The sequence below is a fragment of the Saccopteryx bilineata genome, chromosome 2 (genome assembly GCF_036850765.1).
Source record: "Saccopteryx bilineata isolate mSacBil1 chromosome 2, mSacBil1_pri_phased_curated, whole genome shotgun sequence".
Lineage (NCBI taxonomy): Eukaryota > Metazoa > Chordata > Mammalia > Chiroptera > Emballonuridae > Saccopteryx > Saccopteryx bilineata.
The window spans coordinates 54,976,872-55,048,960 of NC_089491.1; the positions used below are offsets into that span (position 1 = coordinate 54,976,872).

Sequence of the window (72,089 nt, forward strand, 5' to 3'; positions counted from 1 at the left end):
CTGCCGAGACCAGAGCCACTCTAGCGCCTGGGGCAGAGGCCAAGGAGCCATCCCCAGCACCTGGGCCATCTTTGCTCCAATGGAGCCTTGGCTGTGGGAGGGGAAGAGAGAGACAGAGAGGAAGGGGGTGGGGTGGAGAAGCAAATGGGCGCTTCTCCTATGTGCCCTGGCTGAGAATCGAACCCGGGTCCCCCGCATGCCAGGCCGACGCTCTACCGCTGAGCCAACCGGCCAGGGCCTACAGTAAAATTCTTGATGTGCAGATATATTCAAGTCATTTTTATTTTCTTTCTGCTTCTCATATCTGAGTTTTTGCATTCTACTCTGCTCCTTTTCACAGGTACTGTTCCTATCTTTATAGTTCCACATTCGTAGAAAACTACAGTCAATAAATAAGCTTTCTAAAACTTAAAAGGTTGGCATTGTTGAATTTAATAATCTTCAGTGAGACAAGAATCTAAAGAATATAATCCATTACTTAGTTTATGACATGCAAGAAAATCTCATTCCATTTATCTTTGCCATGGCTAGAAATGATCTGATATTTCTGACAGTATAGGACATTTTATAATGCATTATCATATCAAAGGAAGGTTTCTTTGGTAGAAATGCATTACAAGCCCTCATAGTAACAGCTACTATGAATGAATATTTATTGAGTGCTTTATATGTGCTGAATGCTGAGTATCTAATTTAGCTTTCATCACAACTGTGGGGGAGAGGAAGAATTCCCCTCTTTTTTCTCTTAGTTTTTCTGGCTGATGTAATAATCAAATTAACATTAGACAGATTCACAGGACAAAATAACCAAATTTAATTACGTATGCAGATGCAGGGGTTCTGTAAGAATATGGGCATTTTAGGCTTATATATCATTTTCAGCTAAGGAGAAAAGGCCGTTGTGGTCTGGACTTCAAAGGGAAAGCAGGCAATTCACAAGTGGATGAGAAGAAGGAGCAAACATTTGATAAGCAAATTCTTTCTGAGCCAGCCAGAAGCAATGGGACACAGAGGTGTGGGCAGCTTCGAACCATCAGAGTTGCCGGGTTCCTCCCTGTCTGCCACACCTAGTTCATATTAAACCACAGTTCTCTTTGATAATCTCTCCCTTCCTGGAACAGGTTCTCTAGCTAAATTCTTTTAGGCACTTTGAAGGGAAGCCATAGGTTCTTCCTTAGTCTTTTTTTTTTTTCTTAAAAATAACCAGCTTGAAATAATATTCCCAATAGACATTTTGGGATAGCAAACTCTACTTTTCCTCACAGACATCAGTAACTTTGTTTTTTTTTTTTTAATGGGCAAAGTGAGGAAGCAAGAGAAGGTAAGACGGCCACGCCCCACAGTCAGTGAGTGGCAGGGCTGGGATTTGAACCGAGCAGCCTAATTCTGAATTATGGTTATGAAGACGCCAACCTTGTTTGAGTCATTCTTCAGAGCCATGAGGGAAACAGTGGTAATATTTGCAAGACGACACACTGTTTACATAGCAGAGCTAAAGAAAGGATTTGACTCACTGTGGCTACTGAGTCAATATCCCAAGTTTCTACTCTTAAGCTAAGGAAAGGATCATTTCCACATGACTGCTCTTGGGGTTTCAGTATACTAAAAACCCTTCCTCTTCTGGTATCAGCCTAAAGCAGCCACACAAACCCTAGGGTAAGAATTTTCTTTTTTCATATCATTCGATTTTTTAAAGTCATTTTATTTTGGAATTAAGAATGAGCTTAATCTAAGTTTAATTACAAGATCTATGTCACCTATAGCAAAAGAGATGAATAAAATATAAAAATCCATTAATTATATTGATAGATTGGCTTATCATTACCAAATATCTTAGTATATATTTGGAAGCATTGATTTTTGTGGGTTTTTTTCCCCTAGGTGATTTACTGTTTAGCTGTTCCTCCAATTTCTTATGCATGTATTAAGTGTCAGTGACTTTACCTCTATTGTTTCTAGTCTTTATAGTAACTCTATAAGGCAGGTGGTACTATTAATAACAGTAATAGTATTATACTGATGAAAAACTATAGCTTAGAAAAAGTAATTACTATGTCCAAGGTAACTTAATAAATGGTGGAGGCTTGATTAATACTCAGATCTCTCTGGGTCCCAAGTCACTACCTTTTGTACCACTCTGTTCCCATATTATAATAAACCCTTAGCAAACATTCACAAATGTCTTCCTTTCTTTCTCTTCTTTGCTAGAAATACCCCATGACTTCCACAAAGAAAAAATTTCATGTCTCAACCCTCATTTACTGAGTGTGATCTTCTGAACTATGTTGTGGATATACCAACAAATTGAACATGCCTTTTCAACACCCCCACAAAAATATTGCCCAAGGTACTTATCTAGTTCTTAAATTAAAACAATCAGGAAAACCATGACTTTCTTTTTAAAAGAAATGACAATTTCTGAACTAGCATAGACATTCCATGGAAGATATTGCAAACAATGTTACATGGAATGTAATGAAAAGCTGTAGTCCTAGATATGGCATATTATCTATTACAAAAATGGTCTTTATAATATCTATTCCTTCCCAGATCATCAAAGACCTTGACACTTTTCCTTTAAGAGGTGAAATGTCAATTACCCTCTCCTTAAATCTGAGCTGTCTTGTGACCTGTTCATAACCAAAATAATATAGCAGAAGTAATGATGAACCAATATTGATACATTATTATTAACTCTAATTTATATAGGGTTCACTCGTATCTGCACAGTTGTGTAGGTTTGACAAATGAAAAATTCATGTATCCATCACTACAATATTTAAAAAATAAGTTAATTACTTTAAAGAATGACCTATGTTGCACTTATTCATCCCTTCCATCCTCTTCTAACCACCAGCAACTACTCAGCTTTTTGCTGTCTCCATAGTGTTGCCTTTTTCAGAATGTCATAGAGTTGGAGTCATACAGTATGTAGCCTTTTCTGATTGGCTCCTTTCATTCAGCAATATGCATTTATGATTCCTCCATATCTTGATACCTCATTTTTTTATATTGCTGAATAATGTACAGTATATTCCACTGTGTGCATGTATCCTAGTTTGCTTATCTATTTATGTATTGAAGGTCATGAAAATAAAAGTGATACAAACATTTGTGTGCAAGGTTTTGTGTGGATATAACTTTTCAACTCATTGTAGTAAAATATCTAGCAGTGTGATTGCTGAGTTATACAATGACACTTGAATTTTGTAAGAAATTTCTAAACTGTTTTACCAAATGGCTGTACTATTTTGATATTTCTATGAGAACTCCTGTTACTCCACATGAAGTGAATTTTAGCCATTCTAACTGGTGTGTCCTGGCATCTTGTTATCTTAATTTGCAATTTCCTAATGACATGTGATGTTAACTATCCTTTCATATGCTTATTTTCCATCTGAATATCTTTGGTTAGATACCTGTTCAAATGTTTTGCTCATTTTGTTAAAAAGGTTGTTTGTTGTCCTGGCCATACAGCTTAGTTGGTCGTCCAGATACACAAAGATTGCCAGTTCTGTCCCTGATCAGGTCACTTACAGGAATAGATTGTTGTTTCTGTCTCTCTCTCTATCTCTCTCTCTCCCTTTCTCTCTCTCTGAAATCAATAAATATAAATATTTTAAAAAACATATTAATTAAAAAGTTTTCTTATTATTAAATTTTGAGTGTTCTTTGTACACATTAGATACTAGTCCTTTAGCAAATATTTGTTTTGCAAAGATTTTTCTCCCAGTTAGTGGCTTGTTTTCTCATTCTCTTTACCGTATCTTTTACGGAACAAAAGTGTTTTTTTGTTTGTTTACTTTAATGAAGTCTAACAATTTTTTATGGATCATGAAACACTATATATTTTTTATCTCCTGAAGTGTTTCTTTTTATTACTATGTAGTACTCTCTCATTTGATTTTATATCTACTCATCTATCCTAGTGTCTGAAATTTAGTCTGAAACCTCTCAAGTAGTTTTGGATAAAATAAGTAGCTTAGCACCTTTGGAAACTATTTAATCAGATAAGATCTTAGCAAAAAATATGGCTGGCACACCAAGCTGGGAGTTTTGATGATAGTGTGAATTAAGGGACTATTTATAGCAGGTTAAAGAAACTAACATGAATGTTGTAGCACTCAAGGAACAGAAACGGCAGGAATCCTAGGGTTCAAGGGACAAGGATAGGAAAACATTGAGAGCTAGAGTCATTGACAAGAAATTATAACTGTAGAAACACAATTGCTAACAAACCTGTGTAGAATCAGGGAAGAAGTAGAATATCTCCCACTGATCTCTACCTTCTACTGTATCCTCCCATGACCTGAATTCACCCGGAAGTTAGAAGGCAAGAGAGTCTTTATGATCAAGTTTTCAGACGTCTCTTTCCAGAAAGTAGAACAGACAACGGAGGGGGATGGACAAAAGGGCAGAGAAAATTAGTCACGTAGGGAGGGTTTTTTAAAATTAATTTGGAAAATAAAAAAACAATATTGACTGGCAGAAATGTTTGCACCACCTTGACACTACTTTTAGAATAGTAATGATAAAAAAACATCTTGATAAATCAATCTTGCCTTGATGTTCCAGCCCTGGGTTTCCTCTGATTTCCCACTCAGGTGCTTCTCCTCAAACAAGCACACAGGGAGGTACCTTATGTGATAGCAAAAGAACTAAAAAATTTGAGGACTGTAATAAGCAACATATCTGCCAGCCTGTTCAGCTAATATATATATTACAGGACAAGTCATCACAATTTTTCCATAGGCTGCATGGGCAAAGGTACATGGGAGAAAGTAAAGGACTGCAATCAAAGCAAATAAAGTTACAATCAAGTGAATACAACTGAAGAGAGTCAAAAATTCAAATCCTCAACTCAATGCTGTTGAATATATTAATATACGACCTGTGTGTTACGAGCAGTATCAGAGGAAAATAATTGATTTCTTTGACAAAAGTGCAAAAGCAATCTAATGGAGGAAGAATAGTTTGTTCAAAAAAATGGTGCAGGAGCAATTGGACATGCATAAGCTAAAAACTATAACAGCAAAAGAACCTTACCCTAAGCCTCACATTTTACACAAAGAATTAGTCTAGAATGGATTATAAATTTAAATGGAAAAGAAAAACAATAAAATTTTTAGGGGGAAAAAAAAACAGGAAAAATATTTTTAGGACCTAAGGTTAGGTAAAGAGTCTATAGGAGTGATATCAAATGCACAATCTATAAAAAAAATTTTTTTAAAAAAAATAGGACCTCATTAAAATTCAGTATATTGGCTCTGAAGAAGACTCTATTAAGAATTTGTAAAGACAAGCTACATACTAAGAGAAAGTTTTGAAAAGTACATGTTTGACAAAGCCCTAGTATCCAGAATATATGATGAATTCGCAATTCAACAATAAAAAAAGTCAAAATACAAAATAATACCAAATGCTGATAAAGTTGTGAAGAAGCTAGATCACTTGCAGCTTATTGTGAGAAAATAAAATGGCACATCTATTCTAGAAAACAGTCTGACATTTTTTTAGAACACTGAACATGCAACTATAATATTTTAAAAAGTGAGGATTTTTTTATTGCTATTGTCAGTTTATCTTTATACTGATTCACAGAATATAGCAGAATGTTCAATTGTTACAGTGCTGATGCAATAAATCCATTATTAGACAGAAACATTCGATAATCTGTACCAACATGATAAAATGTAAGGAATCAATTTTCTCATTCTATATTTTCTTTAATTTAATATGTAATATCTATTTCATTAAATGATTATAATTTAAGATTCAGGCTCCTGTCCTCTGATATCGAATTAAACTACTGTATTATACATAGAAGAAAATCAGAACAGAAGAACCAGTAATACACGCCAAATCATTTTATTTTCTGTTACATAAACATCTTTCTCAGGTAATGTTGCCAGAACAATCTGTTTATGGGGTTTTACAGTTTGGGGTAAAATACATATATTTTAAAAACGTATCTCTATTATACAGCATTATAATATAAAAATGATTTATAAGCTATCGTTTTCAGAAAGCAGTTAGCTAGACTAATCCTGCTGAAAAAACTTCCTATTTAAATCTACAATATGGCATGAAAAGATATGATTAAAAAATCTTTTGATCAAAAAGCTTGAGAGCATCAAAGCAGTGTTTACTGTCCTCCACAGAGAGCCACAAGGATTTTTTCATAATCTCCTTTGGTTTCATCCTGTTGATTAAAAAATAGAGTATTATTGAGTAAGTAAGTCCTTCTTTCTCCTTCAGACCTGCCTTATTCTTAAGAAAGATGGTGGCTAAGTAGCCATTTTATCTATCACTTTGTCATTTGAAAAATAAAGAAAATACCTAAAATATGCACTTCACAACAAAGTGTTTCAAAAGCATGTTAATCTGAAAATTCCAATATTTCCCTCTTGTTGTAGTTATGGCATCTGGTTAAATCAGAGTTGAGAAGCTGTGGATAATGCCAACAGTGATCCCAGCCAATACTGTGCTTTGCTTCTTGCAGCTGGATACTTATAAGGGACGATTGAATCAGGGTGCATACAATTTTGAGGAACTGTGGCACCATTCCCAACCACAAACAGAAGTTATCCTGCACCTGCCTTTGGCTAAGGCCCTTTGACAAATCCATACAACCCCTGCCCCATCCCGCCATCGGAGCTGACACCCTTTGCTCTTCTCAGCCATCCTGCATTTTTGAACTAAATTTTTCTTGTGGAACAAAAAAAAAAAAAAAAAAAAATAGAGTATACTTATTGTTAACTGAAACCATAATCAATATAAAGTATTTTTAAATTATAGAGTAATTATTATATAGCAGACTTAAATTGTTATGGAACATACATCATAGTACATCAGTCATCTAAGATCTTTAATAATATTACTATTTATTTAATTAAATAATATTCATATCGCAGATGAGTGATTTTTGTTAATTGATTAATACGTATGTAAAATCAAAACCTAACAAGTAACAAGTTAAATTTAAATAGTCTCCTATCTTGCCTGACCAGGCACAGTGGGTAGAGCATCAGACTGGGATGCAGAGGACACAGGTTCGAGACCCCGAGCTCACCAGCTTGAGTGCAGGCTCATCTGAGTTGAGCAAAAGCTCACCAGCTTGGACCCAAGGTCACTGGTTTGAGCAAGGGGTTACTCGGTCTGCTGAAGGCCTGCGGTCAAGGCACATATGAGAAAGCAATCAATGAACAACTAAGGTCTCCAAACGAAAAACTAATGATTGATGCTTCTCATCTCTCTCTGTTCCTGTCTGTCTGTCCCTGTCTATCCCTCTCTCTGACTCTCTCTGTCCCTGTAAAAATAAATAAATAAATAAATAAATAAATAGTCTCCTATCTTTCAGTAACTTCAAAATCCTTGAATTGTTTTTATTTATTAATATTATAATGAAGTCACATGAATATGCATTTTACACGTGTCAAAATTAAAGAAAAATCTTAGAAGATGTTTCTAACTCCCTAATTGATATTCATTGCAAAACAAATCATTATATTTCCTTACTAAAAATATTTTGGTTGCTAAATTTATTTGTGAGAAACTAAATGTTCTATGAATGCTGAAAAATTAGAGTATTTTTCCAGTACAGAACTCACTGGAAGATTTTACCAGTGAAAGTTAACTGAATAAATTATGTATCCTAACATAACAAATTAATCTTAAATATAAAATTTACAGATATAGTAAGTCATCCTTTCTCTTTAAAGAAATTGCACAAAGAATTACTATCTGTGGGGGTAGCATTATGAAAATCACAACATACCAGGATGGCTTGGCAGAGAGAGATACCATACAACTTCTGATAGCATGCTTTGATATCATTCATGTCAATTTCAGACCGGGAAACCATAATCCTGATTAATGTCTTATGACGTGTTCCGGCACCCTGTCCAAAACAAATGAGGGTTATGTGTCTCTCATATTTAGAGCAAACTCTTAATAAAGCAGGATATGGGTTTGAATGTGTTCTTTTGTTCACCCATACAGTTTCTATAGAGAAATTATCTTTACATTAAAATACACACACACACACTTTACACAAGTGGTAATAACATGACAAGAATCCAGTTGCTACATCAGCAGTATGGTAAGAGCTGTCACAACTTCTTAATTGGCCTTCCACCATAGTCTTTCTTTTCTCTAAACTATTCAATACTTACAAATAAAGTGAACTGTCTAAATGGAAAATCTAATTCATCTATTTAAAATCCTTCAATGGTCTTCTTTCCTCTTTTAGGGTGAAAATTAATCATTTTATCTGAGCTTACAACATCCTGCTTTATTTGATAATCTCTTTTTCTACTCTGCACCATCATTTTAACTGTTTTATCTGGTAAGGGTAATGTTACCTCCTTTTCCTGGAGCAACCTATTTTATCCATCCATCTCTTCCACCCTCGTCTTCATCTGGCTACTTCCTGTTCACTATCACTTTAATCTGTGTAAGAGCAAAGCTACACTGACATTCAAAGTCCGGGGTTTATGATGCCCTTCTACTCTTTTACAATATTAGCTATTCATCATTGCTCATTGAATTATCCCACTAAATAAGAATAGACTTAGGGTAAGGGACTGACCCTAAGTCATCAGTACTATATGATGGCACAATGCCTAGTATTTTATAAGGACTCTATTTAATTGAATGGTTTGATCTCTCTCTCTCTAAAGACTTCTTATTTTGGAGTTGCTAAAGGAAAAATAAAAGACAAATTCATAAACTTTTAACAGTACCAGTGTGCAGGTGGCATCCTATATAATATGATGAAGGCTAGAGTGTAAAGTTAAAGTTGTTGAATTGTATCTCAGTACATCTTAATGACACTTCCCACTTCAGTAATCTCAGAATAACATTTTAAAAGCTTAGAATGACACATAAGCTATGGCATGGAAGACAGAATAATAAAAAACAAATGAAACTTAAAAGAGGGAGACTGTAAAGCCCACAACATTAGTAGAAATAGGTTACTAAAATCATGCATGAAAAGAGAAATTATACCACCCTTCCTGTGCTGACTCAGGTTTTATGCAAATCATGAATAATATACAAATTACCTACAAGCTCACCTTAATGTTTTACTTATTTAAAAAATACAATAAATCTAACCATTTTATTCTAATAAAGAAGTGTATTACCTCTTGCTTTGAATAAAACAGTGATTTTTTAAATAGGAAAATATTAAAATATGTGTGATTTTTTTCAAACAATCAGAAGTTTTACACTCTCTCCACTAATAATCATGTTTCCCTTAAGTAAGTCATGTAAGTAGAGTCTTACCTTCATGGCCTGATGAAGCTTCTCAGCAAAGAACATTGGTTTGTTTGTGGCACACTTCACTGCAAGAGAGGCACATTTTAGTTGACATACCACAAAAGAAGAAAGATGCATAAGAAAGAAATAAGAGATATAGAATTTTGCAAGCAAGATTCTATTCTTCCACCCCTGTTTCTCACCCTCCTAAATGTGGGAAAATCGGTTTATAAGAAGCTATTCTTTAAATAGTGGCTTTGCATAATCTTTCCCCTGACACCATCACCTATCTCCCATTATCTTAAATGCAAACAATAGCAGTTTCTATAGTTCATGCTATCCTGAGTATATGCTTCTTAGAAATAGAGGAACCAGTGGTGCTAAAGTATGTATTGGTATATAATACATACGTTTTCATGTTGTAACATGAAGAAATAATTTTTAAGTGGAATAGACAGGCTATAAAAGGTAACCACCAAGTAAAAAACAAACAAGTGTGTCAATTGCTAACATTCTCTAGTTTGCTCTCAAAATGTAATCTGAAAAGAATTAGTACCAACTGGGTACTTGTTAGAAATGCAGAAACCCAGGCCCCACACCAGACCTAGTAAAATCAGAATCTGCATTTTAATAAAATGTCTAAGAAATTCCTGTGCACATTCATGTTTGAGAAGCTCTGCTTTAGCGTGAGGGTTCCGGGCCCTAACTGGTCATTAGAATACCAGAAGAAAAATTTAATATTTTTTTTCTTTTAAAGACAAGTAACAGACCAAGATTTGAACGTGTATCTAATTCCCAATCCATTGTTCCTAATGACCATTCTGACTCCTCTGTGCTATGTCCAGCCTGGTGCATCATTTGACATAAGTACGGGCTTGGTAAGTATTTTCCATCTGCCTATCTTTTTAAAAAAGGGAATCATCTGTTATTATTAAGGCCATAAATACCTTTAGCTAAATGTGCATTGCCATTATCTTACATGTTGCCTCTATCTGAAGCACAGATAAACTGTATCTGAATTGTTTTGTTTTCTGTTTTGTTATAAAATTTTAAATTATTTTTATTTATGTTTTTTTAGTGCATGTGCACATACGAGAGAAGGAGTAAGAGAGAGGTACAGACAGGGAGAGAAAGACAGGAAAAGAAATGAGAAAAATCAATTCATAATTGTGGCACCTTTGTTGTTCATTTATTGTTTTCTCATTTGTGCCTTGACCACGGGGCTCTAGCAAAGCCAATGACCCTTTGCTCAAAACAGTGACCTTTGGGCTCAAGCCAGTGACCCTAGGGTCATATCTATGATCCCACACTCAAGCCAGCAGCCCCTCGCTCAAGCTGGTGAGCCGGTGCTCAAGCTGGTGACTTAGGGATTTTGAACTTGGGTCCTCAGTGTCCCGGGCCAACATCATATCCACCTGGCCAGGCTGTTATATTTTGTTTTTTAAATTATGGGACAGTAGTGTTCGTTTAGAAAACCCTTCTCCCTCCAGGACTACATACCTATAGTTGTGAAGCACTTCTCGGCATCACCTTTCATCTCCAGTTCCAGAACTTTGTTCATGTCATGCTGACTGTACTTGGTGTACTTCTGAAACACTGAATATTATATTTAAACTCAGAGATGTAGAAAGCATTCTTTAGCAAACTTGAGCAAAATCAGTACAACTGACTCAAAGCCCTCCTTGGGAGGACAACTTCAAAACACATACTTTAAAGCTAGTTACTTAGCTGAGCATATTTTGGAGACTTCATCTTCTCCTAGGAATGTAGCTGTGACTCATGTGGTCGTTTGCTCCTCTTGTATATTTGGGGGAAGTTTTTGCAAGTGTTGACATTTATTGGAAATGGCATGTGATTGACAGTCATAACACTTGCTACATCAGTGCACTTGCTACATAAGTGCCACAGCAAATGGATCTTTCCTTATGTAAAAATCTATGTAGTAAGTTTTTCTTCATTTTAATATTAGAAATCAGGGTGCTATTATAAGATAATAAACTTAAGTAAAGTAATTGTCGTGACTTTCCATTTTCCTTGGCTTCCAGCAGGCTCAGAGCTAAATCTTGTGCTTAAAGGCAAGGAATCCTGTTGGTTTTTGTTTCTAGAGTATCTAAATGCACTTTTCCCCCTCCACTTAGTCCTGAGTTTTTTTTTCTTTATTGTCATTTCATTTGTTCTACAGTATGTGCATATTTTGTCACATCTGTTCCAAATATTTTGAGGAAATAGAAATAGTGGAAATAATGAAATAATGTTCTACATGCCAAAGTCACAAATGGAGTTTTGAGTATTATAAAATGATCACTATATCAAGTGGAAAGATCATTAAAGGTTCAGGAGCACAGTACAATATTCATTTTTTGGGCCCTGGCCGGTTGGCTCAGTGGTAGAGTGTTGGCCAGGCATGTGGAAGTCCTGGATTTGATTACCGGCCAGGGCACACAGGAGAAGCTCCCATCTGCTCCTCCATCCTTCCCCTTCTCCTTCCTCTCTATCTCTTTCTTCCCCTCCCACAGCCAAGGCTCCATTAGAGCAAAGTTGGTCTAAGCACTGAGGATGGCTCTATGGCCTCTGCCTCAGGCTCTAGAATGGCTCCTATTATAATGGAGCAATGCCCCAGATGGGCAGAGCACCGCCCCCAATGGGCTTGCCTGGTGAATCCTGGTTGGTGTGCATGTAGGAGTCTGTCTCTCTGACTCCCTGCTTCTCACTTCATAAAAATATAATAATAATAATAATAATGATAATAATAATAATTAAAATAAAATATTCATTTGTTGGAGGAGTGATGCTGCTGATTAAGACTTTCTTCTTTCCTTTCTCTTATTTGTTCTTAAAAAAAAAACACATTGCATTTTCTATAAATAAGTTCCAGGAAACATTTCTTTCCTCTTACCCCTGCGAAGATGGGGGTAGCTTCTGGTGGTAAGAATGGTAGTGAACACGTTCACATCTGCTCCTTTTCTCTTTTCTCCTGCTTCATACAATGCCTGTCAAGAAACACAAAAATAAACACTGGTCTATCTGCTGACTTGATATCTACACAGGAATGTTAGATCTTTTCAAAGATGTTCTGAGTGGCTTCTTGCGTCCAGGAGGATCAGAGTAGAAATGCAAAGATCAAAGTTCCTTAAAGACAGGGAACTTCTTGTGTTCATCAAGTCAACATTAGAGACAGAATATATAATTGAAGAAGACATGTTTGAAGAATTAAATTGCTTTAAGAGTATATTCTATATTAAGACAACTCCGGGACCTCTCTAATATATATTTTTTCCTTTTAGTTGTTTGAAGTAATTTTTAGCTAATGGTACTAATAAATCAATAATGCAACCATGACTTAGATTTTGAATTCTAATATTAGAATTTCTAGATTCCAATTTTGACTCTGAAATTTAATAACTGTGTAATCTTAGATAAATAATTTAAATTCATTAAAGTACAGATTTTCCTCTCTTGTAAATGAAAAAGATAATCCCTGCTTTATTGTCACAAATTGCTCTGTTAACTTTGAAATCTTAATTAGTATCATCCCCTTGGGTCACACTAAGCCATATAACTAGCATAAATATACATCTAAGAGCTCTGATAGTCTTAAAATGGAAAGTAAATTCAGAAATGTAACAAGTAAATAAAAATATTTTTTATTATGGGTAATTTTTTGAATATTAACTTTTGTTCTTTAGTATACTTGCACATTTTTCATTAAAATGGTAAAACTTCCAATAAAAATAAGAAGTTATTTTGGACTTTTCAGGCAAATTGACCTGATATGTATGCATTTATTCAGTAGAAAGTTAATGAATCTCTATTATGTGCAAGATAATGTGCTGTTACAATGAAGGGATTAAGGGTAGAGAAACATTTCCATTCTTCCTGACTCACTGTGATGAACATAGAAAGAAAATGCTATGCAGAAGGTATATGCAAATAATAGCTTTTTTTTTTTAACAGAAATTCCAGGCCCTAAAATGGTACAATTTTGCTAATGTTGCCAAATAGATTGGTGTATTAATAACCAGCAACCTCAATGAAACTATATATAACAATATACTTGAAAGTATGTATATAAATATTATAATTGTTTTAGAATTATAATATCATTACCATAATATTTCTATAATATTAACTTATATCTATAAACCATTCCAATGTTCACATTAAAAATTGTTATATATGCTTATACTTTCCACTTCACTTAATAAAAAATTACTTTTCCTTTCTTATGCCTGGTAAAATAGAAAATAAGAGTTTTGTCCACATAACAATTCTTGGGAATTACAAATCAAATTCTCATTCCCCTCTTTCAATCCTATCTCACTTTATGAATAATGTTCTATTGGAAAAATCAAGAGCACTTTTTTTCCTTGGACTGCTCAAGTACAGAGCGGTGCATACCACTCAGGAAATGAACATTCGGTGCCCTTGGCCTTCTGAAGCATCTTAGACTTGCTTTCATGTGGAGGCATCCAGTGGTAACCTCAGCTAAGATAGGAACTGTTTCAGGTAGAAAGGCTGTTCTAGAAGGTATTGCTTACCCTTGCATCGGAATCAACCAAGTCTTCACTTGCGCCGAGATCCTCGGCTCGGTCACCCTGAAAAAAATCCAATTTTCTCGGTAAGTTGCTTTCTAGCATGTAATCACATGATTCCCTTAATTCCCTTATAATTGAATAAACAATATTCTTTGAGAAAAAGAGAATCAAAGCTCATTTCTAAAACAAGATGAAATCTAAAATTTTACTTCTCATAGAAGAAGAGGCATTTTCTGATTCATCTGAGTTTTACCTTAGCAAGAGAGAGCAAAATCTTTCGGTAATCTCCAGAGGTGTCCGAGGTGATGTCTTTTGCCAGATCTCTCTTCAATTCTGAAAAATAAGAAAAGTATATTTTGCAGTAAATTAATAATAAATAATGGTGATAATTATAAAGTCTGACATCTCTATATTGGCTTAAAATTTGCAATGGCAGATGTTGAAGGGCTTATGAAATGCATTTTAAAATATTATCTTTAAAAAATTAAAATAGCAACACTGGAGCAAGTAAAACTTTGGAACATAAAATGTATATATTCTAGAGCAATGAAAGCAATTTAGATAATACTGTGAATGAAAACCTATTTTCATAGAGCTTTTGTTAATATGAATAATATGAATTGCATAGGGATTAAATAATTAATTTAGAAATAAACATGCCAGAATTTAAGCAATGTGATGAATAGAACAGTGATTTAAAAGAATAAAGCAGAGGTACTTGGTACTTGTTTGAACAGATTATTTACTTTAAAAATTATAAATATATGTAAAATAGTTTAATTATGTGTGTATGTGTGTATATATATATATATTTAAAGTTTTTATTTGTGTAAATACCCTTACTTAACTCTGCAAAATAATGCTGTATTAGGAAAAAATTAACTGAATTCATAACAAACTAAAAGACGAGCAATTTAACAAACTATCACTGGACTATATCTTGGGTATAATAGAAAAATATATATATTTATCATTGTATACTAGGCTTTATTAAACAAAAAATACAAAAATAATGCCCCTCCTGATTATTATCACTCATAAACCAGATCTCAAATAAACACTGGTAACGAGATAAACATAGAAAATGAAGTTAAAAGCTTCCTTATTCTGATTCTTTTATTACATTGCTCTGAAAACAATATGGAAGGGCTATTGTATTCTCTGTGCTTGGGGTGAAATTAAGCAGAAGGATCTCCTAGGTTCCACATATTGGCTTGGGAAACGAGAAAAGGAAAATAATAAATGCCCCAGCATTGCTCGCAACCCAGCTGTAGCTATTACCTTCTTTACAGTGTTGAGCATATCATTTAAATGAGATGTTTTACTGAATAGATAATATGTACCATGGCTTGTCTTTCATCCCTTTAGATCAACTAGAGATAAAGAGTAAGGGAATCATTGATGTACATAATGGCAAAAGATTCCATCTCGGGGTTGTAAGCACCTAGCTCTTTACTTTTTCAAGGACAAATGGAGAATATTTTCTTTTGGAGATTTTATTTTATTTTTTTTATCTTTTCAACATGAAAGACAACAGAATATTTTCATGAATTAAATTTCAGAATAATAGCATTTTCTAAAATGTTTTTAGAAAATATTTTCAGAAAATTCTTTTAATTCAATGCTTTGAATTGAGTTTTCCATTATAATAATATGTAGCCATTTGTCTTAGAGGGACATTTTTGATTAAAGTGCAAACTTGATGAGGACACCTTTGCAACTTGAATGCTAGTCTGTGACAGTGTGTGATTACAGTGGCTAGGTTCCAGATAATACAGAAACATTTTAGTGTGCAGAGTTTCCAAAGTCCCATAATTAACATCCATATTTAATTTTCAGAAAAGTATATCATATTTCCTTTTCTAACTAAGTCACTTGAGCTGTTGGACATTAAAATTTACCTTCTCTATAGACTCTGTTAATTTCTCTAATTTCTCTGTTAGTTCTTGATGCCAAAATTTCATTCAGAGTGTCTTCATCAGTTCCAAGGCCCTGAATTGAAAGAGAAGAAATGTAGAAAAATCTTTATTTGAGAGCATCAAGTTTTTGTGTCCCAAAATTTATTTGAATCTAGAATTTAATAAATTTCCCACAATATGTAGTAATTACAATTAGCTCTATCTAATAAGTTGCTCTAGAAACAAAATGGATTTAAAACCAATGTTTTAGATAAAGATATAAAACATGAGATGTATGGCAATACAGTGACGTGTTGAAAAAGGTGAAAATAACACAGCTATTAACTCCAGCATTAAATAATAAATTAATTCATTTATGTATTATATTCTCACTAATTGACAGGCCCCATACTAGGTGTTGAGGATACAATAGAAGGCCATAGTGGACTTGACCTACACATTCTTTTCAGGGAAGGAGCTTTGCTTATATCCCGTGATTTACCTTCATGGCAGCACGGAGTTCATCAGCATCCAGTTGGGCTGGAGTTTTTAATAGAGCCAAAACAACTTCCTCCAGGTGCCCTGAAAGGGCTTTCTTCAGAGCTTCATCCAAGGGCTATAACAAAGAGATTAGAATCAGGGCTTTTAATAAGCAACATGCTGGGTTAAGCAGCAATGTAGTTACCTGAACTTCAGGTAACCTTACTGCTGATTTTTAAATTCAACCATCTTTAGAGCTCTTCCCTTTGAATACAAAATGTACCAGATATAGATTATTACTAATCTTTTAGAGTAATTAGAGTGAAATTTTACTGAACTTGTTGATAATTTCTTATAGAACAGTGTTCTCAATCTTTTATACAGGGAAGAAACAACAAAACTTATAGCATAGGATTGTGTATTAACAGAAATAGTAGAATGAGTACTTAAAATACATAATATCTAAACATTTTTTTCCAAACTTTGAGGTTCACACTGCTCAGATAAGCACTAAAATCAGATATTGATGTATAGTGTTTTAATTGCATTCCTTAAAAATCACTACCTGTATTTCATATAAAAAATATAAAGATTAGCCCTGGCCAGTTGGCTCAGTGGTGGAGCGTCGGCCTGGCGTGCAGAAGTCCCAGGTTCGATTCCCGGCCAGGCACACAGGAGAGGCGCCCATCTACTTCTCCACCCCTCCCCCTCTCCTTCCTCTCTGTCTCTCTCTTCCCCTCCCGCAGCCGAAGCTCCATTGGAGCAAAAAGATGGCCCGGGTGCTGGGGATGGCTCCTTGGCCTCTGCCCCAGGTGCTAGAGTGGCTCTGGTAGGGACAGAGCAACACCTGGGATGGGCAGAGCATTGCCCCCTGGTGGGCGTGCTGGGTGGATCCTGGTTGGGCGCATGTGGGAGTCTATCTGCCTCCCCGTTTCCAGCTTCAGAAAAATACAAAAAAAAATACAAAAAAAAAAAAAAATATATATATATATAAAGATTATTTTTAAAGTAATGTGGACAAGAAAGGGGCCACATACTAAACCTGACAAGCTCAGGAGAGGCCTGTATGGAGAAACTCAAAGGTGGTAAATAACCATATAGGATGGTCTAAACAAAAAATTCTTAAGTAAAAGCAGTTCATGGCAGGTCGTTAGGTCCCACGCCTGTAGCTTACTTGACAAAGGTCAGTCTTGACCTGAAGTGAGCCTGTATAATGTTCTTTGTCTTTTTGCATCTATATAAAATGTCAGAGTAATATCTTTTTCCAGACCCCTCAGGGCACAACACTCCTCCTACCCTCAGCACTAGACCACAAACTTTTCATTGTTACCTTCTTCTTCACATGCCATTTCTAAATTGCGTTTTAAACATTATTAACTGTCATGTACCCACCAATGTAAAAATAATATATACATATATATCTCTTCATTTTACTTTTTATCCAATGTCAGAGGTTTCCCTGTTTTGCTTTCTCCTGCCCCTTTAAACCAATGAATTTCAGAGCCCTGGCTAAGGAGCTAGGTTGGTTAGACTAGAGCATTGTCTTGATAGGCCAAGATTGTAGGTTCAACCCCCAGTTAGGGCACATACAAAGAGCAACCAATGAATGCACAACTAAGTGGAACAACAAATCGATGTCTCTCTCTTTCCTCTCTAAAATCAATCAATAAACATTTTTTTTAAACAATGAATTTTATTTCACCGTTCTTATGCCTCTACCTTTGATTCTGATGTATAAAATATGGTAAGCTGCAAAACTTGAGGTTTTTCTTCCTAAAAATGGTTGTTAGTTTGGCTCAAATAAACTCAAATATTCCCCATAGGTTCAGTTCCTTCTTATGTCACCAGTAGAATTATATAAATCTTGATGTTTGTTATGTGGACATTGAAGACTTGTCTCTAGTACAGAACATCACATTTGTAAAAAACTTACATCAACATGACCAATGTATGAAATCAGTAAATTTTCCAGAATTGATTTTATTACAATCAAGTGGATAACTCCTGCAATCCCCTTCTTAGTTGCAATGGGGAAACAGTGTCAGAGACTGAAGAACTAGGTAACCATGCTTTAAAATCCCTGTGTAACACAGATGTGGCTGAAATTAAATATCTGAAATCACCACTCCAACCCACCTTTCCTTTTTCCTGGAGATATGCTGCTTTGATCTGTTGACGCTGGGCGTTGTTTCTCCTAGTTAGAATGTCAATGATGGTTGCTTCATCCACACCTGAAAATGAAGGTCAGCTTGCCTATTAAAACCAATTTTCTTCCTCATCAATAATTAACTTTAAATGATTTATTATCAAGATCCTCCAAATGCCGTTCTTAACAAACTCAGATATATGAATTATATAGATGCAACACTACGTATTGAAGGGAAGCACTTTTGGATGACACTCTACTCATTTGAATAAGAAAGGAAGAAGAAATTGTTCTTGGTCCTCTGTTAGTTCAAACTTAAATGTGAGTGGAGGTGTCAGTTTGAGTGTTGAGTTTATGCTAGAAATTAGCTGGCAAAGATTTCTGTTGTAGCAGCAGAGATTCTACAGAGAGAACCAAAAAATTTTAGGTGATAAGAAAGAAAATATAGCTTTGTTTGCTAATCTTTTTATCTTCAAAATGAAACAGACTTTTCCACTGTGTATGTCTGTTTTTTAATTGCTATTCAAACAGCCATCTGTTTGAAACTGTATTGGCAAGACATAATTACCTTTAACTGTTATTGCTTTATGCAAGGCAGCAACATCTGAGGATGGATTGAAGCTGGGATAGGGGCTCACTGCTGACCCAGGACCCCCTTTGGATCCTTTCACAGTATTCTGTGGATGAGAGAGAAAAAATTGATGTCCATTCACTCATATTAGTTTCTTCTTTAATGTTTAACTAAGTTACTTTATTGTCACTTGACTTACAATGTATTCCTGCTCTTCGTTTTCAATAAACCAGGCCTGCTTGAGGAATTCTGACACCATTGCCATTTTGAAAAAAGTTTCTGGAAAGAAAACAGATACTTTTATAAACCACCAATTCACCACACAAATATACCACTCCATTCCCCTACATATACAAGGCACAGAGTAGATATGACTTTACTTCCAAGGATATCACTCTTGGAAGATAATAAAGTGCTAGATGTAAATTTTTTAAAAAGGAGAGCCTTATCCTTGAACAGAAAGCTTAGCGTCCACTCAGAAATTTAGTTCTTTCTTGGCATATTCAGCCCTCACTTTTACGGTTCAGATGACTACTACAAACAAGCACACAGGCTAAAGAGAGCAATTGGCATTTGCTTCCTTGCTATACATTTACAGACTGCTCACGATATACCAAGCACTGGGAGTGCAAAAGCATCAAAACATCACCCTTTGCTTCAGTAAACTTAAAGATTGTGTGTGCTCTCAATGGGAAAACAGAAAAGCTAAGGAAACTTTAGAGGAGGTGCTGGCTATATGAGCCTCTCTTGAAATGAGTCGAGATTAACCAGGCAGAAAAGTTAAAGAGAACAAAATAGAGAGACACTTATCATATTTGGGGAGCTGAAAGAAGTTTACTGGAACAAGAAATGTTGACAGAAGCTCCAACAAAAAAGTTGAAATGTACCCCTAAAGCTTTGGGAAAACACTAATGGATTCTTAAAAAGAAAGCAATATGATTCCGCATATATGTCAAAAAGATTACTCATTCTCTATCATAGAGAATGGCTAAGAGATGGCCAAGATGGAAGATTAGAGATCACTAAGTAGGTGATTAGAGAATCTGTGTAGGGTCCACAAGAGCCTAAATAAAAAGGAAATATTTACATTTATAAGGTAAAATAATCTGTGACAATCTGCAGGAGTTGATTTAGACTTAAAACTATCCATAAAAAGATATTCAGGTACTATTTCTCTCCCAAATAAATCAGTATCTTTTTTCATTCTTTGCTATAAAATTATTTCAGCATTTGAAGTGTTCCCATATCTTCCTATTTGAGCTATTCAAAATATGAGCCTACATGTTTTCCACCCAACATAGAACTCAGAAACGGAGTATATTATACCAGGTGCTTTGCTCTAACAGGAAGCATTAGGGTGAAATTGCAGCATGGCTGCCTTCTTTTGGTAAACTTTATCTTAAAGGAAATTGCTTGAGTTGCTATCATGGTTCAGCAGTATTTTTATGTAATCAACCAAGCATATTTTGGAACACTGAAGTGTGTTAAGGACTAATTTATTTTCTGTGTTATCCACAAAAGAAACCACCAATGATCCTTTCTGTCTGGGGATGTTTTAGGAGCCTATGCTCCAGGTCTAGCTAATATCTCTCCACATACCCTTTTTTTATCCCTCTGGAAACCACTCTCAGGAATACAATACACATGAAGGAGATTGGAAGAGTAATCTAGTTCATTTTAAATTCTTGATGTGAAGCTAAATGACTCATAAGGAGTGAAACCCACAACCAGATTCCTTAATAGCATTTCAATCTACTCCTGCCAAAAAATAGCTGCAGTTCCAGGTAATGAAATTAAATACAGAAGGGAAATTATATACGAAGCAAAAACTACTCTACTTAATTATTGTGGGGATTGTTCAAATTACTCTTCTGTCATCTGTGAGAAGAACGAAAATATTGTGCACTTATTTAATATCCCCCCTCCCAGAAATTAAGGAATTTGAACTTGTCTCCCTAGGTAAAGTGATGATGTATAATTTTGCACAAGATTTTAGTTTCCATTACAGATATAATCTTGTGTAATTGCCATTGACATGCATATAATTTCATTTCCCTGTCAGTTAACTGGCACATCCAAAACATCTAGCAATTTCTGGCAAGGTTTCGGGTATTTGAAATTCTCATTTATCATCTCATTCGTGCCTTTCATAAAGTAGACTCCTCAGAATGAATGATATGATCACTCATGAATCTGCAAAAAAAAGGACTTTTTCCACAGTTACAGAAATATGTATTTGAATATTTCCACTCTTTTCAATTAGAAAATAAAAACTCCAAAGGACATCAAGATTAAGAATATTGTCAAATATAATTTTAAAAATGAGATTCACAACTTCAAAGTGAATTTTATGAAAACTGTTCCATACTTCACTCATTTTTTTCACTTCTAAAAAATGCTTACATAATCTATCACTTTCTTAAAAAGTAAACAACATCTAAGAAGATGTTATTATCCCATTAATTACATAACACAAAATAAAAAATAAATGGGTCCAATAATTTATTTGAAACAATAGTGGCCATAGAAGAAACAGCTTTGTAACATATCCTGAGTTCCTAGAGTTTACTATTTTTTAAAAATTGATTTTAGAGAGAGAGAGAAAGGGAGAAAGTGAGAGAAGCATTCATTTGTCGTTCCAATACACTGAGCTAACTGGCCAGGGCTCTGAGTTCCTAGATTTTAGTCTGAAGTAATTTGGATGACCTGGAAAAGAAAAGCAGCCTAAATAGAGCCCATCTCAGAAGGCAAGCAGAGGAAAATGGAATCTCAGCTAAGCCAAATTAGATCCACTAGCTTAAAACAAAGGAATTTTGGCAAGATGTCAGAATTTACTCTTAAGAAATTTTAGGAATTGTCTACTAATTTAGTCCCCGAAGTCAACTGCATGTTTTAACATAAACTCTTAGCAGTTGTAATGCACCATATTATACATTCCACAGCAAAAGTACTTTGGCTAAAAACTATTGCCAAGCCATTCTGTTTGTTCAGTATCTACCCTCTTCATGAAAACCAACATTTTTTACTTGACAAAATCCATTCAGTCATTTGAAGCTAACACTTGGTTAACTGTAAATAAATAATGCATATAAAAATGTTTTATGGACTGTCACGTATTATACAAATGTCAGATATTATCACTATTCAAAGAATGGACTGGTCCAGAATAGACTTGTACAGTCAAAAGAATAATTTAACCCAAAGAGTTCATGAAACATTTCTTTTTTTCTGCCTTTCTTTCTAGTTACAATTTTTAGAACTTGTAGTAGGTATTTAAGAGCTTATTTTAGCAACATACCTTGGCTCAATGTATGTTTAATCTGGCTACTAATGGGTTCTGAAATCAGGTTCTCAGTCATTAATATCTTATTTGAAGATGAAGTTGGCCATTTATATATAGGCTGACTTATATGGAAATTAACAATATTCCAGAGTTCTTCTGGTTAATAATCCATTAATGATCATGTACTGCCTACCAACCTCATTTATCAGTGGATAAATGTGTAGCTTTCTAAATATTAGCATTTTTGTATGCATGTGTCAAAAGAGAGCTCTTTCATCTTATTCAACAAGAAACTAAACCAGGTAAGTGTGCACAAAATGTGTGCCCAAGATGTGAGAGAGGAGTGCATGCTTACTAAATGTAAGAAAAAGATATTCCAAAAATGGTAAATTAGTAACTGCACCAATAAACAGTTTGAGAACACCAGGCTTGTTGCATTAAAGTTAATTTCTTGATTTTTAAAAATTGCACTATGGTTGTAGTCTTATTTTTTAATTTATACAAGCAGAAGTATTTGGAGGCATAAGGACATTATATCTGTGATGTTCTCTCAAATGTTACAGAAAAAAATAATAACTATATAGAGAGGGAAGAAGGAGGAAGGGGAAGAATGAACAACAAAGCAAATGTAGTGAAATGTTAATAGTTGGGGTGTCCAGGTATAAAGTATGTGGTTATTCTGTGCAATTTTCTTGCAACTGAAGGTTTAAAATTATTATAAAAGAAAAGCACATTATTATTGTTTTTAATCTCTATGTCTATCTCTGTCAAACTCATGAAAGGCTACTTCCCAAATTAGTGACAGAGGAAGCTAAATTTTGTGGTTTATTATGCCTTCTTGGTGACAGGCCAAATGATCAGAGTTCTACAATGAAAGCAGCAACAATTAATCTTTGTATAGGACAACGTCATTACTGTAGTTTTCTACCTGGGAAAACAGAGTGTAATTTTCTGGCAAGCATCACAGCATACATAAATTCATAGCTTTTGATTGCAAAGTATTGTATATTCTTTTAAGCTAGTGAGCAAAAGAACAATGTTATTTTGAATAATTTACCCTTGAGAATCAAACGCATTAACCCACAGAGACTGTGGCAGGTTTCACCTTATCTCAAGGGTGTTTATTTTCAATGCTTTGACTTATGCACAGTTTTTTCCTCGAATATATATTTCATAAGTCCTTTTCACACCTACCCATGTGGGAGAAGGTGATTAGACTGTACAATGGTATGGCTGGTGAAGAACCACTTTATGAAAAGCATTCTCATAAATGTTTTGCTTCTAGGCCTTCGGGTAGGGTGTTCCCTTTGCCTGGAATGCTGTTTTCTCCTCCACACCCACTGCCATATGTCTAATTATTGCTTCTAAGTGAGGACTCAGCACAGACCTTTTATATCCTCCAGAAAGCCTTTATTACTTCAACATTGGCTTAGGTGACCTTCTGAGCTCTTCCAGAACATCCTGTCTGTACCCCTACACAGCCTCTACCACTGCGTTATCATTTTCTGTTTATGTATCTGTATTTATAGCAGCATTCCGTGGAGGCAATGCTGATCCACTATTCACTCTGTTCCTCCTACCCCTGGCACGATGCCTGGTATTTAGTATGTTAATACACATTATTGAATGAATAAATAGTGGATGAGTGCTAATTATTTAGGAAACATATCCTGCTAATTTAACAAATGTTTCTACGCATAACTATACAATATAAAGAAAAAGAATTGAGGAGTTCTAAGCCTTCTTTTGATATTCTTTAACTGATTGTGTGACCTCAAGAAAACATTTAACTACTCTAGGGGTCTTCATTTGTAAAAATATGAATGTTGGACTAAATACTATCTAAAATGCGTGATAACTCTGAAGTGCCCAACATAGATTTCACAAGTGGATGCAGGTGGAGAAAATTAGGATAATGAAGATATTATATTAATTGCATATGTTCTGATCTTTCTGATAAAAATGTATCCCATTTTAAAGAAAGAGAATCTCATTTACTTTAAAGAATGCTTTTCATGTATCACTGGAAAATTATAGGTCCATTACTTTAGCTCTGATTTTTAAAATAAATCATAAATTAATAGATTTAGAGAGGATTAAGAGCAACCAGCTCAGCAAGCTAACATCATATAAAGAAATCAAACTTTGCAAATCCTTTGATAGAAAAAAAAATTAATAGACATGAGACTCTAGCTGGTTCTTTAATAAAGTTATAAGTGACTATTTTGACAACATTAGTCAAATGTGAGATAGCTGCCAGGTGTGGTTACTACCCAGGGCTAGGTTGGTAACTGCTAGAGAAGAGGCCATTTTAGAATAATGAAATCAGCATTTCACTACATTTGAATCGTTTTGTAAGGTGCCTTCTCTTCCAGCCAGCAAAATACATCTACGCAAGCAAAGAAACCCATACTTCATCATTTCAGACAAAAACAAGGCAAGAAAAAAAAACCCACACCTTTCTTAATTAGCTTTCATTAAAAAGTATATTTCGGGGCATTGAACTTAACATTCAAAATGGATTAAGAGAAAAATTCTTGCAGGAACATTTGTAATGCGCAATAGCCAGATACATAGTTATGATTCAAAATCTTTTACTTGTGAAAATACATCCAACACCAGTAAAAACTTTTATTTTCAAGTTGTGTTTCACTTTTCTAAGGAGGTTTATGACCATTAGCTCATTCAAGACTATAGATGCTATTGAGTAGAATAACTTTTAGACAGTTTATCTGGCATTCCCAAGGGATGACTTATCTGACACCCTCACACAATGTTTCTTTTCAGATAAGCACTTGAAAAGCCTGTCTATGACACAGAGTACAGAAACAAGGTGTCCACACCTTCTTTAAGTGCAATGATTAATAAGCAGGTCCTCCTATTTATTTACATAGCAGAAGTAAAACTAACATTAATTTCAAAATGTTATTTACAAAGGCATGATACCATTATGAGATCTGAATCTATTTAGTTTTCCTTACAAAAGAAGAAAATAAATTATGTCAATTGTGCTGTATGGAAACAGCACCCCGAAAACCCCCCTGTCCCGTCTCCCTTCTCACTCGACCCTCTACATCATGATTTCCATGGGGGGAACACACAGCTTTTGGAAACTCACAGCTTGTAGAAGGGAAGCACATTCTTTCCTTCTTTTCCATAGTAACTCGCCACCAGTACAACAAGCCAGCACTAAACAACCTTAATCTATTTAAAATTATATTTCTAACTAAGTAAAGCAAAACACTAAAATTTGTGATTCTGAAAATACAAATACCCAATGTACTTTAAAGAAAGATTTATCAAAATATATAAAACACAATTAGTCATAAATCCTGTTGAAGCAGTAACATGTAACATCATGAAAAGAAAAGTTTTCAAAACAACCAAAACTAACTAAAAGGAAAACCAATACTTACTTTTTTTGTTCACCTCCTTTCAAAGAACTAAAGAGTGATTCGTCTCTGAAAGTTCACACTGGAACTGAAGTCTTGGTCTCCTGATTTTATAGAATTTGAAAGGAGACCACACCCAGCAACCAGAAGTTAGTAACTGGCTGCCTTTTGTTTAAAATACATAGCTCAGTCTTGTCCAGAACAAAGTGAAACAAGTCTTGCAAAACTACTCACGAAACCAACTCATAGCTGACAGCACACAGTAAAGAAACAGGGCAGATTTTTCCTCCTCTCCTTTGCACTGTTTTTTTTTCCAGAAGGTGTAGAATGCAATGGGTTTTCAAGTATACAGTACTATCTGCTCTAATCCTGATACCAATGATTGACACTTTATTTTAAACAAAAATGAAAATTGTTTAAACTCCAAAACAAAAGAGAACAAAAAATATTTATAAGAAACACTTCTGTTTGAATCTCAGCTTCATCATTTATTAATGGGTGACCCTAGAGACATTTTTCATTTTTTTCTGAACCTATTTCTACCTTTGTAAAAAGGGGATAATATTACCTAGACTGCCGTCCCACTGGGATTCTTATGACAATTGAGAAATAATGTATGTTTGTAAATTCTGATGTTATGCAGCGCTGAATAATTTTCTATTTATATTTTGCCATTTTTTCTGCCTTCAAAATAAAAGACTTTTGTGTTTGGATATAGCTTGTTGATATAAATAAGAAAAATAAAAGAAATGAAGATCTAAACTGACCCACAATTTTAAACAAAGCCATTGCTAGAAATATGATCATTATGAACTTCAAAATAAATATAGACATAAAAAATAGGTTCTTTATATTCAGAGTACTTGAACAATAAACCAGAAACATTAATTGAAAGGGTTAATGAATTAGCAACTATTAAGGAACAGGTACCATAAGAAATTTCTCACCTTATGCAAAGAAAGGAAATTTGTTCTAGTAATCTCAATGGTGAGTCATATTTATGTTTCCGGAAATCTTACAAAATATTACATGATGTTTCCATTAAACTATGCACAGGTATAAATTCTGCCACAGCACTATGGTTCAATCTAGGCTACGTTTTAAAGGTTTGTTCTCCTTCCTCTTTTTCTCATAGATATCTCAGGTGTTTATATGTTAGGTTTAAAAATATCAGTGACAATACTTTCTTAAGATTGTCAGTTTTTATAACACATTCTAAATTCTCAATGCTAATTTCAATGAAATAAACATATCTGGAAGTTGGAGGATCATTTAATCTAAATATCTGAGAAAATGCTTATCTATATTTTAGCAACTACCATAAATATATGTTAAACTAATTAATTAGTTACTAATGAATTGATTGATATTATTGCATCAATCTTGACAGATGTTTTGTCAGGTGAGAAAGGAAAAGACCATTACGCAAACTTTGTTTTTCTATTTGTATTTGTATTCCTAACTTTGGTAATGGAAATGAAATATTTCTACACAGTAATGCTCTTATGAAATATAGGGGAAAGTCTAGGTACCTTTTAACAATGTAACTACCTGAAAGAAACAGATAGTCTCATTTTGTTTTGTTTTTGTTGTTAGTAATAGCATAAACCCAGAGGAATTGTTTTATATGTTTGAATTTGTAATGCATTGACAAATCTATTATGACTACAATAAAGTGGTACTTGTGAAAGAATTAAGAATAAAAAGAAACCCATTTTCCCCCAAAATTCCAATTGTAACTGTAAAGGCAAATGAAACTCCCACATTTAAAATAGAAAAGTCACTAATCATGTATGAATATTTCTTTGAATAATCTGTTGGAACCTTTCTGTCCCCCTAATAATAATGTCAAGTGGATTTGTAGAAATAAAAGAAAACATCATATATGTTGCCATTAACAGCTAAGGGATAATCACGGGTTAAATGCTGTAAGTGCTTGAAATGCCTCATACTCCAACTTCCTCCAATTCACTCCAGAGACCTGACTCACAGCTCTTGCTGTTTCTAGAAGATGGTGACTCATAAGCTCCATTTACTTTACAGAGAGAGCACAGAAAAGAAATGAATAAAAGGAAAGAAAAAAAGATAGTTAAAAACAATCATTATATGTTACATTTTCACATCATATTTATTTCTGCTCCTTTAAGGTAGACCTGATGGTGAAGAGAAAACAAACCAGTAAGACTATATATGGAGTCTTTCACACGTTTTATTCAATATATCTTCACAGAGGAAACTCTTTGCATAAGATTTTTGCAAAAACATTCCATTTTAATAACATGTTTCCCCCAACCCTTTATGTTAGGCTCTACTTAAGTACATTTTCAAAAAGAGGAAGAGGACATATATTTAGAATCATCAAAACCAACATTTCATTGATCCCAAAATCTCCCACAACTTCACAACACTGTCCACAGAAAATAAAACAATTGTTTTGGTTTGCATTTCTAAATATGTTCTCAGGTTAAAGAATTTTGAGAAATAGTGTTCTAAATGATTTTCCCTTTACCTCTAGGTAGGTCAAATAATTATCTCTCTTCCATACACTCGCGCGCGCGCGCTCGTGCACACACACACACGCTCACCCTAAATTACCGGGAGTATTAATTTTATCATTATCATTATTATTCAGTTATTCCCAACATCACATAGAGAATTTATTTTTCAAATTAATAAAGTTAATGACATGGTTAAGTGCATAGTGAGGCCAAAAAGATGCATCTTTGTTGGACTTCACTTAAGAAAAAAATGGACAAAATTATATGTATGTAACAAGATGAAGAAAGAGATTAAAAATGCAACCAATTTGCATTTCATAAATTATATTGCTTCTTGGTATGGACTCAACAAAGAAGAATGAAAGATATCACTTTGTCCATTAAAAAAGCAAAACAAAGATTGCAATTCTTTGGTATTGAAATTTTCTTATCCCTTGGACTTTGGGAGGAAAATAGATGTTCCCTATTAGATCATGCCCTAGTAAGACAACTTTTGGTTTGAAGGTCCAGACACATCTGGAGTAATGTAGTTCAACCTTTAACTCAAAAGTATTAATGAATTATGAAGTAAATTTGCAATGTTCTGACCAATGTTTACAAAATAAAATAGGAATAGAATAAAATGGAACAACATGGAAACTATCAGAGTTTTTCACATATTATTAGGTAAGTATGTTTTGTGAAACCTTCAATTACAGTGTTATTTGTCTGCATGTGTGTATGCATGTATAGTATAAAGATATAAATGTATCCCAACTTAATGTTGTGCTTAAACAAGGTTTCAAAAAGACTGAAGATGACTGCCAAAGGAGATGGACCCAGGAAAGGTAGAAAATATTGTTTCTTCCTAATTATAAAATTGAGAGAATGCAAGTATTTCATAAGGAGTTGTGTATATGTATGCTTGTATTATTGCTTATATAATAAAAATAATTGAGAAAAACTCAGTTATCCATCAATAGAGAAATGGAAGTGCTATAATAAGAATTAATTACATATATAAACAAGAATAAATGTTAGAAAACACCATGTTGACCAAAATATGTCGCGGCAAGGGATAATAAGTATGATGCCACTTAAGAAAAATAGTTAAACATTAAATATATAGTATATACAGTAGGAATGTTTACATATGAAATAATATTGTAACTAGCATCATTAAAAGGGATACTTACTAAATTTGCATAAAGGTTAACCCTGAGGAGAAAAAAGGGTGAATAGCATAAAATGCTTACATCTTTTCATTTGTTTCTTAAAAAAGCATTCTGAAATTAGTAATTTGTTGAACTTGAATGTTAGATACAAAGGTATTTATCATGACCTTCTTTGTAACTTTCTATTTGTTCAAAAATTTCAAAATTCTATGTGATAAAGAAAAAGACACTGTGTCTTTTTCATTAAATATCATATTTATAAATTTCATCCATATTATTGTATATGTTATTATTTGCTTATTATTTTTATTTTTATTATTTTCATTGTTGTAAGGTATTTAATTGTATAACCACATCATAATTTTTTGTCGACTTTTCTCTAATCAAATATTGAAGATGTTTCTAGTTTCTAGTGATTACAAAATTATGATGCTATAAACATTTTTATACATATCTTCTGCTGCTTTTTCTAGTTTCATGGGGTATAGGTACATTCAACTTTAGTCAATTTCTGCCACATAGTTTTCCAAAGTTGTACCAAGTTACACTCTAAATTATCTGTGCATGAGAAATAGCTATTTCTTAACCTTTTAAAAAAATTGATATTGTCTTTTGCATTTTAAAAATTCTGGTTATATTTCTATGGAATTTTAAAATGCATATTTCCAGGCTCTGGCCAAGCAGCTAGCTAAGTCTACTTGAAACTGCTCAAATGCCTCCATGTTGGTATGGTGACAGAAGCAGCTGATTTTCAGGGGCTGACTTCCTGGCCCATCACCAACTGCCATAGGCTAAGGTCTTTGTGCAGGATCCTGCTCCTGAGTTTCATCAGCAATGGAGATGCCTGGAATTATTAACAAGGTGGTACTCTTTCCTATTTCTATAGATTTTCTGAAAATATGTATTCTGCTGTGACTCAGGTATAGGAGAAAAAATGTGAAAACTCATTCATATTGAACATATTGTTAATCTCAGGGTGTGAGTTTTGACATAAACATTAATTGGATTTATAACATAAAGGGACATTATATGTCTTCCATCTTAGTGGTGTAATTCCAATAGCTACCATACCAGTTAACATACTTGGATTAAGATCTTATCTCTCTACCTCTCTTTTGTGGGTGAGAAATCTTAGATAAGATTGAAACTCAGATTCAGTGGTGGCTTAGTATCTATTCTTGTATGACTTAGAAAAGTCAGTGGATGATTTAGTGACTCAATTATTACACTCCTACCAACAGGCTTATGCTAGGATTAGTAATTTCATTTTTCATAGGTCCTTTTTATCCTTGAATATGGCATCCCCATTCCTCTCTATATTATCTTAAAAGAAAATAAGACTGTCACATTGGCTATTGTAACTCATTTTGTCCTAATAAATTTCTAAGAATTTTTGGGAAAGAAAATTAAGATGTGCACTAGGGTCAAAAGGTCAAACTCTGCTTTCTAGGTCCAAGGAAAACAAAGGAGCTATTAAAATCCAGAGTTGTGAAATTTCATGGTTCCAAATGCTAGTTTAATTATCATGCACTCAGTACACAAATTTTTCTATGACCCTTAGTAATTAGTGTTAGTACAGTGATGACATTATTTATTTGAGTAATAGGTATTATTTGTTCAAAAACTCAATTGACAAGAACACTTATTTATTTTTGGTAGTAATACAAAATGGAACAGTCCTTAAAAGATAGCCTGGTAGCCTGACCAGGTGGTGGGCACAGTGGATAGAGTGTTGAACTGGGATGCAGAGGACCCAGGTTCAAAGTGTGAGGTCACCAGCTTGAGTGTGGGCTCATCTGGTTTGAGCAAGGCTCGCCAGCTTGCACCCAAGATTGCTGGCTTGAGCAAGGGGTCACTCGGTCTGCTGTAGCCCCCAGGTCAAGGCACATATGAGAAAGCAATCAATAAACAACTAAGGTGCTGCAATGAAGAATTGATGCTTCTCATCTCACTCCCTTCTGGTCTGTCTGTCCCTATCTGTCCCTCTCTCTCTATCTCTTTCTGTCTCTGTTACAGAAAAAATAAAAAACCCAAGGAAAACAAAAAAAGATAGCCTGGTAGTTCCTTAGAAAATGAAATAGTCTAATATTACAATTCAGTGATTACACTCCTGGATATGTACTCATATAAGTTGGCAAACTTATGGCTACACAAAAATCTACACACAAATAATTATACCATAACCAAGATGTTCTTCAGTAAGTGAACAGATAAACTATTGTATATCTATACAGTGGAATTTTATTCAACAATAAAAGGAAATGTACTGTCAAAACAGAAAAAGATATGGAGGAATCTTAAATGTATATTGCTAACTGAAATAAGGCAGTATAAAAAAGGCAATATAATGCACGATTTCAACTATAAGACATCTGGAAAAGGTACACTCTAGAGCAGAGATTTTCAACTGCTGTGCCACAAGAAGTTTTAAAACATGAACTGACCTGTTTTCCCTTAGATTGTCAATAAAAAAAATGACAACAAACACAACAATCGCCATCTGGTGTGCATAAGTCAAAATTATTTATTTTTTGGTAAAATCAGCAAAAAATATTTTTTTTCATGTGCCACAGAATTTTAGAAATTAATTTGTGTGCCATGAGATGAAAAAGGTTAAAAATTGCTGCCATAGTAAAAGTAAAAGATCAATTTTTGCCAGTAGTTTGGGGGAGGGAAGTATGAATTTTAGGACAGGAAACTCTTTTCTATGATGATATAATATCAATATGACATTAGCATTTGGCAAAATCCATAGAACTATGCAATATGAAGAGACTCTTAATTTAAACTATGGCATTAATTAGTAATAATGTATCAGTAGTGGTTCGCTAGTTACAACAAATCTATAACACTAATTCAAGATATTAATAATAGGTAAAATTGAGGCCAAGAGAAGGGGAAATAAATGGGAACACTTTATACTTTCTACCGAATTTTTCTGTAAACCTCGAACTGCTTTATAAATTCTGTTAATAAAATAAACCCAATTGACTATATAATTTTTAAGATTGATGGGCTAATTTAAAAAGTATTATATAAATCAATACCAAAAAAATGTCACATGGGTATTTTAAAATACAGCAAGTCTTTATGTTAGCATTTTTAACCCTCAAGGTTTTATGTCATGAACAATGAGATTCACATTTTTAAATTGACTAATGATATTATTTTGAGCTTCTGTTTGAACTCAGTAGATAAAAAGAAATTTTAAACCATTTTTAAAGTGAAAACAATTTGAAAAACTGGATCTTCATTTTACACCATATGAAACGATATGTCTTGATAGATCTAAGATTTAAATGGAAGTTAGTATATAAAAAGAAAACCTCTTAATGATGTCCTAGAAATCAAATATATAATCTTTGGGTAGGCGACTATTATCTATAGCTAAAAGATATTTTTAATATGCACAAATAAAACTCCACATGTAAAAAAATAAAATCATTAGGTTCTGACTAAAAGTTCAAAGTTAATTTTTATGCATTAACAAAAGGCTTATATTTACATTATACTAGGAATTTTAATGAGTTGTTAAAAGGGAAAAAGCAAATAACCTAAACAACAACAGTAAAAATGGGTGAAAAATATGAAGATTCAAAGAAACAAATTCAATGGCCAACCAAAAGGAAAAGTAAAACTTTACACGAGTAAGGGAAATACTATTTAAAGAAACAATGATAGTTCTATATACCCATCAGATTAATAATGGTTTTATACTTTCAATAACGTCTTAATGTTAATTACAAACTATTAGAAAAGGATATTCTCATACACTGCTGGTGCTTCATTGTTTGGAAAGCAATTTGGCAACAACAATGAAAATAAATTCAATACAGAAGAGGATAATTTACTGGGCCAAGAAGCAAACCAAGATAAAGTACTCCTGATGAAGCAACAGCAGAAACAATTCTTCAGGAAGGAAAATGTACAAAATGGCAAATATAAGGCTACAGAATGGCTATTTAGAATGAGGATTAAAAATGGGCCTTGAATTTGGAAATTCAAAGAGGATAAGAGGATAAGAGGAAGATGATGGCCTTACAGGTAAGAGTTTCAGAAGGAGAGTGAGAGAAATTGGTTTGAGAAGAGCATGGGAACTGAGAGTGTTTAGTTAAGTGTAGGCAACTCTTAGACATATACATAAGCTTTTGTAAAATGGTAAGAAATTGAGAGCAATAGGTATAAACTGTGAGGTTGGGTTGGAAAATCTGAATATATGTTAGGGACCGAGAGTTGAAGATAGAAGAAAGGACAGTGTGGATAATGGAACAAGCTTCCGGAAGAGTTGGGAGAACAGAAGAATCCCTGAGGATCTCCTTATCTCCTTTGTTTCTAGTTGACTATTTGATAGGAGGAAGGAGAAAAATACCTAGGCCTCAGGGGAAACAAATGTAGTAATTCCAAGGGGCAGAGATAGAAAAGAGCTTGTGAGAATCCTCACCTATGTTGAAAGAGAACGCAATATGAAGACACAGGGAGACGATGGTCATCTACAAGCCAAGGTGAGCAGTCTGGAGGAGGGTTGTTTTTTTTTCCTTATAACCCTCAGAAGAAACCAAACCTGCTAAAAATTTGATTTTGGACTTCTAGCTTCCAGGATTGTGAAAAACTAAATTTCTGTTGGTTAAGATAACTGGTCTATGGCACTTCATTACAGCAGCCTTAGAAAACTAATACCGACTTACTATTAACTAAATACACACTTCGCTAAAAGTTTTTCTGCAGACTTAGAGCTCAACTAACACTCCCTAAACCATTAATACTTTTTCCCTTGTCAAGAATGAAATGTATTAGCAAATTGGGAGTGTTGGCTTTTATAATTCCCACTAAAGTTTCCAGAGATTATATATAGCAATGGAGAGAAGATTTTATGTGTGATGGATTTGTCTGAAAAATCTTTCTTTTTCCAAAAGGTATTCCTCTTTGCCTCCTACTTTCTCCCCTCCATTGACACTTCCTCCCTGGTGTAATAGAGCTGAGATGAGACATTCACATGGTCTTAGGGTAAGCATGTCTTCTCCCTGAAGCAGTTGCTTGTCATGCCAGAAGAACTGTAGATAAAGGTCATCAACAAATACTTTCGTTTGCAAGTCCAGAATTGGTTGCAGTTAAAAAAAAATGTATCTCACCAATGGATAGTAAGGACAAATTTGGTTAGCATTATTGTGGATAAAGAATAGATAGATAGAATAATTCTTTGATTTTTTTTTTTCAGGTGAGAGGAGGGGAAATAGTGAGGTAGACTTTTGCATGCTGGGACCCACCTAGCATCCCCATCTAGGGATGATACTCATGTACCGAGCTATTTTTTGCACCTAAGGCTGACACACTTGGACCAACTGAGCCATCCTCAGTGCATGGGGCCATGCTCCAACCAATTGAGCCACTGGCTGTGAGAGAGGACAAGGGAGAGAAGGGGGACCGAAGGAAAAGCAGATGGCCATTTCTCCTGTGTGTCCTGATTGGGAATCTAACCCAGGATGTCCATATGCCAGGCAATGCTCTATCCACAGAGCCACTAGCCAGGGCCATCTCTGACTGATCTTTGTCTTTTAATGTCCCAAGGTATTTATTATTATAAAGACTTTTAAACCTATTTTGTCTAGAGTATGGTTATCTCTGACTGTGCAAGTCTGATATAACTATAGTTTCAGGGTAACATATACTGCTTGAGTTTTGCAGCAGAACACCACATTTTTTTCTACATGCATAATAATGATTTAGTATTTAAGACCAATTTTATAATAAAAAGATTTAAAATGTCTTGCAATGACATAATTATACAATTATCATGACTGCTGTGTAGCTAGAATATAAAATAATTGTACTCACTTTTTAGATATTTTATATTTATTATAAACTTTATAAATATGGAAGTTCATGAAACTAAAATAAGCATCAAAATATAAGATTACAAAAAGAGAGGGAAAGCAACATTTTTTAATACCCAAGATCATAATTATGCTCAAAACCAAATATGCAAATTCAAAGGTTTTCCCTAAATTTTCTACACAACCAGGAGTCTTTTGGAGATACTAAAAACAAGCAAAATGTGAAAAAGAAACAATTCTAAATTCTACATGTGATAGCTAGGTTCAGAAGAACACCAAGAAATTTAAATTTATCTCATGGATTTACAGTGGCAATCCAGAGAATTAAAGAACCTTAAGCTTCATCAGTAGTAGCTCTTCTTTGTATTTGAAACTATATACTGTTGCCTATAAGGCTTTTCATTTTTAAGAGGCTGTGGCAGGTGCTTGCAATATGCACATTTCAGTTTAATTTCCATCTGGATGACCAAAAAGTCAGCTGCATGCTGGGTTATATTTACTGTAGACACAGGTAAATTTGCTCAAAGTACTCTAAGTGTAAAGAGAATAAAGGTTTAGTTAGATAAAGAGGGAGCACACAAAAACGCATTGGGATTAGAAATGATGGGTTAGGCAAATATTCTTCATAGCATTTGATATTTGCAATATGGAAATGAAATGCAGATCAGAAGAACGGTCTCATGGACTTTTTAAAATGCAGTGTCTGTTAAACTTCCTTTAAACTGCAACATCTAAGTTACATTTCTATGCAGTTTAGGTATACTAAGTTTAATATCACTAAGAAATATTTTTAAAAACTCTATAGATGGGGGTTTGTGAAAAAAAAATACTCCATTGAAGAGAACTATTGTATAATGATTATCACTACCATGACAGAGATTTTCAGAGAAAATTACTGAAGAGTCCATTTTGTGAGTTAACTTGTTTTGCAGAAGAAATTCAAAGTTCAATATGTTTAACTGTGGTTTTTAATGAGTCATGACTTTAAAATTTGCCCCAGAGCGAAGAAGAGGAAGGAGAAGCTTTTCTGGAGACTGCAAAGTCTTGTCAGAGCCTAGGCAATGGAGAGATAATACCATTCCTTTTCTTGAAATACCTGTATTTTTTTTCCCCATAGGCAGTTCAATTTTAACACGGCAAATACTTAAAAATGAAATGTGAAGTAAAAGAAAAAATATCTCCAAAACAGAAAGCTTTTTTAAAAAAATCACTCATTTAACTTTATGGAGAAGTGGTAGAAAAGCCACAGTTTTCCCCATTGACAGGGTCTCTGATGCCTAAGATACTTGTATCTTGAGGATTTTGCAGTTTGTAGTGTTGTTTCAGCTATCTAAATATATTATTCTTTCTGCTGATCTCATGAAGGCTCAGAAAAGACTTTAAAACTGACTTCTAGACCAAAGCATTCTCTGACTTTGAAGTGCTCTCTGTTGAAATACTATTCATATTTTACAATCTAGCTCAAAAGTCAATTTGCGCAGCAATTTTCAACTGGTGTGCCAAAGAACGTTTAACACATGCAATGCCTGATTATTTAGTCAGGGGCACTGATCTCTTCTTCTCCCTTAGATTGTCAAATGAAAAAATGACAACAACCAACACAAAAGTAGCCATCTGGTGTGAATGCATCAAATTTATATCTATTTTGTGTTAGATCTGCAAAAAAATAACTTCTTTTGTTGTGCCACAGAATTTTAGTATTTAGTTTATGTGTGCCACGAGATAAAAAAAAGTTTGAAAATCGCTGCTCTACTGCATAATGTCAAGTCTTTAAGGAAAAAAAGAATTGCTTCTCTGGAAAGCAAGCAGCACATTGGTTAGATCTGGAACTTGAATTTATTTATCTTAAATTTTATTTTATCTGTTTTTATATTATCTCTCTCCCCTTCCCCTAGTAGACTAAGTTTCTTCAGGAGGCCTGTCCACAGGGCTTCATTTCACGTATTGTAAGGTCTCACACACACGCAATGAAACATTTATCCAATTATTTAGCAAAATGATTCAGCTCTACCCAGTCTTTATGTGTTAGTTCTCCTAGAGATGTTAGCCATCATTCATACTAACTGCTGTTCCGGGTACCCAGTAACTCGATGAAAAGTAGGACAAAACAATCTACCACCCTCACAGAATTTACATTCTAATGACACAAATAGTTGCAAAATATCAGAAAATCTACTCTGAAGAGGGAAATAATGAGTTTTTTTCTTTTCACTTTTTTCCAAACAGTCTACTCATTAATAGTGCAGGCTTTGAAATTGTACTTTTGCCTCATGAGGTGGTTGCAGCCAACAGATCATAAAAGGAAGATTGTCTGATGGCTCAGGCCAATCTCTTATTTGCATAGCTAATATCTTAATTAAAAAACAAAAAGCTAGAGTAGGTTAGTAACATAAGGCAATAATAGTTAAACCATAGAAGGCATTGAAATTCAATTCTCTGCTTCTTATGGACATACTGTGAAGAAATCACATCTACCCCTTCATAGTGTGGGTCAGAGGAAGGCTTTGAGTACAGGGGACATTATCAGCATTGTGCCAATGGGTGAAAGTCAAATACAGGAGAAATGGAGCAATAGAAGCAGGAGAATGTAAGAGGAGGATCAGAAGTCAAATCAATTAAATCAAGCCAGCTGTAGTAACTGTGAACATAGAGTGCCAGGAGGCCAGGCTCTTCAAACTCTACGTAAAGTGCTAGTGTAGGATGGATGGTGATTACTAATTACTAATGCTTATTGAGCTCTTGTATTGGGCCAGCAAGGAGACTTTACTAGGGAAGTAGATAGAGCGATAGATTCAAGACAGAGAGGGAAAATCTTGGCAAGGCAAGCGTTTCAGGATCCCCAGCAAATCACTGAGGGAAAACAGCATTAGGATCAGGGCGGTTTTTCAACTAGGTTATCATTATTTTTCAAGTTAGTTAACCTCTCCCTAATGTAAATACTATCTGTTGTATTGTTGAACTGTTTTTTTAAAATATACGAGCCTGGTTTAGTCAGGCTCGCTGGTACAGAGCTGAATTCCAATAAGATTAATCAGAAAGAGTATAATGTACAAGAAAAATACCGAGGTGTCTTTTATAACTCAAGTCCAGACCTGGCCCTCAGACTCTTAGAAATTTGGATGTTGTTAGAAATTTCTCTTTTTCTGTCTATGCATTAATGTCTAGATTTTCTCTGAATGGTAGAAAATATGACAACCAACATTATGGTCCTTCCCACTTCTCACCACTTATCCAGCCATGAAGCATTGTTTTTTTTTCCTGTTTTGGGGAAAAGATATACTGGAAAAGCATTCTGATTGGCCTCATTTGCATCAGTGGTCTATACCTACTATAATCCACCATGGAAAGAGAATTATGTACTATGATTGGAAGACCTCACTCGAACAAGTTGGCTGGTTTTACTCAACAGAATATAGGGTTGTTTTTAGCACCCAGAGGAATGCTTCTTAGACAAAATAACAAATGTCCACAATATTCTTTCAGGAACAGAGTCAGTACCTCTACTTTTATTGACTGGATCTGTTTAAAGTCCTTAAGCTTCCAAAGTTGACTGCCTTTATTTCCCCTTTGACATAGCTGAGGAAAGTTTTCTATGATCTTACAGTGATTTATAGATAACATGGAATTTTAAAAGTATGTAAAATTTTGTACATTACTCCTATCATATAACAAAAGGCATGGAGTAAATTTTTCTTTGGTACTGACTTAATCTGAAGAGAAAGTCAATATATTGCTTTCAGTATAAATATCATCCCATTATTCTAGTATCAAAGTTAATTGGTTTAATACCTTAGAATTTGATGTTTTTGCAAAAGTGATATAAATTCTGTAACCACTTGTCATAAACAAGACACAAATATAAACCATAAATAAGGCCTATTTACTTTATACAAAAGTCATAGAACCTCATTTTATTTATTTTTTTATTTTACTGAAATATATATTATGATGGCACAAATATAGTCCGTATCAATTCACCAACCAAGTCCACGAACATATTTTGTTGTTTTTTCATTTTTGTTACTCTGATTATAATTGTTTAATTCATATAGTACATCACTATTTGCAAAGTCCCATTATACAATTCTCTCATTTGTTCATGATTGACTGCTAAGTACTTTCTTAGCTCAGCTCAATCCAACATAATATAAAATAAGACTTTGAATTAGAGATTGATTGACTTTGAATAAGGTATTCTCTGTTGTATAGCTGTAGAAAGAAATAAAATTAAGATTAGAACTGAACTTTCATGACCTTCCATAAAATGTACATTCAACTTAAGAGCTCCTCAAAGTGAGCAAAAAATTTTTTTTTGTTTAAGTGAGAGGTAAGGAGGCAGAGAGACAGACTCCTACATGCACCCTGAACAGGATCCACCTGGCAAGAGTCATACTGGGGGAAGCTCTGCCCATCTGGGGCTGTTGCTCCATTGCTGGGCAACCAAGCTATTTTAGCAGCTGAGGTGAAAGAAATAAGGGCAAGGGGTGGAGAAGCAGATTGTCGCTTCTCCTGTGTGCTGTGACCAGGAATCAAACCTGAGACTTCCACATGCTGGGCCAGTGCTCTACCGCTGAGCCAACTGGCCGGGACCAAAGTGAGCAAATTTGAGATACTGAGAGCTTGTTAAAAGCATACTCTGTTAGAAATTTCCTGACTAGACTGTAATGCCCTCAATATCTGCCAGTTTACTGCTTAGCCAGAGGTCTGCTTATAGTCAGAGGGAATGACAAGTATCCAATTAAGGTTTCTAATCTACCATAAATTCTAGAAGATCCATCCTAATGGTAGAGCCAAACAGTACTTAGAAATGTCCATCATTTTACACTTAGGAAATGAACTGCTTTTCCTGTGAAATCTGAGATTTATAGTCAGATGAGTTCTTAGAACTCACACTTAAGTCATTGCTGTATTAACCAAAGGTACTAATTTAAATTATTTTATAGTTATAACTCTAAATAGCATGCATGTCATTGATAGGTCCAGAAGGAGGTCTTATCCAGGTTCTGGAAAATATAAAGCAAATGCCCAAAGCCTTGAAAGCTTGGTATGGAATATTATGTTTAGATTCCCTTTAAAAGAAAAAAAAAGTCTATAAGATTTTTTTCTTTATTTAATTAAGCAAACCATAGTGTGGGGATTGCAGGAGGAAAAGGCAGGTAGGGGAGATGAAAGAGAATAGAGGGGTGATAGATGGTGATGGAGGGAAACTTGACTTGGAGTGGTAGACAAACAATACAAAATACAAATCATGCACTGTAGAATTGTGTACCTGAAACTTGTATAATTTTATTAACCAGTGTCACCCTAATGAGTTCAATAAAAAATTTTGAAAAACTAACCATCACCAAAAGGTAATAGACATATCTATCACCTCCAAAACTTTTCTACTGTCCCTTTTCTCTTTAAAAATAAAATAAAAACAAAGTCTAAATCCAAAAGATATACTTTGTTTTAAAAAAATTAAGAAGACAGTATTTCACTAATAAAGTAATCATTTTTATGAAGACTGGTCCTTGCTTTTCTTTCTTTTTGTATATTCCTGAGAATATTAACCATCATCCTTCACTTTAAAATCTATTTTTTCCTAATGGCTGATCTTTTCCTGTTGCTTTTTTGATGCCTGAAGTAGTGATTCTCTTTCATACACATTTATAGATGGTATTTGCACTCTTATAAAGGAAAATGATGATTTAGGTAGAACTCTATGGAAGAAAATAGACGTGTGTATGTGAAGATATGTATTATACATGCATATTCCATCAATGCTGATAATAAGTATAAAATATGTATGGTAAAATAATAAAATAATTTTTATTTTTAATTGATCATTTTAAGCAACTACAATATTCATTAAAAATCTATTGTTCTATCCTAAATATTTACTAAACTAAATATTATTTTGCAGTTTTAGATTATCATTTCTTAGGAAAAACATAAGACATGTTTTTATAAAGTAAGACTATATGAGTTTAATCTCTTGCCTTAATGTAAAAAAACAAAACAAAAAACCCCCCTAAAAATTGGACCATAACAATGGTCAAACTTTTTTGTTTTATTTTGTTTTTTTTCCTTCTCACCCTGCAGTTAAGAGCTAAGATCACAATGATTTGCCTCTTCTCATTCTATGCCTTTATCTTTATAAGTATCCTCAGCCTAACAAGACCAGTTTCTCTACCACTACTCAAATTATCTTGAGTCCTCTTGTGCACATTTGCTCATCCTGTTCTCAGTAAAGACAATCCCCCTTTTTCCATAAAACTTTGCATTCTTAAAGTGCAGCTGCAACAGGCAATATATACTCTAATTCAGTCTTTAGAATAATGAATCACATTCTTGTTTATATTATTATTAATAGTTCCATAGTCTTAGAAACTCCTTTGGAGCATTCTTTGTGTTTTTAATGTCTCTGTAAGTTATACCTAAAAAATGCCCATTAGAAATTATTGCCATTTCCATTTTTATGTGGATAAAAATGAGGTGAAGCTCACAGAATTTCAGACATTTTATTTTTCTTAAAGGAAAAGTGAATTAAGTTATAATATTTGAACTCAGGTCAGTTTGTTAAGGATTATGAATGACAAATCTACCTTATCCCATAAAATCAGACTTAATATACAGTAAGTGTTTAATTATTATTCACACATTCTTATTCATAATCAGAAGAAAAGATTAGAAAACTATAATTATAACTTAAGAGGTTGATTATGCTAAACTATTTTTTAATGATTTTGGAATGAATATAGAGTTACTTGCATACCGGTCTATATAATTATGTGTTTGATATTTAGCTTCCCCAGAAATTTGAGTTCCTTTTTTTGTGTGTCAGAAATGGAGAGAAAGAAAGAGAGAGGGACAGATAGGGACAGACAGACAGAAAGGGAGAGAGATGAAAAACATCAATTCATAGTTGCGGCACCTCAGTTGTTCATTGATTGCTTTCTCATTTGTACCTTGACCGGGGGGGACTACAGCAGAGCAGAGTGACCTCTTGCTCAAGCCAGCAACCTTGGGTTCAAGTTAACAACCTAGGGCTTTAAGCCAGTGAGCAATCTTTGGGCTCAAAACAGCGACTATGGGTTCAAAGCATGCTCAAACCAGTGACCCGGTGCTCGAGCTAGTGAGCCTGCACTCAAGCTGGCTGATCCTGAGCTCAAGGAGGTGACCTTGGGGTTTTGAACATGCTTCTTCTGCATCCCAATCCAATGCTCTATCCACTGTGCCACCATCTGGTCAGGCTTGAGCTCTTTGATTTATTTTTTATTAGTTTCATTTTCTAACACAGTTACTGACACAGGAGATACTTAATAAACACTTGTTAAATAAAAAATGAATGATGAAATATCTACTAGAATGAGTTCATTTGTTCAAGGAATTTTTTATAAATATATTGATTTTAGAGAGACAGAGACAGAGAAGAAGCAAGCACTACTTTGTTGTCCCACTTGTGCATTCATTGGTCAATTCTCATTATGTGCCCTGAACGGGGACCAAACCTGCAACCTTAGTGTTTTAGGACCACTTCTAATTAACTGAGCTAAATGACCAGGGTCATTTAAGGAAATCTTTAATAAGTGATTCAACAGGATAATCTGACTTATCCTTCACCATTAAGAAGCTGATAATATTCTCTTACAATAGTACAGAGGAAATCTACTAGGAGTGCTTGGAGGAGATAAAGGTGAGCTGAAACTGACCTATTACATAATACAACACAACACAAGGCCTGTGATTGAGCAACAGATATGGAAACTTTATACCTGTGAAATCAATTCTAGTTTCAATTCCTGGATTCTGTCTTTTCTCTCCCTTTCATCTTAAAATCTTTCCTTGTTAATTAATGAGATGATGACAATAATGAAGAATGGCTGTCTTGTTTAATAACCCATTGTAAACATGTTATTAACTAACAGAACTTGGAGTGGCCAGAATGGGATTTAGAATGAGCTCAATGCAAGAAAAAATAAGTATTATTTGACTATAATTTTAAAAAACAGGACTGTGAAGTAATGGTGGAGTGTATGGAAAGGAAAATATTATGGGTGAAGGAAAGAAAATAAAAAATAAAAAAACCACTGTTAACACCAGCCTGATTTTGATAAGTTGCTGAGTAAATAAATATTTTACATGGAACCAGTGCAGAAGTCTTTGATATTAAATGCGTAAGGAGATCATTCAGTCCTTCATGGTAAACCTGATTTGAGAATCTTGGTTTCTTTAACACTCTGGCAACTGTTGATATAACAAATGTCTCTGATCAATTGACAATCTTTACCCATGACTGAAATTCTGAAACGAAACTTTTCAGGGCATTGTGCCTAGATGGGCAGCTGGCAAGGTAAGGTTGTAATTGCGTTCATTTATAATTGACTGGCTGACTCCTTGTGATTTAAGACTGAAATTCAACAGATTCTACCTTCTGGTGTACTCGGCACATTTTGAGATTCCTGAGGCGAGCTTGAACTTTCCTCATAATGGTAAATGGAAGCCAAGACAGTTAAAAAAAGATGTCAGTAGCCCCATGCCTGACCTTGGTCACTTTTAGAGCATAAGCAAATATCATTCTCTAATATTCTTACATTGAGTGATCCACCTTGATATAGTAGAAATGTCTTGCCCCTTGCAACCAGGTTTAATCATGTAAGTTATAAATTGAATTGGTTCTGTTCTGCTATAATCAAATGTGTGTGTGTATATATGTGTATGTGTGTGCATGTTCAACATTCACACAATGTCAAGGTTCCTATATAGCAGTGATTTAAATTTTCTCAATATTTTTTTACCAAATAATAATTGACAGCATGTCTTTTAGGAAAGTTTAAATGCATTGAAGTAATGATTCTGTTTCTGGATCTAAATCAAAGGGGACCACAATTATCACCTTATGTTTACTTTACTCTAGTTTCTGCATAGAAACTTTACTGGCACTTTGCTAAACAACATGGTATAAATTTTTCCAAAAATAATAAAACAGATAATGATTCAGAAAGGTAGGTCTAATCATGGTCACTATTTAATTGAAGGCTATTTTATTTTAAAAAAAATTAGAACTGCTCTTACTAAAACCAGAAACAGTTATTTTTTTAGTAATTCTCTATATTCATAAGACATCTCAGAGTGCTTCAAACTACTTCTTTGAATGGAATATATATGTATCATATATAATTATGTAAATATATACATATTTTTGAATATAGATGATAAAGTTTTCTTCATGCCAAGAATTATGTCACTGTTCCACTGAAGTATATCATTGACTATCTGGCTTTTTATCTTCTGACTACTTTATTCTTGAGCTGGTACAAAACCACCCTAAGGGCAGGGACATTGAAAAGATACTAGCATTTTCTTCTCAAATGTGTAACTATGAAGTCTTTTAAGTTACATAGATAAAAGTAAAATCCTGCCTGCGTCATCAGTCAATGAGGAAACTTTCTATTTGTTTAATACTTTAGTGCTTATAAACGTTTTCACATTTGCTTATTCTATCCTAACAATTAAGATGTGGGAAAGGTAGGGCAGGTGATATTATCATTGTATATATTTCAAAACTGAAACCCAATGAAGTTGAGATTTAGTTAAAGGTAGTGATTAATAAATAGGAGAGTTAAAGTCAGATCTTTTACCTTCTTTGATTTCAGACCATGATACCCACCTTAGCTTAAATGTTTGGAGGCATAACGTTATCTAAAATTATAAATTATAGATGGACAAAACATTATAAACATTATAGATGACAAAACATTGGCAAAACTGTAGATTAACAATAAAATACAAAAATGATATCAGCATATGATGACTTTAGTGACTATTAACTTGAACTTGTAAACCGCCATTTAATCCTGAAAAATCATCCAGCAAACTCCTGAATCTATAGACACATTCTCAGAGTATGTAGAACCACAGGCATCTGCTTGGTTTCTTCTTTTGGAAGGGTGTGGGAACCTCAAAAGAACACTATGCTTCTAACAACTACATCATTATTCAATTTCCTGTATGATTCTTGAAAAACTAGCTTTTCTGGAGTTAGCACTCATAGTACGTTCATACCTTTCAAAGTTTTATTTCTTTTTGAAACTTTTGTTCTTCTGACAGTTGAAACAAAACTCAGTGATGAAATAATGAGACAGTTTGATTAATCCACTGTCTTTTTAAGGAAAGGAATGCAATGCAAAGTCATTGTATACGCCTAGTTTTGTCCACACAAGATCTTTTCTCTGGTTGATTGTTCTTGAATTCTACTGTTTTTCATAATTTTCTTTAGCTGTGTCTCTGAAATTATTTCATCCCTGAATTAACTTTTACCCTTCAGTTACTATGCTGAAATTTTTGTTTATTAGTTCTTTGCTTCTAGTCACTGAAGTCAATGACTATAAATAAATGCTTAGGTTCCAATTTTCTTAGTGTTCTCTAGAAAACTAAATAAATAAGGTGACCCTACAGACAGCCTTCTTTGTATTTTTGGTAAAACTCTTACAAAATTGCCAATAATAAATTCTATTGATTAAAATAAATTTAATACAAAATGACATTATTCCATCTTCAGAAGAAACCAACCAGAAAAATACTGAAGCATGAATTAAATCAGATTGACTGACTTTACTCTGATCTCACATATGTTAAAGAGTAATAACAGTTACAAAAAACAATATTATTGATTGAAATTCATGTTTTATTCATCTTTTTAGATATTTACCAAATTATAATGTAAAATATTTTCTTGCATCAATGACATGAAAAATATCATTTGGGGGAAGTAATAAAAATCCCATCTTAAAGACCTTGCTAATTGAGACATAGCAAAAATAAGTTACTTGAAGGTAATCTTTCTCAAGCTACTAATCTTATATATATATAAGATGAAAGTACATTTAATATATATAAGATTATATATATTAATATATGTATAATAAAATCATCAACATGATGACTCCAAAAGAATAAAAAAGAACATAATTTCTACAGATTCTTGGCTTAAACTATAGGAATAATTTAAAGGAAACCAACAAAATTTAGGAAACTCTCTATTTTTTCTTAAAGAAATAAATTAGGGAAAGAAAAAACACCAACCAATCTATCATGAGTTCATCACTCTCAAATGAGAGATTTGGAAATTTCTGATGGGTCATTGAAAAATATTTTTTCTGCAAGAGTTTGGTCACTGGTTTATATTTCAGCACAGTTTCAATTAGAGTAGCAATGTAATTAAATGTTCCAGAAAATATTTAGTGCTGTTACTCATGATGCATGGCTGATGCTAAAATGATCTAAGTCCCCTTTGAGCATATGGCAGGACATGTGTGGAAACACAGGGTGTATCCATTGAAAGTACATTTAGAAGTCTCTGGATTATATAGTTGGTTTTCTCAGGTGTCATGAACACAGGATCGCTGCTTTGGTGAGCAAGAGGCAGAACATATTCTGAGTACAAATGATGAGGCATGCTACAACTGGCTCATCAGGGTGGAGTCATAACAGTTAGCCCAGACAAAACTACATCACACATAAAATGCAAATATTTGTTGGCCAGAGTCATGAACATGTGACTCAATTTTCCATCTGTGAAATATATGTAACAATTAATATGCCATGCATTTGTTAGTGGATCACATGAGACAGTGTCTGTAAGAAGCTTAGCATAATACCTAGTACATAGACATTTCTTAATAAAGATTCATTTTTATTACCTCACAACAAATGAACTAAAGACTAAACTGTAAAAGTAAGAATAAAACTTGATCCTAGTTAGACTCTATTAAAAAAAAGTGAGTGAGTTTTAAAATAAAACAAGTTTAGGTTTTCTATTGGAACTGGTTATTTTAACATTTTGCATCTTTATTTTTTTATAATGAAAATGAAGTTATTTTGGGGAATGAAATCTTGTTTTTGTACTTTTTGAGGTTCTCTTAACTTCTTCCTGCATTTTTATAGACACATGATTCAATTTCCTTAAGAGTTTGACCCCTAAGAAAAATAGATTAAAAGAAGTCTTAAGAAGCTGAAAGAAAACAAGTGAAATATCCATTATTGCATTTCTTCTAATTGTCTTTATAAGCTGCCATTCAGAACCAGCACATGCTAACCATTTCATTATCAGAAGACTACATGTCATAAAACAAGAACAAAGGGAGTGTTATAAACTGTCCAATGAAAAACACTGAATAAAAAGAAGCAGCATTTTAGAAAAAAAGTGCTATTGATGCCATATGATCAAAAAACTGCGAATACTAGAACCGAGGAGAGGACAACAGCAAGGGCTTCTGCAGCTGTAACGTCCAATACTGGAAACCCTAGGAGCTCCACAGCCCTGTGGCTGAGCTCAGCGGACACTGCATGTTTGAGTCTGTGCTAAGACACTTCCTCTGCCAGTTGCTATAGAAATAATTGCATTACAGAACTTTGAGGCTGCAAGGCAGATGGATGTTAAAGTGGAAACGCTATGATCTTTGTGTGTTTGTTGTAATAGCCTCAGGATTAAATAGGAGATAAAATTAAAAACAAAAAGCATCACTGTTTGACTTGAAAATTTAGAACTTTTTCATAGTTCAACCGAGTATTACGTTTCAGCACAACAGAACAATTGTGAAGTCTATTTGCTGACGCCCACAGCAGCAAATGCTAAAGGAAACAGGAAGTAAGGGCCCCTGGCAAGTGAAAGACTGATTTTAATCAAGAAACTGAAGATAAATATATCTTTGAAAGGGTGATATCATCCTATAAATGGTGTCTTTTTATGTATGTGGTATATGCTAGGATGCTACTACCATTAAAAAAAAAACTAAAAAATTCAAAACCATTCTCTTGCTTAACACCATATTCACTTTGATTTATTTTTTAAAACTTTTTCTTGTGAGATATACTATAAAGAAGATTTTATTAGCTACATACATATATGTGCATGAGTGTATTTGTATGTGCATGTGTATGTATAAATAGACAGGAGATCTTTCCATTCTCTTCCATCATTTGATCTACAACAGTGTCTTAATTTCTACAGTTATGTAATATATTTTGATATTGGATAGGACAATTCTAACATCTTCAAATCTGTCTGGGCCAATAAACTGATAATTTTCAGCAATTAGAAAACAGTCACATTTCCCATTTTGGCATGATAATTCATGGAAAGATTCTATGATAGAAATTGTGGCATTTTAGTCATCATGAAGTAATAAATGACAGTTAAAAGGGGCCTGAATTGTAAGACTGTGTGTCTCTTCTACAGTGGCTATTAATTTTCATTTGACTCATCTAGTATTGAAAATTCATACTTCCATCGTATAAAACTTTGAGCTGAATTTACATATACTTAATTTAAGATTTAAGCATTTTATATGAAGTAGTTCTATCTAAGTTAATCTCAATAATTTTGAGTAATTTTGCTAAGCAAACATAAATATATGGGTGAGCAAAAGTAGGTTTACAGTTGTGAGTAATATGTTTTTGAGTTAAAAAAGCTGTTGTAATAATCATAATTTGCATAGCTTTTTTATACAACCGTAAACCTACTTTTGCCCACCCTTGTATTTGCATTTTTTTTTTTTGTATTTTTCTGAAGTTGGAAATGGGGAGGCAGTCAGACTCCCACATGTGCCTGACTGGGATCCACCCGGCATGCTCACCAGGGGGCAATGCTCTGCCCATCTGGGGCATTGCTCTGTTGCGACCAGAGCCATTCTAGCGCCTAAGGCAGAGGCCATAGAGCCATCTTCAGTGCCCAGGCCAACTTTGCTCCAATGGAGCCTCGGCTGCAGGAGGGGAAAAGAGAGACAGAGAGGAAGGAGAGAGGAAGGGGTGGAGAAGCAGATGGGCGCTTCTCCTTTGTGTCCTGGCCAGGAATCGAACCCGGGACTCCTGCACGCCAGGCCGACGCTCTACCTCTGAGCCAACCGGCCAGGGCCTGTATTTGCATTTTTATGAGCAGTGATAACCAGGTTTATTTCTAGTCTAAGGAAAGTAAAGAATTTATGCTTAATAAAATATTTTAATTAATAATTTGTTAAACATAGAGCATTATAATAAGTTCTGGGATAAAAGATTAATACTGTTTGCAAGGGTTTAAGAATCCAGTTGGAAAAATTAACATTTCTTTATATTTGAAAATTTCAACAACCAATCAAGGCTAAATATAGTAAATGTTAAATTAACAGGATAGCTATTTAGAAAAAAGAGTCACTACTAACAGATGGAGGTCATTGGAAGAGGCTTTTCCCAAGCTCTAAAACAGTAGCACTAAGAGAGAAGGTACAAAAGCGTCTTCCACTGAGAAGCATCATGAACCAATATAAAGAGGCTATACACATTCTGGAATGTGTATAGTGGGCTCACTGATTATAACTTCCAATTACAAGTGAATTATATGAAAAATAGGTAAAAATAAATTACAGAAACATCTACAGTATATACTTGTGGCATTGTAGGATCTCTCTGTGTGTACAAGGACTAGATTAGATTTTTAAACTTAGTAAGGAAGTAATTATCCAAGGACACTAATTAAATCAAGTTTTTGCTCATCCCGTTTAATAATCTTATTATGTGTATCAAGCCATGCTATTGTCATCTGTCCATCTATTTTTCCTTTAGAAACATTTTGGTGTATTAGCCATCCCAATAGATTAGTGATTTCAGCTGTTGTGTTGCAAGAATTTTTAAAACACACAATACCTGACTATTTTAATCAGGGGCATTGGCCTCATTTCCCTTAGATTTTTAAATAATAAAATGACAGCAACAGATAAAACAGTAGCCATCTGGTCTGAATGAATCAAAACCATATCTATTTTTTTCTCAGATTGGCAAAAAATTTGTTTTTTGATGTGTTACAGAATTTTAATAATTAGTTTATGTGTGCCATGAGATGAAAAAGGTTGAAAATCACTGCCATAGAGCTCAAATGGTTAAATATTGGCACTAGACTTCTGCATTTTTGGAATCTTATTATTCTCATGGACAATGAGGAGCCTAGTTCTCTAACAATATTAGTTTTCATCAACCCTGGTGCAGGCACCACTGAGTTTCTTAAACTTGCTGGTATCTATCACTGACACAAATCTTATAAACTTAGCACTGAGAGCATTCTCTGGCCCTTCCAAAAACTTAGCTAAACTGGTAGGGGCTCAAGTGTTACAAAATAAAATTATTCTAGTATGCTCCTTTGTCTGAGTCTTTTGATGCCTTCCTCAAAGCTCTGCCAAAGCCGTTCTGTCATTTCTATTTAATTTAATATGAGCCTTTTGTCTCCCCCAAGCTTTTAGTAACCATTCCAACAATATATTGTATTAGGACCATTTTTAGATGCTCTTTTTTTTTTTTGCTATTCTTTTTTTTTTTTAATAATTTTATTTTTTTTAATGAGGTGACATCAATAAATCAGGATACATATATTCAAAGATAACAAGTCCAGGTTATCTTGTCGTTCAATTATGTTTCATACCCACCACCCAAAGTCAGATTGTCCTCTGTCACCTTCTATCTTGTTTTCTTTGTGCACCTCCCCACCCCCTATCCCTCTCCCATTCCCCCCTCCCCCCCGTAACCACCACACTCTTATCAATGTCTCTTAGTTTCACTATTATGTCCCACCTACGTATGGAATAATACAGTTCCTGTTTTTTTCTGATTTACTTATTTCGCTTCGTATCATGTTATCAAGATCCCACCATTTTGCTGTAAATGTTCCGATGTCATCATTTCTTATGGCTGAGTAGTATTCCATAGTGTATATGTGCCACATCTTCTTTATCCAGTCATCTATTGATGGGCTTTTTGGTTGTTTCCATGTCCTGGCCACTGTGAACAATGCTGCAATAAACATGGGGCTGCATGTGTCTTTACGTATCAATGTTTCTAAGTTTTTGGGATATATGCCCAGTAGAGGGATTGCTGGGTCATAAGGTAGTTCTATTTTCAGTTTTTTGAGGAACCACCATACTTTCTTCCATAATGGTTGTACTACTTTACATTCCCACCAACAGTGTATGAGGGTTCCTTTTTCTCCACAGCCTCTCCAACATTTGCTATTACCTGACTTGCTAATAACAGCTAATCGAACAGGTGTGAGGTGGTATCTCATTGCAGTTTTGATTTGCATTTCTCTAATAGCTAAAGAAGATGAGCATCTTTTCATATATCTGTTGGCCATTTGTATTTCTTCCTGGGAGAATTGTCTGTTCATATCCTCTTCCCATTTTTTTATGGGATTGTTTGTTTGTTTGTTGTTGAGTTTTATGAGTTCTTTGTATATTTTGGATATTAGGCCCTTATCTGAGCTGTTGTTTGAAAATATCATTTCCATTTAGTTGGCTTTCTGTTTATTTTGTTATCAGTTTCTCTTGCTGAGCAAAAACTTCTTAGTCTGATGTAGTCCATTCATTAATTTTTGCCTTCACTTCTCTTGCCATTGGAGTCAAATTCATAAAATGCTCTTTAAAACCCAGGTCCATGAGTTGAGTACCTATGTCTTCTTCTATGTACTTAATTGTTTCAGGTCTTATGTTTAGATCTTTGATCCATTTTGAGTTAATTTTAGTACAGGGGGACAAACTGTAGTCCAGTTTCATTCTTTTGCATGTGGCTTTCCAGTTTTCCCAGCACCATTTGTTGAAGAGGCTTCTTTTCTCCATTGTGTGTTGTTGGCCCCTTTATCAAAAATTATTTGACTATATATATGTGGTTTTATTTCTGGACTTTCTATTCTGTTCCATTGGTCTGAGTGTCTATTTTTCTGCCAATACCATGCTATTTTGATTGTCGTGGCCCTATAATAGAGTTTGAAGTCAGGTATTGTAATGCCCACAGCTTCATTCTTTTTCTTTAGGATTGCTTTGGCTATTCGGGGTTTTTTATAGTTCCATATAAATCTGATGATTTTTTTTGCTCCATTTCTTTAAAAAATGTCATTGGAAGTTTGATGGGAATTGCATTAAATTTGTATATTGCTTTGGGTAATATAGCCATCTTGATTATATTTATTCTTCCTAGCCAAGAACAAGGTATATTCTTCCATCTCATTATATCTTTTTCGATTTCCCTTAACAATGGTTTATAGTTTTCATTATATAAGTCCTTTACATTCTATGTTATGTTTATTCCTAAGTATTTTATTTTTTTTGTTGCAATCGTGAAGGGGATTATTCTTTTGAGTTCCTTCTCAGTTGTTTAATTGTTGGCATATAGAAAGGCTAATGACTTCTGTATGTTAATTTTGTATCCTGCGACCTTACTGTATTGGCTTATTGTTTCTAGTAGTCTTTTTGTGGATTCTTTGGGGTTTTCGATGTATAGGATCATATCATCTGCAAAAAGTGATACCTTTACTTCTTCTTTTCCGATATGGATGCCTTTTATTTCTTTGTCTTGTCTGATTGCTGTGGCGAGAACCTCTAGTACCACATTAAATAAGAGTGGAGAGAGTGGACAACCCTGTCTTGTTCCTGATTTAAGGGGGAAAGCCTTCAGTTTAGTGCCATTTAATATGATGTTAGCTGATGGTTTATCATATATGGCCTTTATCATGTTGAGATATTTTCTTTCTATACCCATTTTGTTGAGAGTCTTAAGCATAAAATTGTGTTGTATTTTATCGAAAGCCTTTTCTGCGTCTAATGATAAGATCATGTGGTTTTTGTTCTTTGTTTTGTTGATATGGTGTATTACATTAACCGTTTTACGTATGTTGAACCATCCTTGAGATTCTGGGATGAATCCCACTTGATCATGATGTATTATTTTTTTAATATGTTGTTGTATTCGATTTGCTAGTATTTTGTTTAGTATTTTAGCATCTGTATTCATTAGAGATATTGGTCTGTAGTTTTCTTTTTTTGTGCCATCCTTGCCTGGTTTTGGTATGAGGGTTATGTTGGCCTCATAAAATGTGTTTGGAAGTATTGCTTCTTCTTCAATTTTTTGGAAGACTTTGAGTAGAATAGGAACCAAGTCTTCTTTGAATGTTTGATAAAATTCACTGGTATAGCCGTCAGGGCCTGGACTTTTATTTTTGGGGAGGTTTTTAATGGTTTTTTCTATTTCTTCTCTACTGATAGGTCTGTTTAGGCTTTCTGCTTCTTCTTGACTCAGTCTAGGAAGGTTGTATTGTTCTAGGAATTTATCCATTTCTTCTAGGTTGTTGAATTTAGTGGCATAAAGTTTTTCATAGTATTCTACAATAATTCTTTATATATCTACGGTGTCCGTGGTGATTTCTCCTCTTTCATTTTGGATTTTGTTTATATGAGTTCTTTCTCTTTTTTCCTTGGTAAGTCTTGCCAAGGGTTTGTCAATTTTGTTGATCTTTTCAAAGAACCAGCTCCTTGTTCTATTAATTTTTTCTATAGTTTTTCTGTTCTCTAATTCATTTATTTCTGCTCTGATTTTTATTATCTCCTTTCTTCGGCTGGTTTTGGGTTGTCTTTGTTCTTCTTTTTCTAGTTCCTTAAGGTGTGAAGTTAAGTGGTTCACTTGGGCTCTGTCTTGTTTGTTCATATATGCCTGAAGTGATATGAACTTCCCTCTTATCACTGCTTTTGCTGCATCCCATAGATTGTGATATGTCATATTGTCATTTTCATTAGTCTGTATATATCTTTTGATCTCTGCACTTATTTCTTCTTTGACCCATTCATTTTTTAAAAGTATGTTGTTTAGTTTCCACATTTTTGTGGGAGTTTTTTCCTCTTTTTTGCAGTTGAATTCTAGTTTCAAGGCTTTATGATCAGAAAATATGCTTGGTACAACTTCAATTTTTCTGAATTTGCTGATGTTGTTTTTGTGGCCCAACATATGGTCAATTCTTGAGAATGATCCATGTACACTGGAGAAAAATGTATACTCAGTCACTTTGGGATGAAATGTCCTGTAGATGTCTATCATATCCAGGTGCTCTAGTGTTTTGTTTAAGGCCACTATGTCTTTGTTGATTCCCTGTTTGGATGACCGATTTAGAGCCGTCAGCGGTGTATTGAGGTCTCCAAGTATGATTGTATTTTTGTCAGTTTTTGTTTTAAGATCGATAAGTAGCTGTCTTATATATTTTGGTGCTCCTTGGTTTGGTGCATATATATTAAGGATTGTTATGTCTTCTTGATTCAGTGTCCCCTTAGCCATTATGAAATGGCCATTTTTGTCTCTGAGTACTTTTCCTGTCTTGTAGTCAGCATTATCCAATATGAGTATTGCTACACCTGCTTTTTTTTGGATGTTATTTGCTTGGAGTATTGTTTTCCAGCCTTTCACTTTGAATTTGTTTTTATCCTTGTTACTTAGATGAGTTTCCTGTAGGCAGCATACAGTTGGATTTTCTTTTTTAATCCATTCTGCTACTCTGTGCCTTTTTATTGGTGAGTTTAATCCATTTACATTTAGTGTAATTATTGATACTTGTGAGTTCCCTATTGCCATTTTATAGATTGCTTTCTGTTAGTTTTGTGTCTTGTTTGATCCTTCTCTTTCGTTTTTCTATCTTTTGTTTTTATTTGGTTGTATTCCATACATCTTTCCTCTGTTGCTATCTTTTTTATCTCATGTGCTTCTGTGGTGGTTTTTTCAATGGTGGTTACCTTTGAGTAATGAAAAGGTCCCTACCCTGTTCATTGTAGCGAACTATTTTGTGAGTACTTTTGCACTCCATCATCCTTTGCTACTGTTAATCTCCATCTTCTCCCCCTCTTTCTTTTTGTTGTTGTCACAGTTTAAATTTGGTTTTATTGTGTTCTTCTTGGAGCTTTTACTTGTGGCTCTGATTTTTTTTGTTCTTTGTATCTGATTGGAGAACCCCCTTTAGTAATTCCTGGAGTGTGGATTTTCTGATGATAAATTCCCTCATCTTTTCTGTATCTGTGAATGTTTTTATTTCTCCTTCATATTTGAAGGATAGCTTTGATGGGTATAGTATTCGTGGCTGAAAGTTCCTCTCTTTCAGGACTTTAAATATTGGGGTCCACTCTCTTCTAGCTTGTAGAGTTTCTGCTGAGAAATCTGATGATAATCTAATGGGCCTTCCTTTATATGTTGTGTTCTTCTTTTCCCTGGCTGCCTTGAGAATTTTTTCTTTGCTGTTGGTTTGTGTCAATTTCATTATGATATGCCTTGGAGTAGGTTTGTTGGGGTTAAGAAAACTTGGAGTTCTGTTTGCTTCTTGAACTTGAGGCTTTAGTTCTTTCCACAGGCTTGGGAAGTTCTCATCTATTATTTGTTTGAGTATGTTCTCCATTCCATTTTCTCTCTCTTCTCCCTCTGATATACCTATTATTCTTATGTTATTCTTTTTGATGGAGTCAGATAATTCTTGTAGGGCTATCTCATTTTTTTTCATTTTTGAGTCTCTTTCTTCTTCTCTCTGTTGTGCCTCAAGTTGCTTGTCTTCTATTTCACTAATCCTCTCTTCTATCTGACCTGTTCTATTAGCTAAGCTTGTTACTCGTTTTTCAGCTCGTGAATTGAGTTTTTCATCTCTGTTTGATTTGTTTTTATAGTTTCAATTTCCTTGGACATATATTCTTTGTGTTCATTGAGTTGTTTTCTGAGCTCCCTAAATTGCCTTTCTGTGTTTTCTTGTATATCTCGGAGGATTTTTAGGATTTCTATCTTGAATTCTCTGTCATTTAGCTCCAAGGTTTCCAAAATATTAAATTTTTTCTCCATAGATTTTTCCTCATCTAGCTGTGTTACCTCTCTTTCTTTTTTATCCATGATATTCGATTTTCTCTTCCTTAATGGCATCTGAGGGTGGTTTTGTTGATAGTATTAATGAGATTTATAAAGAATAAAAAGTTAAAAAAATAATAAAAAAAATAAAAAATCGAAGAGTTGTTTTTTTTAAAAAAAATTAATAATGAAATAAAGAAAAATAAAATAAAATAAAAATTAAAAAAAAAGGAAATTATTCCCCCCCCTCCTTTTTTCCTCTCCTCTCCTCTCCCCTCTTTCTTGAGAAAATCTTGTGGTGGACTGTGAATTATAACAAACAATGCCTGTGATGGAGGGCCTGAATTGGGGAAAAGTAATAAAGGGGCAAAAAAAAAAAAAAAGAAAAAGAAAAAAGAAAAAAAAAGAGCGTATGGACCCACAAAAAGCAAATAAGGAAAAATTTTGGGTCAAGAATAAAATGAATTGCTTTTAGGTGTTGGTGTTGTCTAAGAGTTATGAGAGGAATAAGAGGAAAATGGAAAAATGGGGGGACAAATTAAAAAATTACTATTGTATTTAGTGGAACAAGAACTAGATAATATGGAGAGCCAGGGATGGGAGCACTGCTAGTGAGTTAAAAAGGTGAAGTAAAAACCCCCCAAAATGCCACAAACATAAGTTTGAGTCCCAGATAAGATAATTTGTTTGTTATTGAGGTTTGAATGAGAGGAGATGTAAAGGAGAAAGGAAGAAACTAATATAGAGGGAGAAAAGAAAGAGAGAGAGAGATAAAAAGAGGGAACCACTAAAAGAAGAAAAAGAAAGGAGAGAGAGAGAGAGTTAAGGGTTTTAGAGTGCAACCCTCATAGAGAGAAAGGAAGAGAAGAGAAAAGATAATGGGAGATGTAACACTTATGGGTAGTGTAGTTCAAGGAGAGGAGAGAGTAAGACCGGTAGAGAGTTAATCGGCCAAATTGGAGGAGGAAAAAAAAGTATTAAGAATGAAGATAAGAGAAACAAATGAACAAATATAATAAAATGGATAGGTTATAAAGTCTGCAGATTATTCTTGATTTTGAGAGGTTATCTTCTTGCTTTTTCTTTTCTCTCCCTCTTCCTGGTCGGTGACTCTGTACCCCGGGTTCTGCCCCTTTGGCACGCTCAGGTAGAGGATTGCAGTTGATAAGTCTCTATGGCAATGTCATGTATTGTGCTTTAGTCTCGTTGGCAGTCGAAGCTCATTAGCATTTATAGGCTCTGACAGTGAGAGAGTCCGTGTTCCTGGAGCCTTTCTCCTAGTCTTTCCTTCCTCAATTAGTAGCCCGATAATCCAGCTATGGGGTTGCTGCTGCCTCTGCCTGGATAGTAAGAGGCTCAAAGAGCTGGCAACTCCCCACTCTATTTCCACTCAGCACAGGGCTCTGGGTAAGGCTCAGTCAGTCAGAGCTGCTAGCATAATCAGGTGGGCTTTCCGCCCACTCAAAGACCTCTGGCTCTGCCACTCTGTCCAGTAACACAAGCGGGCACCCACTTCCGGGGCGCTTGGAGGAAACTCTCACTCACTGTCTGCGACCAGGATATCCGGCCAGCAGTCTCACGCTCTGAGTGAAACCCCCAACCGCAGGGAAAAGTTGCAGCGTTGGAATTGAGTCTCGCTCCGTCCCCGTGCGCGGCTTTTGCAAGGCGCTGGGGCGGCCCGAGATTCCACTTTGGCCCACACAAAGGCCCCTGACTCTGCCCCTCTGTGCGATAACATGGGCGCGCACTGCCGAGGTACTCGGAGGAATCGCTCACTCCTTATCTGCGCACGCAAACCAGGATATGAGGCCGGCCGCGTTTCCCTCTGAGTGAAACACCCTCCAGCATGGAAAATCTCCACCGTTGGAATTAGTTCTCACTCCCTCCCGTGCATGGCTTTCCCAGGGCGCTGGGGCTGCCCAGAGACTCTGCCCTCGGCCCACAGAAAGCCCTCTGACCCTGCCTCTCCGTGGGGCAACATGGGCACCCACTCTCAGGGCCTAGGAAGAAATTCTTGCCCACTAACTGCGCACCGACCAGGAGACCGGGTAAAATGGCCGCTCCGCTTGTCTTTCTTTGTTTGGGTTTGGTGCGAGTGTTAGCTTGTAATGCCCGGCTTGCCACAGGATCAGATTTTCCTCGGCTTGGATCTCCGTGCCACAGCCTGGTTCGGCCGTTTGTGTCGCGGCCTGGATCTATTCACCCCCTTTGCCCGCCTCAGTTTCTATATTCACAGTTACCAGATAAAGCCGCCCTGTTTAGGTTAGTGAGGAAGGCGGAGCATTTCTTACTCCCTATTTCCTTCGGGTTTTGGTTATATATTTAGCCAATTTTTCACTCAATCATACCTTTGGGTGTATTGCGAAGCATCTGGAAGCTCCAAGTATAGGTTTTTCTGTTTCTGGTTGAAGATCTTGTTGAGTTTTGGGGGAGATTTATCGGTATCGCTTCCTACCCTGCCATTACTCTGACGTCATCTCCCTTAGATGCTCTTGCCAGAGTTTTTTGTTGTCCTGGGAGAATGCTTCCTCACTGGCCAATTCACTTTCATTCACTTTCTCTTACACCACCTCCACCCCGTCAACACTACCAAAATTTACTTCGTAGCACACTCTTCCCTTCTTTTTTTTTTTTTTTTTGTTACAATTAATCATGTTTTGAAGTTTTTTTGGTGAATAATTCCTTTTTATCGCTAGCAGAGAAGTACATTCCTAGTTGGCCCATGCTGAGACTTGACCCTGATTACAGAACTAGAAAACAGGAGAGGAATTAGGCTCAAATCATGAAGAGGAAAAATATTATCCTCCAAGGCATCTGTTTCAGTTGCGGTTTTGGCATGTTCATTTGGGGAGAAAACGCTGCTGTCCTCCCTTAAAACAAAGTAGGCCACACTGTAGGCTTTGGGGTTCAGAAGAATCTGGGGATCCCATATTTTTAATCATATTCACCTATATGTTCCCATTCAATATAGCTCCACTCTTTTTATATCATGGTTCAGATTTTAGCATAAAAACTAGTCAAGATGATGATTCAGCCTTCATTGTTGTTCTATTATTTTTACAGTAAAGTACATCAGCCAAGCTGCAAGTTCAGTCTGCCTTCTAGCTACAGAAATTTTGGAATCTCTTTAAATGCTTCCCTGGAGGCCCTCTAACTTTCACACAGTGCCCAGATTTAAGTTTGTCTGTTTTCTTCTTCAAAGCAACAGTGGCACTTGAAAACAGTCAACTCACTTCTTGTAATTATGAATCCCTCCATATCTCTGAAATGCTCTGTATATCATGCAAATCAGTCCATCTATTGTCATCTGCATCAAATCCCAACTCATTGCTGGTAAAAGTTATGGCAATCGTAGTGTTACAGTGAGCAGGGAGTTTTTATCAGTTTATCTCCAACAATAGGATCTCTACTGCTATCCAGATGTCAAGTGATCTAATTTCAGAACCACACCCTAAGTGTAAGCTTCTCAGGACCACTTCTGAAATGACCTGTTCTCATTTGGGTTTCTGCATTAGTTTCCTAACGCTGTCATTACAAAGTATCACAAGGGTGGTGGCATAAAACAACAGAAATGTATTGCTTCACACTTCCAGAAGCTGGAAATCCAAAATCACAATGGCAGCGGAGTTGGTTCCTCCGGGCACTCCAAAAGAGAATCTGTCCAATGTCTTTCTCCTGACTTCTTACTGGCAATCACTGGCATTCCATGGCTTAGAGGTCTATCACTCTGTTCTCTGCCTCTGTCTTCACATCACAGTCTTCCATGTGACTCTGTCTCTGAGTACAACTTCTCTCTTCTTCTAAGGACACCACTCATATTGTATTTAGAGATCAGTCTAATACAGTTAAAACCCTGTCTTGAGTATATCTGTAAAGGCCTTCTATCCAAATAAGGTTACATTTATACATTAGAATTTCAACATATCTTTTTAAAAGACAAAATTAAACCCAAAACAGTTTTACAAAGACAAATCCTGTGATGGGAATTTGTAATTGATTCATTAGTATACAATCCCAGGAAAAATACAGTAGGAAAGTGGAGAGATGGGAATAGTAAGGGAAAAGGACCAATCAAGAGTACATTATCAAGCAGTGTCCAACTGAGAATAATTTTTGCTCAACCCAGCTATGGAGTTCTGGGCACAGGTAGTTCACAAATCCAAGTTGAAAACCAAACCTGCCAACTCTTTGATTTTAGACTTTTGGCCTCCAGAACTAAAGGAACACTGGGGCAAGGCTTTATCCACCGAGAATTGTGAGAAAATAAATTTTTGTTTATGATCCACCCAGTCTGTGGTATTTAGTTTTGGAAACCATAACAAACTAATCCAGTACCTTCTGACAAACACACAGGTGTTAGCTCATGACAGTGAGGGCACACAGGGGCAGGCTTGCAAGGAGTGGGCGAAAAATCTGAGGGGAAGTAGGGAGAGTATTCATGGTATTTGCTCTGGACATAACCCTTCATTCCCAATACACAATTTCTAAAATATGTGCTTCTTATATCCACAACTTCAGCTTTTTTTCCATTAGACATTCTGGTTTCCAAAAATGGCATGATAAGGATCTCCTTGAACCCACAGCTGTGACTTATACTTTGTAAATGTGGGCTCTGAAAAACTTACCAAGATTTGCTTTTATATAATGGTGGTAGAAATGAGTATGGCTGGACCTTAGGATATTCATTTGGTTACATCTTGATGTTTCCTACCTGGTGATAACCATGAATTGGGGAATGCAGCAATTGCAGCAGGATGAAGTCAAGGTACCAAGAGCACAGATGCTCCAAGATTGGATGGGGAAAATACAAAATAATTAATGAGGAGTAAGAAGAATTGGTACCTGATTGGTTACTGTTGAATACTCTTGGCTTACTTCTCTCTCTCTCTCTCTGTGTGTGTGTGTGTGTGTGTGTGTGTGTGTGTGTGTGTGTGACAGAGACAAAGAGAGACAGAGAGAGGGACAGACAGACCAGAAGGGAGAGAGATGAGAAACATCAATTCTTTGTTGTGGCACTTTAGTTGTTCATTGATTGCTTTCTCATATGTGCCTTGATGGGGGGGGGGGGCTACAGCAGATTGAGTGACCCCTTGCTCAAGCCAGTGACCTTGGGCTCAAGCTGGTGAGCATTGCTCAAACCAGATGAGCCCGCACTCAAGCCAGCGACTTCGAAGTTTCAAACCTGGGTCCTCTGCATCCCAGTCCAATGCTCTATCCATTGCGCCACTGCCTGGTCAGGCTACTTCTATATGTCTTAAATTCCATTTGCATATCTGTGCACACAAGGAATTTACATCACAGTCATAAAAAATAAAATTCATAGCCACATTTGAGGAATTGTTGTCTATAGGTGGCAAAATACACTGAGCAATCACACAAATGACAGAGCCTCTGATTCTCAGTCTAAAGGACTTATTATAAGAATCATGGTATAGTCTATTAGGATAAGTCTGACTTTATATGCTTTTATGTTTCCAAATCTAATTAGTATGTTGTCTCACTGCATTGGCACTCTACTATATAAATAATATTAAAGTTGATCTTACTTTAGTCATTCCTTATCATAACTCTACCATTTGTACAATTTTTTTTACTTGTAGGTATAGGTCTATATTTTTATTGCCTAAAGAAAAGATTTTCTATAGATCTATAACTTATAAATTAGTAGATCAAATACCTTTTTTTATCACACATTTAAAAATCACAATAATGATACTTCAACTTTTATTTATTTTTTAAAAAGAAAAAAGGAAGGAGCAATGGAGAGAGAGAGAAAGACATCAACTTGCTGTTCTATTTACTTGTGCACTCATTGATTGCTTCTTGTTCATGCCCTTACTGGGGATTGAATCCATGACCTTGGTGCGCAGGGACAGATGATTCATCCACTGAGCCACTCAGCCAGGTAATAATTCAACTCTAAGAATAAAATATAGAGATGTTGTTTTTGTTTTGGAAAAAAAAGAGCAAAATGATAAATGTGATAGTATGATTTTTAAAATTGGGAATGCTATTGTAAATATTTACAAATATTAAGCTATCATATTTTTATTCTGATAAGCATGATAATGAATGTAAAATCATTTAGTATTATTTTTAATAATAAATATTAAAAACTTTTCCTTTGACTGTATAAGTGATATAAGAAAATTATAGGTTATCTGTAGGAATGAATCTACTCAGAAGCATTGTTTATAGCCATAGCATACAAAAACAACTCACACTAATATTTTTTAACATTTTCAGAGCTAAAATAAATATCTAAATAAATCTTAAATTTTGTTCTATATAGAAAATTACTTTGACATTAGTTTCACAAATGTTTTATTTTACACTCAGTATTAACTTTCAAATATATTCATTAAAACAGAAGAACTTTTTATTGTAATACAAATAAAGAGATAATTTTCTTCACAGGGAGCAAATCTAACTTAGTATTCAGAGTCTATAAACAGAATATAGACAAAAGTATTAACTTCCCAAGTTAGCCAACTTCGAATAAAAACATGCAAGCAAACAAATTTCTTAACGCCGAATAGCTTCATGTTTATTGACCATTAGCTCATGATGAAAGATAGAACAAAAATTACATAATTTTTGCATGATTGAACACATTATGAAATGATGGTGAAAACATATTGTGAATACACAGATCAGTGTACATTCTAGCATTATCTCATTTAAACCTTCTTTTACTCATGTATCTACCATGCTCCTCATTTTTTCTGGCCTGCAGAACCTTTCCTTTTTTATTTCTCCCTCAATATCTCTGAGTGTTTCCAGGGAAGGACCAGAGTTAACGGATTGAGTATAGCTAGACAGAGGACAACCTACATGCCTTCTCAACTAAGCAAACAGTATCAGTTGAGTCAGGCAGTATTTTAAGTACTGATATTATAAAAGTGAACAAACATTCATATACCTATCTTCATCAAGGTTATATATATTTTTTGGTGTGAGAAATGTAAATAAAAATAAGTAAATGGTTATTTTAACATTCTGAATCTTTTTTGTTCAACTTTAAGTTTTTTAACCTGGCTCTAGCTGGTGACTCAGAGGTAGAGTATTGACCTGGAGTGTGGAAGTTCCAGGTTTGATTACCAGTCTGGGCTCACAAGAGAGAGGACCTTCTGCTCCCACCTTCTTCCTTCTCTTCACTTTCTTCCTGTCCCACAGCCATGGCTTGATTGATTCAAGCATGTTGGTCCCAGCCCTAGTGCTGAGGATAGCTTCATGGAGTCTTGCCTCAGGTGCTAAAAATAGCTCAGTGGCAAGCATCGCCCCAGATAGGCAGAGCATTGCCCCAGACAGGAGTTGCTGAGTGAATCCTGGTCGGAATACATGTGGGAGTCTGTCTCTGTATCTCTCCTACTATCACTAAAAAAGAAAAAAAAATGGCCCTGGCCAGTTTTCTCAGTGGTAGAGCGTTGGCCTGGTGTATGGATTTTCCAGTTTGATTCCTGGTCAGGGTACGACCATCTGCTTCTCCATCTTTCCCCATACACCCTCTCTCTTTCTTCCCCTCCTTGAGGCATGGCTCAGTTGGTTCAAGCAAGTTGGCCCTGGCACTAAGGATGGCTCCATGGCCTTGCCTCAGGTGCTAAAAAAAGCTCAGTTGCCAAGCAATGGAGCAACAGCCTCAGGTGAGCAGAGCATTGCCAGGTAGGGAGTTTGCTGGGTGGATCCCAGTTGGGGCACATTCAGGAGTCTGTCTTATTGCCTCCAAGTCTCTCACTTAAAAAAAATAAAAGTTATTTAACCTACTAAGCCTCAGGTTTTTTAACCTGTATAGTGGAAACGATAGTATTGCTTACAGATGAGTGTGTGTGGAAATGTATATATTTTCTTTATTGTGATAAAATTAGCCTTCATTAAGAGGGAATTCTAAGTCACAACTAGACTGGGCTAGAAGCCTTACTAGACAAATTGAGCTCATGGAAGTAAACAAATACTTTACTGAGTTTATGTGCTATAAATTTCTTTTGTTGACATGATCAAATATAAAGTAAGATGTGAGTTACGGACTTTCCAATGAATAAAGAACATAGTTATCTGTTTGCACAGAAGCACAGATCTCCAGATAAAATTAGAATATGTCCAGTTCTTTATAAGTTACAAGCTCTTGCTCTATGTTTCTGATATTCAATGTGAAGATGCTAAAGACTCACAATATATCAAATCATTTTACTAAAGATATCATTTTGTGTTAATTATAAAACTTAGAAATCATAGTTATAAAAAAGTATTAAAATCTTAACTGTATCTATCTATTGTGTGATATAATGTTGGTTTGTAAATTTTGATTATTAATCACTTAACTTATTAATAAACTCAGAACTTTTTTTTCCTTTTCTTTTAGAAAGAAGTTTTCTCAGCAAATGCTTGTCTCAGGATGGTGTTAAAGTTGGCTTTTGTTTGCTTGCTGACTCTAAACACAGTACAAAGCTTATTTTTTCCACATTGCCTCATAAGCTTGTTTTGAAGTTAAAATGAGATAAACCATGCAGAACTCTTGGCACACTCATAGTTTACAGTTACATGCTCAATAAATGTTAGCTAGTATTATTAGCTAATTGATCTCTATCCTCAATGGGCTGACATAGTTTACAATCTTAATACTTTTTTGCCTCATTATATTTCCCATAGCCTCCCAAAGGGTTTTCCCACACCTAGTATAACCTTACCCCACCTTTTATACATATTATGTATTGCCACCAGGTCAAATGTTCTGATTAATAACTCTGGAACATTCAGGTTTCTGACCAAACAGCTTTAATGTGTCCACACCTTAATAAGGAAATTAAGACCTGCCACTGCCTTGATCCTCTTTCCCTTTCTACATTCGTTCCCTTTATGCTTCATACAGAAGACTATATTCTGTTTTAAATAACTCCTGTGCTGTTGTTTTAAGCGATTCAATATCTCCTTTCTCTCTGGAATGCCTCACCCCCAACAGGCCCATATTCACACTTCCCTCCTCCAAATGTGTCTTCTTCATAATTTTTTTCAGCTGAAAAGATGTTTTCTCCCTCTTTTTTCTCATTGTCTTTATCATTTTCTACCTTCTACCTTCTGGCACTGTTATGTGTGTACCTGCCTTATCTCTCCCAGTACAGTGTAGGTCCTTAAGGGAAGACTCTAGATCTGAATCATATTTTTATTCTAAACTGAGTAAATATTTGTAGACTCACTGAATGAATGAATTTTTTCAAATCCTGTAGACAAGAAATGTGAGAAGGTTAAACATCAAGTACAAATAATATTTACTACAAGGCTGGTTTCTTCACCAGAGATGAGCTGACTTAATTTATATGATGACTTCTGGAGAATAAGGGAGATCACACTGCTCCAAAATATCTTCTAACCCCCAATAGTCTACCAGTAGCAAACCACTAGAAGTTGATTTTCTTAGCTTTCCTGATGGATTTAGATCAGTGTAGGTTCTGAAAGACATGCAGTTGCTAAATAAAGTTGCTTGTGGGATTACACAACATAAAAGAGACAGGAAAGGTAAAATGACATGGAAGGTGGATGCAGAATGATACAGAAAACATATTTACTTTGCCGACATTGAGTTTATACATAAATGATCCTATTTCAGTGTTTACTAGTAATCTAATTTCTTAATGGGGTTTCATAATTTGCCCAGCAAAAGGCAGACCACCAGCATGTTCCAAGATCCTGCCAGGAGACAGATTTAGAAGCTGTTGTTGAACCTGGAGATAATTTGAGGGAGTACAAAAGTAGGCAAGAATCTATTTGTAGTTGAGAATGGCAAGTCTGAGAAATAGAAGATGGGGCTCCAGCAATTCATATTGCCTTCACCTGTGCAAATTCAGAAGGCACTGTTGAGATAAACGAGGCATGAGCAGGCACATAGTATCCTGAGAAAATCCAGAAAAGACAAAGAAATAACTATGTCAGATCAGGAGAAGAGAGTCAGTAAAGCAGATTCGAAAAGGAAATAACCCATGTCAAACCAGGATAAATATTGGAAGATGCACAGCAGCAAAACAAAGGAATAAATAAAACCCACATAACCTTGTGTTAGACATTGCATTGCCCCATCCCACTTGTATTCCTGCTTATTCCACAAATAAAGATCTTAAGCATACTTTCAGGAATTTTTTTAAAATATGAATATTATTCAAGTTTTCCAGATAACTCAGATTTCACTGACCTGGGACCACAGGGAGATTTTAGTAGGGCTTTCTTTTTTATTCCTAAATCATGATGGGAACAAACCCCTCCCCCTGCTTGATTGGTACAAAGTATTGACCACAAAAGTGTAAAGTTCCATAGGTGTTTCCCCACATCAGATTTCAGCTATGAATGGGTTCCTTCTAATAAACACTATCTCTGGGTTCAATTACATTAATGTAAAAATCTGGTTGTATAATTTGGTTTAATGTAGGGAAGTATTAGAAAACCCACTCTGACATTAGCGGGATCTTGAGTTGCACATTATTTGGCTGAGTAGGTTCCTAAAAAATTTTCTTACTAATGTATTCTCAGAAACTAATAATTGTAATTCAAATTAGGAATTAACCAGAATACATTTGAGCTGTCTGAGCCTCTCTCCTCAAGCCATCCTGAGTCAGTATTCAAAGTGAGGTGTTGCTTGAAAGCTAAAGCAGTCTCCAGAGTGAGAAAGCCGGGGCACCCTTGCTCTGACCTGCAACCGGAGACTAGGGGAAGATTATGTTACCTGACTCACTCCTTGTGAAAATGTGGGAAGGAAATGTTTCATCTTATTGTATCCTGATGACAACCTATGTAGTCAACTGAAGAAGGGTTATTTTAGTTAAAATTTATTCTCCTTAGCCCTGGTAGGGTTGTTCAATGGATAGAGTATCATCCTGGTACATAGAGGTCATAGGTTCAATTCCCAGTCAGGGCACATACAAGAAGTACTCAATGAGTGCACAACAAAATAGAACAACTAAGTGGAACAATGAGTTGATGCTACTCTCTCTCTTTCCCTTCCCACAGCCTCTCTCTTTCTCCTTTCTTTTCTCTCTCTCTCTCTCTGAAATCAATGAAAAATAATTTTTTTTTCTTTCATTTTTCTGAAGCTGGAAACAGGGAGAGACAGTCAGACAGACTCCCGCATGCCCACCAGGGGCGATGCTCTGCCCACCAGGGGGCGATGCTCTGCCCATCCTGGGCGTCGCCATGTTGCGACCAGAGCCACTCTAGCGCCTGAGGCAGAGGCCACAGAGCCATCCCCAGCGCTCGGGCCATCCTTGCTCCAATGGAGCCTCGGCTGCGGGAGGGGAAGAGAGAGACAGAGAGGAAAGCGCGGCGGAGGGGTGGAGAAGCAAATGGGTGCTTCTCCTGTGTGCCCTGGCCGGGAATCGAACCCGGGTCCTCTGCACGCTAGGCCGATGCTCTACCGCTGAGCCAACCGGCCAGGGCAAAAAATAATTTTTTTAATCTTCTTATTATACAATTTTTACTTATTTTACTTCATGGCTTTAAAGAATGTGATCCTACAACTCTATGTTTAAATCTAGTTAAAAATAATATGATAAAATGAAAAAAAATACAAAACAAAACAGATAAAAACAAAAAATTAAAATATAAAGAAAAAAGATATATAAAAATAATAATATGAATACATTAAGGAAAAGGGACCTGTTATTAATTTACTCACCCCATCCCCCATATTGCCCAACATAATGATTTGAACATTTTAAGACCTTAGTACCTGTTTATTAAATTAATGCAATTATTCAAAATAAAATTAAAATTAGACTGGCTATTTCTGAAGAACTTTGAAACTGAAACATTTGGTTTTCTTTACACATAATAAAAAAATTAATCTGCTTACAGAATCTTGATAATTCCAGGAAATCCAATGACTCTCTCAAGGATCTGAAGATTACTTGAAAAGGATTGTCATCAGAGCCATGAAATAGGTAGTCATTGTCCTTGATACTCCCTTGCCCAGAATTGTTTCTGATGAAATGCAAGCTTATCCACCCTGTGTGACTAAAGGTATTAAACACACTGTGCATGAGGAACAGAGCAAGCCATGATTAATTGCTTAGTGTGATGAAACTAATTCAAAATGTACATGAATCCTGGTGTTTAATGCTCACTATATATAAAAAAAGCTCTGATTTTTTGTGTTGTTTAGATTTGTTTTAAATTTTTATTGATTATAACAAGAGAGGAAGTGAAAGGAAGGAAGGAAGGAAAGGAGAGAGGAAGGAAGAAAGGAGAAAGAAAAAAAGAAAGAAAAGAAAAAAGAAAAGAAGAGAAGAGAAGAGAAAAGAAAAGAAAAGAAAAGAAAAGAAAAGAAAAGAAAAGAAAAGAAAAGAAAAGAAAAGAAAAGAAAAGAAAAGGTTGAGCTGGTCCTGTATGTGCCCTGACCAGGGATCAAACCAGCAACCAGTGTACTTTGGGATGATGCTCTAACCCAGTGGTCCCCAACCCCTGGGCCGTGGACCGGTACTGGTCCATGGGCCATTTGGTACCGGTGTGCAGAGAAAGAATAAATAACATGAAACGTTGTCAGAATAACAAATTTAAATACAGCCTGAATAATGAGGACATGATCGTTCCTCCTTTAACTTAGCCCAATAAATATCGTAAGTTCGACAATTATATTTAAAAATACCACAGTTTTTACACCAGTCACATAATTTTATTTTGTGCATTTATCCATCCCATCCTAAAGGCCAGTCCGTGAAAATATTTTCTGACATTAAACCAGTCCGTGGCCCAAAAAAGGTTGGGGACCACTGCTCTAACCAAATGAGATACCCAGCCAGAGCAGCTCTGATGTTTTAACCCACTTTCAAACCATTGATTCAAATTAATTCAAATATATTCTTTTACTTTCCAAAGAATTTCCACTCATGAGCTCTCTACTCAATAATAGCAATTATTCTAGAGAAATTAAACAATCTAAGTTAGTTAGGTATAAAATTTTCCACATTGTCATATTTATCTAGCATGAACAGTTTTGATGAGATCTAATTATATTATTATTTAGCTAGAACTCTTTATTAGCATGATATAGATTACAGAATTGCTGACACATAATTTCACTCTCTATATAAAAGACACTTAACTTTTTAGATGTGTTCTCAAATATTAGATGTAAAAAGGGGCTGACCCACTCTAAAATTTGAAACAATTCATTTTTCCTAGCAGAAGCAAGGCCATACACTATCTTTTATAATCCTGCAGATTTTATTTTAATCATGAATTATACATAGCTTGAAATTACTTAATGAGAGACAGACATCCTTGCCTCTGGGAGGGCCAGACTTTATGATTGGAAAATATGCAGTCAGAGAAACCACGGAAGTTCACATTTATAATTTTGCTTTGAGCATTGAATTCTTTGGTTTCAGTCAATATATGTGAAGTCAGGTCAATGACTAAGAAAGCCACTTTTTCCTTCTCATACAATTAATTAGAGGCCATGGGCAGTGAGCTAGAGCTAAGCATAGATAGCTAGAAAGAAGTGCAAAATGGTCAAGTACTCTCCTTTAAAGCCAGTAGCAGGAAACAAAAGGTCCAAGTGCTACTTTAATTTATAGAACTATTACAAACCAGGGCATTTTCAACACCCAAAGCAATGTAAGAAAGAAGTCTTAAAGACCCTTCTTATAGAAGAATATGAAAAATCAATCATATTATGAAGTGATTGATAGTAATAAAGTAGTTCTCCCCTTGTGTATATTTCTTTAATATTGTTTTTAAATACATGAGTCTTTTAAAAATGTTACCTGTGTTATGGTACAGAGAAAGAAAAGACTTATGAATATTCAGAGCCTCTTACATCTCTCACATAACAGGAGAATTTTTTTTTGTCCCCATACTTTGGGGCTTGGTTGGATAGCCTGGGGGAAGAAAACAGTAAGAACAGTGAGCTGAAACCCACCTGATTAATTTTTACTGCTCAGGGACAAGTATTATTTGTTGAAAACTATGAAAGAGAAAAAGCAGGAGAGTCAACAGATTAGTTTGTTTTAAAAGAATATATTTAAAAAAATTTTAGAAACTGAAGGGGAAAATTGGGACTAAGTTGCCATACTGTATAATAAGTGGGTCTTTGGGGCAATCGAAGGGTAGGTGACGAGGATTTTTGATCTTGGGTTATGTGTTATGAATGGAAGCCTTCTTTCAAAGAGAATTCAGTAAAGATTAAAGAATCAATCTTTGTCTTTTTCTCATTTTCTCTTTCTTTGTGAAATAATTTTCCTAAAAGTAATAAAATTTTGAAATAGGCCAGTAACCAGCTTAATAGGTTGATCTGAGTTTTAACAAGATATTTTAATTTTTTTATAAAGTACAGTTAACCAGACATCATTTTGTTATACTAAACCAGGGGTAGTCAACCTTTTTGTACCTACCGCCCACTTTTGTATCTCTATTAGTAGTAAAATTTTCTAACCGCCCACCAGTTCCACAGTAATGGTGATTTATAAAGTAGGGAAGTGACTTTACTTTATAAAATTTATAAAGCAGAGTTACAGCAAGTTAAAGCATATAATAATTACCAAGTACTTTATGTTGGATTTTCTCTAAGTTTGGCAAAATAAATCTTTATAAAACAACTTACCTTAGTTAAACCTATCTTTTAATTTATACTTTAGCTGCTCCACTACCACCCACCATGAAACCTGGAACGCCCACTAGTGGGCGGTAGGGACCAGATTGACTACCACTGTATTAAACCAATGATAAAAAAAGAAATAGAAAAAAAAAAGAAAAGATTGATCAACATGGTCAATCATTTCATGAAAATTCTCAAAATATCAGTCTGGGATCAGGACATATAGTTAAGTAAGAAATGTTTCCACTTGAGAGTAACAGAAAATATGTCTAACAAGAGTTTATGAGAGAGAGATGCTTTTCTTACCTGACAAGAAATCTGAAAACAGGCCTCTGTTGGCATTTGTCCAACAGCTTGATAATGGCACACCTATCATTTCTGTTACTTTCTTTACCTTTCTCTCATGACTGAAAAGTGTCTGCCATTTGTTTCCAGTGGTAGTTTCTTTGAGATGGTGGAAAAACTACTTGCAGCCTTACAGCTCATGACAAAGGGAGAGGATGATATAGAAAGTGGAGAGGCCTGCGAAGGAGGCTTGAGAAAGACAAAGGAAGGGCTTTTGTGTACTCCCATATTACAAATGTCGAGCTTGATTTCTAGGGGTGTTCCACAAAGAACAATATTCTTGGATTTTATGATTTTCCTGGGAGAATCTCCACTAATTAGATATTGCCAACTATGCTGGTTAATACCAGGTTAAAACAGAGTCAATAAATAAGGATGGATCTGGGCCCAGACATAACTTGTTCCTTCCATATACTCTATTCTCAAAAATCTTTTCACAAACAGTATTTTATGATATAAACAATTTGGCATACATTTGTACTATGAAGAAAATAAGGTTCTTTATTCCCCAAATGAACTGCCTCTTGAATAGTAACAAAAGAAGCTGTATCATGAAGGATTTAATTATCAATATGAAGTAGCTAGTATATTTTATAATCCTAAAATCTCTAACAAAATAAAAAATGCAAGTTCAGTTGGCACAGATTGACTCAAACCTTTACACATATTTCCACCTAGATGATGAATATCTGAAGACCCGAGATGTTTCTAACAAAACAGCATAAAGTCAACATAACCTATGCCACCTATGAACTAAATGTGACTGCAGGCACATTTGAAATAATGCAGTAAACTATTGCTTCCAATATCCTTCACATAGTGCAACAGCACTTTTTTTTTCTATGTGCTGTTGCAGTAGAGTGGCTCCAGTTTGAGTATCTTGTTCAATGGGTATTAGTATCTTTCATATGAGACATTAAAATCCTGGGTCATAACAACAAGGAAGTATTCATTAGAGGAACATTTTATCGTTCTTATTGTGTGGGACTTATTGCCACACCTATTATTTAGGATTGGTTTGAGGTTAGGCCTTGGTAACTTCCAGATCCATTCCCATGTATATTTTTCTCTTTAATGTACTTGTCTCTTGAGGTTGAAGAGCTGGGAGTGCCCTGGATGTGTAGATTTGGCATCAACAGAAAGCTGAGTCTTTTCAGGTGGGTCATCAGATGGAAGAAAAGGATCCAACTGTGAAGAAAAGCTATCTTATTACACAACATGCAAATATTTGTATTAACTAGTAGAACACGTTTTATAAAGCACACCCAAACCAAGGTACATAACATACAATTAGCCTATTTTTTCTACTAATTCTAGCACAATAAAGAGTATGTTTCAATTTCCTTATCATTACAGAAGGCATTCACAAAACAATTTTTGGTGCTGTATTGATAAAATAAGAATTTGAATAGGCTAAAGGGGGTAAAAATAGGAATAAATTATATACAAAGAGGTATTCTATTAATATAGTAAACCATTT

The 72,089-nt window shown here is 35.0% G+C and overlaps 1 protein-coding gene across 1 annotated transcript; it reads right to left on the reverse strand.

The window, feature by feature from the left end:
* Positions 1 to 5,852: 5,852 nt before the first annotated feature.
* On the reverse strand, positions 5,853 to 25,733 carry ANXA1 (annexin A1). The gene is made up of 13 exons (XM_066257084.1): positions 25,591 to 25,733; positions 19,091 to 19,170; positions 18,889 to 18,997; positions 18,311 to 18,405; positions 16,197 to 16,310; positions 15,698 to 15,788; positions 14,050 to 14,129; positions 13,800 to 13,856; positions 12,158 to 12,251; positions 10,762 to 10,857; positions 9,289 to 9,347; positions 7,778 to 7,900; positions 5,853 to 6,202 (listed from the first exon to the last, which is right to left on the reverse strand). Exons 2-13 carry the CDS (start codon positions 19,154 to 19,156, stop codon positions 6,146 to 6,148), a joined length of 1,041 nt encoding a protein of 346 aa, XP_066113181.1. The 5' UTR covers positions 19,157 to 19,170; positions 25,591 to 25,733; the 3' UTR covers positions 5,853 to 6,145.
* Between the last annotated feature and the right edge of the window lie 46,356 nt (positions 25,734 to 72,089).

Excerpts from the sequence above, each read along its gene's own strand:
- ANXA1 (XM_066257084.1), bottom strand. The coding sequence starts at position 19,156 with ATGGCAATGGTGTCAGAATTCCTCAAGCAGGCCTGGTTTATTGAAAAC. Across the intron at positions 15,789-16,196 it reads AACTCCGTGCTGCCATGAAG|GGCCTTGGAACTGATGAAGA; the intron begins GTAAATCACGGG and ends CTTTCAATTCAG. Across the intron at positions 6,203-7,777 it reads CTCTCTGCCAAGCCATCCTG|GATGAAACCAAAGGAGATTA; the intron begins GTATGTTGTGAT and ends TTTAATCAACAG.